This window comes from Symsagittifera roscoffensis, chromosome 1 (assembly GCF_963678635.1).
Source record: "Symsagittifera roscoffensis chromosome 1, txSymRosc1.1, whole genome shotgun sequence".
NCBI classification, from domain to species: Eukaryota; Metazoa; Xenacoelomorpha; order Acoela; family Convolutidae; genus Symsagittifera; species Symsagittifera roscoffensis.
The window spans coordinates 76511984-76584072 of NC_087062.1; the positions used below are offsets into that span (position 1 = coordinate 76511984).

The 72089-nt window shown below is 36.3% G+C and overlaps 1 protein-coding gene across 3 annotated transcripts; it reads right to left on the minus strand.

Annotated features, from left to right (window-relative positions):
• Window positions 1–15039: 15039 nt before the first annotated feature.
• LOC134849173 (E3 ubiquitin-protein ligase UBR3-like) lies at window positions 15040–53971 on the minus strand. Of its 3 annotated transcripts, none has more exons than XM_063866490.1 (32): window positions 53752–53971; window positions 52090–52234; window positions 51591–51808; window positions 48358–48482; window positions 47081–47230; window positions 45122–45208; window positions 44784–44932; window positions 42169–42409; window positions 41477–41644; window positions 41258–41391; window positions 40159–40251; window positions 39476–39596; window positions 38897–39078; window positions 34867–35169; window positions 34448–34653; window positions 34022–34169; window positions 33264–33513; window positions 32289–32317; window positions 31742–32049; window positions 28628–28911; window positions 25460–25686; window positions 25227–25340; window positions 24697–24831; window positions 23792–23907; window positions 23299–23423; window positions 23086–23143; window positions 22931–23016; window positions 20020–20297; window positions 19097–19240; window positions 17749–17916; window positions 16116–16513; window positions 15040–15625 (listed from the first exon to the last, which is right to left on the minus strand). In XM_063866490.1, exons 1-32 carry the CDS (start codon window positions 53964–53966, stop codon window positions 15508–15510), a joined length of 5523 nt encoding a protein of 1840 aa, XP_063722560.1. In that variant the 5' UTR covers window positions 53967–53971; the 3' UTR covers window positions 15040–15507. The 3 variants fall into 3 exon arrangements, with proteins under 3 accessions (XP_063722560.1, XP_063722559.1, XP_063722558.1); XM_063866489.1 differs by having other exon boundaries at window positions 17749–17913; window positions 47081–47236; XM_063866488.1 differs by having other exon boundaries at window positions 47081–47236.
• Between the last annotated feature and the right edge of the window lie 18118 nt (window positions 53972–72089).

The following is a 72089-nucleotide window of genomic DNA, read 5'->3' on the forward strand; positions in this document are numbered from 1 at the left end:
TTCCCAACAGAAAGAAGAAACTTTTTCTATAAATTTTTTGACTGAAGGGGTAAAGTTATAATGAAAGGTTGCTAGGATGAGTGATGGTGATGGAATGAAGAGGAGAAAGTGCCTAATCAGCTGCTGAGCAATGCTGAGGCGTCTCAGCTGTCCACTAGACAGACTCGTGAAAACACATCCACCCACCCACGTATCTTTGCAAGAAGTCAACCCCACTTTGCTGATTATGTCATTCACCCGCCTGCGGATCTATCAATCATGAGCACCGCCATCCGCGTCACCACCCCTTCTCTCCCTGGCCCCAGAAACTTGTTTAATTAGAGATTATAACTCAAACAGCGAAATGACATTTTTTGGGAGGGTAGGCAATTTATAATTAAAAGCCTTTGTTTTTTTTCCGGTAATAATTTGGAGTGAATAGTCTATGAATTGGTGGGCTCAAAGTTTGATAGATCAACTCGCTTCTCTCGTGTTTCTGAACAGTCAAATCCGACCGGATTGTTTATTTTCATCAGCCGAGCACCGAAAATGAGCGTCTCATACACAGAAAACGTTTCGTACAACTGGAAATTTCCAGAGACGTAGCCTGAAATTCTTTTGAATTCCTGAACAAATGCAAAATTTTACTTACTGATCTGACTTTTAAAGAAAACAACAGGAAATTTGCGCTCGGGGGTTTTTTTCTCCAGATCAATTTGAGTTTTTAACAAGCTGATTTTTGGCCAATGTAAAAAAATATCTGAAAGGTATCGATTTTTGAGCTCTTTAAAAAATTATTTAACCTTTGGGCAATTCGGGATAATTAACGCCCGATTTACTTTGATCTTCAAAACGTAAGGGCGAAACGGTCCGCCTCAGAAATCATTCCAAATTGAATTGAGGCAAGCTACTTGTCTTATTTGTTACGTTAGCGAAATCTATCCCTTTGTTTTAATGTCGTGCGGAGGAATGATTTCAAAACATACCCAATCATTTTCAAAATCATTTCATTTTTTGTTATTTATCAATTTTGTAACTGAAAGTAATTACCTAGAAGCTATGGAGCACTCAAATCAATCAGGAAATTTAAACAAGACTGCTCGTATCAGGGTGAAGCCCTGAATGTTCCGACTGCCTTTTAAGGTTTATGGAGCAAAAATAACTTAAAAAAATTAATTGAAATAAAATAAAGCGAAATTTTTTTTTAATTTGATTTTTTTAAATGAAACTCATCCCCCCACACGCCATATATTTTACATGAAAGATGGGGGCTATATATGCGATAGACTGGTTCCAATTAATGAAAGAGGTCTCCAAATTATAAAGTGCCTCAAGATCTTTAATTTTTGACTTCGGTGATGTCAATTGAACCATCAAGTTGTCTATCGGTTTACTTTGTTATAGTCAATTGCTCGGCATTAGTAATGCGCGGGTCGTCTCTCTTCTTGAACAAGGAGCGCAATCTATCACCCTTGTACGGTACAGGGTGCTATCATGTGATAGAGCCCTAGGATCTACTTAACAATCACCCTCTCTTTGGCGTCTACTAAAAAATTGCCACCCCTATGGAGCACTCAAATCAATCAGGAAATTTAAACAAGACTGCTCGTATCAGGGTGAAGCCCTGAATGTTCCGACTGCCTTTTAAGGTTTATGGAGCAAAAATAACTTAAAAAAATTAATTGAAATAAAATAAAATGAAATTTTTTTTTATTTGAATTTTTTAAATGAAAATCATCCCCCCACACGCCATATATTTTACATGAAAGATGGGGGCTATATATGCGATAGACTGGTTCCAATTTAAAGAAAAAGGTCCCCAAATTATAAAGTGCCTCAAGATCTGTAGTTTTTGACTTCGTTTATTGTCCAAAATTGGCCAAAATGACAATCTTTAAACTCCCATAACTATACAAAAAATGATCTTTAGCTGAAATATCTTTTCAAATTTAAGCTCAGGGCAACAATAACTTTTGAATGATTTTCTAAAAAAAAATTCCGTCAAAAATGGCTAGTTAAAAAGTGGAAATTTGTCTGAAGAAAAAAAAACCCACCCCGAGCACAAATATTCCGTTACTTTCGTATCGAAAATCGGAACAATAATCAAACTTAATTAAATGAGGCAACAAAATTTCAGATGAAAAGCAAAAACAAATCAAAATAAAAGATGTAATTCAGCAATGTTTGTGTTTAAAATAGGAAAAACACGCACGTAAAAAAATTAAAGTCTGAAGTCTGAGGACCCGTACAGAAATTTAAAAAAAGCACAGGAATGCCCAGTGTTAATCAATTTGCTGTGAGATTGCATATCTGTCCTGAGCTGCAACATACATGTTCCGATCTGGATGATACAAAAAGATGACCCAGATCTGACCAATGTATGTTCCAGGTCTGAAGCTGGCCTTGAGCAGGTCTGAATTTGTGAGAAAATCCATACCTGACTCACACCTGCTTCAGACATGTTCATGTCCAAACGAAACATGGACCATGTCTGGACAAAATTTGAAATAGCCAGAATTTTAAAATGCTCAGATGTGATTTCCAAGTTCTTGATAGGCAAGGAGATGGACAACTTAAAAAATAAAAATCAGTTCAAATTTACATTTAAAATGATTGGAGTTAAAATGGAAACAAGATTGCTAATTTAATAGGGCAATGCTGTTCTCGAAAAGTTTTTGTTAAAGAAATATTGCTAAGCTATGGATTTTGGATTGATTATATTGAACATTGAGTGTTAAAAATTGACTAGTTTATGAAATTAATAAAGGAATTAGTTTTTGACCAATTAGTAATGATTTCCAAGTGCGAGATATTTTGCCATGCATAAATAATTTGCATGAGGCTTCCGGCATCAAAGTATTAAAACTCATTCTAAGAGACAATAAAAACAGGTTAGTGATTTGTGCAATTTTACAAAGGTTCCCTCCCCTCACTCAGCAAATGTTGCTTTCAAAATTGCTCCGAATAAAAAAGCATCCCGATTAAATCTATTCCTCACGTTCTTCGAAAATTTGGAACAAAAAAGAAAACTGACCAACTAATTTAACCAAAAGCAGCTAAACATTTTTCACAAGTTGCTGTGCAGCTGATACTAAATGTTCCAACCATAAGTTAGCTGTTCTGTAAATGACAGTTTTTTCAAGGTAAGTGAGAATGAACAGTTTTAAATAGCATGGAGTCTCTTTTTAAGAGGAAAAATGACGAATTGTGACGAAAAAGTTGAAAACAAGATATTAATTTGCAATTTTGCATTTTTTTATAAACCTGCGGTAAATCGATTGCGAATTGGTGAAAATACTGCACTGTGTTGAAAATTTTAGACTAACTTTAGAAAAAACTTTAAATAATTATTATTATCATCGATTAAATTGGATTACCTTAATTTTTACAAAAAATCAACCAACGCTGAAATTAGGTTTTCTACCATCAGAATTTGCATAATCGGAATAAGAAGTATCATTCGCAAGTTTTACCAAAATACTCTCTGAATTATGCATAAAATGCGACAATCTACGTGCATGATTTTTTCTGGCCATTCCGTTCACAGAAACAATTCCAGTGTAGGAATTCGCGGATATAACATCGGCCAGAATGTCCAGCAGGGTTGTTTTTCCACACCCCGAAGGTCCCATAACAGCCAAGATTTCCCCGCTTCTAGCGTGCCCTTCAGATTTCAAGATCTCTTTTTTGGTACTTAGATCGCAGAAAAATTCCTGGCGTTATGGCTCTGTGATGAATTGCGAATAAGTAAAAAAGTTGAAACAAAAAAATATGGATATCTCAAAATAGTACAAAGGGGGACCCTTTGGGTCGGCAGGATATCAAATCCCTGAGTAGAGGGCTGGCTCCCCCTAAATCCGCCCCTGCTTTTAACTACAGTTGTGCCGTGATAACTTTCCGATAGAATTAGTTTACGAAGTTTCTTGTCACACCTTATCAGGAATAAAAATAAAAAAACTCCCATTTTTTTTTAATTTTCATTTTTTTATTTCTCTTTTATGTTTTTAAGCAATTTTGAGGAGAGCTGCTGTCGAATATTCCTCTTTTATTATCACTATCGAATATGCATAAATTCTGGACTCCTTCTCATCACACCACGAACAAAAATGAACACACCACAAAAGTCCGACCACGAAAAAAAGTTGTGACCGGACTTTTGTGTTACTTGTACACCATTTGGATATCCTTGCTTGCATTTAAACTTTTTTTCAAAATTATCCTTTATTCAGTTTACTGATTGCTTTGGAGAGAAAAAGTACTTTGCAGATTCTTTTTGGGGATCTGATTGGCGTAGAGAAGCTAGCTCTTCACGAAGACTGGATCCGATTGGGCACTGATGTTGTGGATTAAAAAAGTAAGCAAAAAATGACAATTTCTGAATGCAAGTTGTTTTTTATTTTGATTACATGAGTGATAGCAAATCTAGTTCTGTAGTCGGAACTATTTTTAAAAAAGAGATCCCTGTTACGCCTTGTAGAATTGGAACACGGTTTCTTCTTTTCCATGGAAGTCTGCTAGTTTTCACAGAGTAGCAAACATTTTCCCATGAAACACTAACGCCTCTGGGCTGAGGAACAAATTTGGGGGGTCGAGAGAGTTCACTACTCAGTTGAGAAATAAATTCGGGAATCGAGCTCGGATTGATAAGGTTCGAGGAACTTGATGAGTTTCTTCGGTACGAAGCATTTCCTAAATCGTACCCTAAGTCCTCGATATGACCAGTAAAGCGTCGGTCAAAATGTGCTGCCCTATTTTTGGGGTTTAAGTTTATTGTAACGATACTATCGCTCATTTTCCACTAAGTATTAAAAAAGTAAGTTATACACTCTAAAAAGCGCCAAATTATGCCGCGAAAGTAGATGAGAAAAAAGCGATTTCGTTTCGAAAAAATTTATATTAATGCAACATGATTTCAAGACGCATCATTACGTATGCATATAATAATCATTGTACGAAGCTGTGGATCTCTGTTAAAAATTTTCATACTCGAAGAATCGTTGTAATCAATCAATTCATTTCAGTATAGATTAAGAGTTGTCTTACTTGCTAGCAATCAATTGTTAAAAAATCAAATCATTAGGTGCAAATAAAGGCTAAAACCTAGTGCAATCACAAATAAAGGCATCCATTTAGCCTGCAAACCTTTCCAAGTTCTTCCAAATCACCAGAGACCAACAACCAGCGTAAAAACCAATGGTAGCAAAGTTGGTAATACCATTTTCGATGGTGGCCATAAATACAGTTTCATATCCAGAAATGAAACCGTGGATTTAAAGCTTGTGCATAATTGCCTGAGCGTTTTTTAAATCAAAATGTGTGTTATAGTCTCCGATAATAAATGACCAATTACCCTTCCATTAACAGAATTGTAAACATTTTCAAGAAATTGCTAACTCCAATTTTTATGGGCGTTGTATGATAGGGTAGAGGAACGGATCTTAACGTCCCATATCCCATGCCAGGGCAGAATACTCTAAAAAAGTGCAGTCACTTTTCTGTACATAACTAGTAACAACTCTCTCTACTCACTTGATTTTCCTGAACAGCTATATGCGGTTTCTCATTTTTTGAAAACAAAATTTCATCATTCCTGCGAGGACTGAATTAAAGTGAACATTTTAAAAACGTAGAATCAAGATTGGCTTTCTTCAGAATCAAGATTGCATCAGAATCAAGATTGGCTTTCTTTGAACTACTTACAAATCGTTCGAACAATTTTTTTCCTTAACATTACCGCAGTGACAAAATTGGATAAAACCAGTTATCTGTAGAAAACTATACAGATTTCAGATCTGTTGTAATTTTAAATGATAAAACTTTGATCAAATTGTTATAATAATTGACTATAATGCATTTTAATTTCTTCAGTATATAACCATTACCAAAACACTCAAAAACTGTTTTTTTTTGGGTGTCAAATTTCGCGCACACTATATGCATACCGTAAGCAAATTATGTACAGATTACATACAGATTTTGTAGAATAGGAGAATTGATTATTTTGGCCTTAAGAACTATTCTTTTTTGCTATAAAAAATCGATTCTGGATAAGAAATTGATTTTTTTTTAATTTTGTCTCTTCGGCTAGTTCATTGCATGTCAATGCAGTAGTATGCACCTTTGTAGTATTAATAGAACTTAAGCACTCGTCGGAAGTAATAAAAAAATAAAAAGAGAAAAAGAGAAGAAAATGGAAAAAAGACTGATTTGTTGAAATCGGAATCGATAAGTTCACAACCAGCATACAAACCAAATTTCAAGTAGAATGGGTACTTAAAAAACAAACATGCTGGAAATTTGTCTTTCAAAGGACAAGAGTAAAGATGAAGATGATCACCAGTTCCGTTTATTCTGTAAAAATGTTAATTACAGAAAAATTACCAGGTTGCAACACCCTTGCTTATCTCGATGGTACAATTACTGTAGTGCGAATGCTGAATGTAAAAAAAAATCGAACCAATAAAAAACAAAGGGCAGCTGAGTTTCTACTATGCTTGCTTGAAAATAAAAAATTTTCGTAACTAATTTTCTATGAGTGCTGTTATGTTGTTTGCTTTTTAAAAGAAATTGGATGAGCAATTGAGAACGTGCGAATGTTTTTCCGCCATGTTTAAGTTCAATAATGGGTGGCGAAGAAGGTAAGAAGATAATAGTCCCTCGCGGAACTGTTTTTAGAGTCGTGGGCAGTTATTAATTCATTAATTTGAGTTGTCTTCAGGCCAAGGCATGCCGACGGAATATTCATTCTCTCGTGTGTGTTGGTTGGCTTAAGGAAGTGATTCACACTTTTATCGGCTGAAAACCTTTTGATTTAAATGTTAAGTCCAAACACGCCAAAAGCAAGTAGACAAAAGGTTTTCAGCCGATAAAAGTCACTTCCTTAAGCCAACCAACATACACAAGAGAATGAATACTCCGTCGGTATGCCTTGGCCTGCAGACAATTCAAATTTACGAATTAATAATTCTCCGAGACAAGCTGGTTGCAACCAAGGTAACTGCCCACATCCAATTTCTTTTAAAAAGCACTCAACGTAACAGCATTCATAAAACATTAGTTACGCAAAAAACTTTTAATTTTAAGCCCGCTTAATAGAAACTCAGCTGTCCTTTGTTTCGTTATCGGTTTCTTTATTGTACTTAACGTTTAAATCAACTTGCACTGAGGCGATAACCTCAGTTGAGTTAAATCAACTGATAGTTGACAAGAATAAGTGCAGGTTGAGTCACATAACACAAGCGAAACTTTTTCATAAGTACTGGATAAAAATGTTGTACTTAAAATAGCCATTAGGCCTTTCACACTCTTTTATGTTGTTACTCATGTTCAGTTTTTTGCTTCCTGGCTTTATTGTACTTTAACGACAAGAGTATTTACAGTCACGGGGGTTATTTTCCGAAGTACCGGCTACAAAGTTGGGCTCAGCTTCATGCAAAAACAAATTGTGTTGCACTTGCATGTAGGTGTGGGACAATTATTCGGCATAATAAATTTTCTGATTATAGGATTTTCTTCAACGCAAAAAAAACTCACGGTCAGTGCACAATATAACGCGTTCAGCTGAGGTTTTTTTTCGAAGACGCTCTTTTTCAAAAGTTTTTGCTTGCCATTACACTGCAAAAAAGGACTGCACTAACATTTGTCACTAACAATAACATAGCATGAGACTATTGTTATTTTATGCACTAGGTATGCACGGACGACTAGATGTGGTTGACCAAAATTTCGCTCCTTTTACACCCACCACTATGAACAAATTGCCCTAAAACAGTTTTCGCTACAAAAGTCAGCTGGCATTGTGACTGGAACTTCTAAAAAAAGGCGTTGAATTCAAGTATGATGTCACTCCCAACATCTTTACAGAAAAACCGGATATGAAATTTGATCCTCATACATACTGGCTCAAAAGGGTTGGATAGTCCAACTTGCGATTAACCGCAAAGGGTGAAAAAGTAACAGGTAGTCACAAAAAATAATTACACCTGATTTTAGACTGCCTTATTCGAAATCTATATTTAGGCCTCCCTTTGGCCGCTATTCCACTGATTGTTTGAGCTGAACTGTCTTGGACTTTTTTCTCGGTTTGGTCTTCTGAGAGCCGATTGATATGAGTTAATATACTTGAATGAGCTGAAAGATATGAGCTAACATACTTGCTTATCTTATTTGCAGTTTAACAAATAAAAGCAAAACTCACCTAACTCGAATGAATGATCATGTATCAGGATTTCATCAACACAAAAATACTTTTTGGTTCTAAAATCAGCCCAACAAAACAATTTAAAACGTAAAATTAAGCTATCAGATGGCCTTATAAAACTCACTAAATGACTTTCACAGTGACTTATTGAGGTTATTTGTAATCAGATTTTTACAGTTACTCCTCCGACTAACTGTTCATAAGCTTCAGAACATGTTTTTATCAAATATTTTTGTGAACGCGTTCCACTTTCAGCGTATTCATTTTCGAGTTGAACTTTTGAACGTAAAATTTTGCAATTTTTAAAATTATATTATGACTTAATAGCAACAATTTCTAAGTTGCATGTGAGAAAGGGAGCTCAATTTTTTTTCTTTAAATAACATGTATTTAGAGATTTTTATGGTGTTTCGAAGAATTTGGTTTCAAAATATCTTTCTGTATTATTTGTAGTACTATGCATTTACTGACATAAGATACGAAGTTTCTAAGTTTGCTCCGAAAAAGAAACACAAAACTTTGAAAAAGGCAAATTTTGACAAATTTTTACTTTTTGGAAAAATTTTGCTGCGTTTATTGACTTGAGACTGTTTTGAGCAATTAGTTCATTGTATGCTTGATCTAAATGATGGTAAAAACGACACTTGCTCTCGCAGAATATTTAAACAACAGGATATTTTTCTAGGTATTTTTCAGCAAACTATGTGAAAAAAAATGGTTTGCTGGTGCAACAGTTAGGCTGCGCGGCCAAAGTTGCGGGAGGATTTTAGGTAGTATAAAATTCCATTCCAAATCCAATGACTACGCAAGACTTGGTCGAATTTTTATTTGTTTTAAGGAAATAAACCAATCAGTTTCTCTATGTAATTGGATTTATGAGATTTTAAGGCTCAATTTTTTGGTATTTGAAGGCGTTTGGAATGTGTTATTTTTGGCTATGCTTAGCAATATTCTAAGAAAGGTTCCTCTGTATTAGGCTGGTTTTGCAAAAAAAGAAATTGTGTCATTTTTTTTAGCTCGAAAAAATTGATTTTTAGAGCTCGCCTAAATAATTTCAGTGACCCTATTTTGTTCAAAATTTTTAGGCACAGAAAATTTTTTCAAATTAAACAGGCTAAAGAGGCATTTTTTGCAACATTTGGACCAAAAAAAGTGTCTTTTTGATGCGCTTCCCCCCCCCCCCCCCCCCCCCCCCGCCTTGGTTTTAGAAAAAACCATAGCCAACTGACAGTTGGAAAAAAGTAATGAATGCAAGGAAACTGAAAAAACCTACTTGTTTTTTCTAAAATCTTAAGCATTTAAATTTCGAATAAAACATAAGATGGCTTTAAAGCTCTTTGGATTTGTAGAACAATTTATGACGGACACTTTTTTCAAACTGGACCCATTTTGCGAAAACTGGATCAATAGGTAAAACTTTTATTTCGCTGGAGCAAAACTAAGTTTTCATGGTTTAAAGGAAAACTTATTGCCCTATTATAATTCCGCTCTCCCGCTCGCTTTATTCGTTTGAACTTAGAAAATCAATGTCGAAACTTTCCAATTTCCAATGTCGTTCAATACACGACATAAAAGACTTTATATGACACACCAATCAACAAATTCGGATAACTATTCATAGCATCTGATTTTCGTTGAAAAAAATAACATCGCCTTCAGACAGTTCGAAAAAAGAGCCAGTGAACGCAAGCCAACCATTGGAAAAGAGTCAAGTAAGCAAAACAATACTGTTTTTTGAAAAAAAACCAACTTTCAAACTTCAAAGAAAAAAGCCCTAGGAATTTCTTGAACAACTTATGATGGGCACTTTTTTGATATAAGTCACCCAATTTGAGAAAACTGGATCAATAAGTAAAATTCTTATTTGGCTGGAGAAATCTGAAAATTAAACTCTACTTTCGAAACCAGAGGTCGATCACCTTTTTTGTGACCTTTACAATTTTGCTGTTTGACAGTGAGTTTTTCTTCCTTTTAACAATAGAAATGCACGGAACTTAGAAGAGATCACAAGTCAAAACGCAAAAAAAAAATCAAAAGAAAACGTGAACAAATTTTAAGACTTTCTCTTGAAAAAAAAATCAGCAAGACTTATAGAATTTCATTGCGAGTTACTACAGAAGAAAAAAGAAAGTTCGTACTAAAGAAAGTTCGTGCTTTCTATAGCAGTCAGTTTCTTTTGCTCGAAATACCAGTTATTAATTTATTTAACGATTTAAACTCCAATGAAAATCTTAACGGTTGTATTGAACTTGCGTGTTCCATCAACTTATCGATTGTAATTTATCTAAAAAAAGTCATCCCGCTTTTTCTCTACACCCAGAAGTTTACATTGCATTCAAATCACATCGCCTTCATTCTGTTCATCACAGCACACATAATGCTGTTTGGTAACTGGATTAGCATGGAAAACAAACACTTCAACCTTAAGGTACTCGACGACACCTTAGGTGGTCGGAAGAACAAGTAAAGCCCGATTAAATTTAAAACGAGTTTATCAAGTTTGGATAGTATAATTTTTAGATCTAAGGACAATTTCACATGTAGAAGTGACGAGCCAACCAAGATATCGGCTGCTTTGAAATAGATCAAAAATCAGAAAACTTTTTGATCAAAAATTACATAATGTAATTTGCCAATGTAAATCCCGTATAAGTAAAGTAAATTAAATGTTCTTTTAACTTCTATCGACGGAAGTTTAATATTCAAATCAGCTAGCAAAAAACGTCGGAATCTTGAAAAGGATTCTTTGAAATTGTCTTTTACAAGTATTCCCTTTTGATACTAGTCACGAACAATGTTGTTGTTGTTGTTAGCCCACGCGGGTCGGGTTGGGCTCTTCTGTCTCCAGGTCAAGGAACTTAGCAACCTCTACCGGCCGAAGCCACAGGTCTGCTGGGGTGAGTGGGGAGGGGTTTTGGGAGCAGTTGAAAAGGTGACATGTTGTGTGGGGGGCAAGGGAACAGGTTGGGCAAAGGTGGGAGATGGAGCTGTCGAGGCGGGATAGGTAAGTGTTAAGGAACCGGCTGTAGCCAGACCGGAGTTGGGAGAGCTTACAGCGCGTGGGACGTGGGAGAGATTTTTCAGAGGGGTCAATCTTTGGGGGAGGGATACAAATAACTTTAGACGGAGGGGTTTCGGCTAAGAACTTGGTTACAAGGGAGGTATGGTTGTCTTTTAAAATTGGTTTGTAGTAGTTAAAAATAAAAGTGGAGACTTCGTCTCGGTCGTCCAGAACTAGAGGGTGGTTTGCGTAGACTGAAAAGTCGGTTAAAATTTTCTGGGTGTCTTCTTTGAAGCAGCTTATAATTGAGGGGCGAAGTAGACGGGGAGGAGGGGGATGTGAATGTATAAAATTAATGGGATGGTGGGAACGATAGGTAGAGATAAAAAAATTGAGATGACAGAAGGGTATGGTGGTCTTTGACCGTTAGGATTTCAGATTCACTGTGCAGGTGGGATTGTAACAACGCGAAGGGATTGGTTTTGGGCAACCTGCAGGCAATTTATGGAGGTGTTACTTGATGCGTGGGACCACGCGGGGGCTGCATAGTCAAGTATGGGGCGAATTAAAGCTTTAAAAGTTAGGAGGAGGGTTTCTTTGGAGTGACCCCAGGTTGATCCTGCTAGTGCCTTCAGGATTCCGATCCTGCGTCTGGCCTTTTCAGCGGATTGTTTGCAGTGAGTGGCAAAACAAAGTGTTGGATCAAATGTCACCCCTAAGATTGTTGGATTTTTGTTTAGGGGTAGCGCCTCGTTATTTAAAAGAACACTAGGTGTTTTATTAAATTCTTTGTTATAAGAGGAGAAAAGTGTAACTGATCCTTTAGAGGACGCGAAACTTAGTTTGCGTGAGGTGAAAAAATCGTAGAGCCTTTTTAGGTAGCTATTGATGGAGTTTGAGGCGATATCAATATTGGAACTGCTTGCGAAGGGGTGGAAATCGTCTACATACGAAACAAGGTTTACATTATCGGGAGGTGGCGGTGCATCATGGACATAAAAATTGAAGAGTGTGGGTGATAAAACAGAACCTTGGGGTACGCCACAGTGGATTATTCGATGGGGGGATGTGTGTTCACGGAATGAGGTGGCAGCCTCTCGACCATTAAGGTAATTACTTAGCCAGCGGACTAGACTTCTTGGGACGGGAATGTCATGAACGAGTTCCACAAGTGAGCGATGACACACCATGTCGAAAGCCTTAGATAAGTCAAGTGTGGCCAGTACCGTACGTTTAGGGGGGCGATTTTGGTTAAAACCGTCTGAAATGTAAAATTCGAGAGTGGAGAGAGCTGTGGTGGTGGAGTGAAAAGGGCGGAAGCCGTGTTGGTGTTTGGCGTTGGGGAGATGTTTGGTAAAGATGGGGTGAACGAGCCTCTCCAGAATTTTAACTGCTGGGCAGAGTAAGGATATAGGTCTGTAAGATGTTGATTGTTTAAGATCCTTATTGGGCTTTGGAAGCGGTGCAATTTTTGAATTTTTCCAAATTTGGGGGATAATGTTTTCGGACAAAGAGATATTAAAAAGGTATGTTAAGTATTGAGTAGCAAGTGGGCCGAGATGTTTAAGATGTATATTACAAAGGCCGTCGGGACCTAGCGCTCGCGATGGTTTGCTGTCTGCAATGGCTTGTTTAGTATTTTCAGGGGTAAAAATTGGGCTGTCTGACAGCGGTAGTTTGGCAATTTTTCTTCTCGTTATACGAAGGAGTTTGTCAGAGGCGTGGGGTCTGGCATTGGTGAATTGTTTGTTAAAAGAGCTGGTAATATCACGAGGTGAGTGTATGGGTTTAGAACCAAAAGTAATGGGGTGTCTTCCTGCCACGGGCTTAGATCCATTTAAGGAGCGTACCACTTTCCAGAACTTTCTGGCACCAGTGCGGTAGTCGCAAGTCTGGAGGAATTCTCGCCATTTATTTTCTTTGTCCTTTGCTGTCTGTTTCATGAGTCTACAGTTCAGTTGGGATATGACTTCTGGGGGGAGATTTTGTTATCGGCTTAAATCTCTTTCGGCGGCAAGGGCAGTGGACTTGGGGGAAAGAGAGGGAGTGAAGTGGCGAATACGGCCAGCGGGGATGTGGTGGCGTGCTGCCCTGAGCACCAGGTCTCTCAAGAATTTCTCTCCGGCGGCAACTCCGGAAGGTGGAACCGCTGAAAAGAAACCCTCCTCAATTTCCTCTGTGAATTTGATCCAATCTGCTTTTAAAAAATTTATAAAAGTCCTTTTAGGTGAAAAATTTATAAAATCATCCAAGGGTAGTTCTAGAAGAATGGGTAGGTGATCTGATCCTAGAGATTTAATTGGGGTCCATGATGTGGAGAGTAAGAGCGATTGGGATGCGAGGGAAATATCCGGTGACGAGAGTTGGTTTTCTGAGTTAAAAGGGACTCTGGTTTGTGTGTCATCATTTAATGGTGCAAAGGTGGATTCGGTTATTTCATTGCTAAGTACAGAGCCGCGTTGATCTTCCTCGATGTTGGAATTCCATAGTTGTGAATGTGCGTTGGCATCCCCGAGTACTAAGGCGTCCCCAGGTTCAAGTAGTTCGGCAAGGGACGCAGAGTAACCAGGGGGACCGCTCGAGCGAGGGGGGATGTAGAAATTATAAATACAAAGCTTGAATGAACTGGCTACCACTGATATGCCCATAGCCTCTAGTGTTCCATCGTTGTTAATATTTATTTCTTCGTATTGTATCGACTCATGTATGGCTATGAGAAGACCGCCCCCTTCTTTTTCTCGATCTTTTCTAATTAAAGTGTAGTGTGAGCCAAGTGAGGGGTTTCGAGATTTCTTTCTTAATTTAGTTTCTTGGAAGAAAGCAATATGAATTTGATTTTGAGATAAGAAAGCAGCAATTTCGGGTGCTTTTCCGGAGATACCGTTGCAATTAAATTGAAGGATTTTTAAAAGGCCTTTGGCGGGGTGTGGTGAACTATTTACATTATTAACAGCAGTATGATTAAAATGGTTGTTTGAACTTGAGCTATTTACACTATTTACACGATTACGATTTGCGCGATTTTGGGAGGAGGAATTATTATTCGAGGTGGGAAGGGTGGGAGGGGGAGGGGGGAGGGGGGTTAGGGAGGTGGGGTTGGGGGCGGTTAGGGAAGTTGAACAAGTTTGGGAGTTGGGGGTGGTCAAGTTAGAGGACCTGGTGCCTGGGGGAGGTAAAATGTAGGTAGAGGTACAGGTAGGGCAATAGTAGTCAGGGTGGTGTTGGTTAAGGTGGGTAAGACCACTACATTTAAGGTGAATGTAACCACAGATGTGGCACCAGACACTGGGCTGGGTGCGTTTGATGCGGAAAGAGCAAGGGGAGCAAAAGTAAGGCCCTGGACCAGGGTTTGGATTAATGCCGGAGCGGAGTAGTAGTATAAGGATGAGCAGACGGAGCAGCCTGGCCGGCTTCAGACGCTCCGTAACCGAAAACCCGGAGACTTCTGAGCTTCTCCCGACCCAATGGGAGGGGGGGCTTGACGCCATTTGCATCTTGGTGGGGCCCAAGATGTCGGATCCACCACTGGAAGGCGGCGTCGTCTGGATCCAGTCACGAACAATCATCGTCCTCAATTTATTTTTGCACTCAAGGAATCCTGCTGGGAAGGCAGTTTTAGAACAGAGCCTTAAACTCCTCATTCAAGTGAAGTCTGAAGCGGCAAGAGCCTCCTGTCTCTACCAAGAATTTGACATCTTCAGCAATAGACAAGGTTTCTTGAGGCGCATTTGTCGCCCATGGAAAATAAATTTCAAAATAATTCTGAGAAAGGGCATTTAAACACACGGAAAAGGCCTTTCTGATATTTTAAGTACAAAACAGCTCAATACTAACATTAAATTCAAATTTACTAATCGAAATCTAAAAAAGCAACACATTCAGATGTCAAAGTGATTCGAATAAAAAAATGTTGATCAGAATCACCTTACTTTAACAATAAGTTTCAGTTTTCCATGCCTTAAAACTTCAGTTTCAATCTAGATGCAGCTCAACTTGAAATATAAATGCCTCTTGATTGGCTTTTTATTTATTGACCCTTTAAAACTTTAAATCATGATATTGGATCTACAGTGATAGCACAGACATGCAAAGCAAATGAATGGAAGAAGCGATGAAATGATAGTTGACTTTGTTCATCGACTATAAGTACATACAACTAACCGAATTATCAAAACGATAGACGGCCCCTAGAGAACATTTCAGTTGTTTTAGCACAATCTGCTTGATGCACTCTGAATTATGTTAAAACGTAAAAGTTTTCAGATACTTTTCAGTCATATTGTGTTTAGTTTTTAGGGACTCATCTCGGATACTAATTGTTTCAGGCTCAGAGTTTGTTTCCGTGGGCGAACCATTTGATGTGAGCTCCATCGAACTTCATCAGCGTCCATTGTCTGTTCAGCATCTCATATCTCTCTCGACTCAGAAAGAGAGGCTTACCTCGCCTAAAACACAATATGAGCGGTGGTGAAATGACTAAGGTCTCAGCTTCTGTCAAAATGTCGGTGCTTCGAGGACGCAACAATTCTCAGACCAAATAGCTAGCGTTCCCCGTAATCATTTTGCTCGTGGATACATTGTCTTGAAAATTCCCCCGCAACAAAAAAAATCAGAGATCTAGATAACCTACAGTCTCTTCTCAATTTTCGTTCTAAGAACGGAGTTAGTTCAAAATACAATTTTTCAACCAAGGCTCATGGGTTTGCATAACTACGTCAATCTTTCGAAAAAAAATCCGTAAAAAAACTATCAGCTGCAAAATAGCTACGGCTTTTCTTAGCTAATTATACCGACGATGGGTTTATTTCGGTTAAAATTCAACTTGAGTCAAATTTCGGATGTTCTTCTCCATAGACCAACTAACTTACTGAAGTCAAGAAAAACTGTGAGAAGGCAATTCGATTGCCTTGTCACAATGTACAAAAGACTTCTAACCTGAGCTCTTTGTCTTCCTCTCCGTGCGAATCCAGGTGCAGGCAACCCCAAATAGCTGCCAGGTGGTTGAAAAGAATTAACACCTGTGACGTCGTCAACATCAGCACCAGCCCCACTCCGTTCCCACAAGACAGAGCGTGTGAAGAGGCCTCGTTCGAGTGCACCGACTCCTCCGTGAAATTGCGCGCAGTCGAGATTCGAACCCGCTTCTTGCAGCACCGCTCTTGCACACAAATCAACTCTGAGCATATGAGACAGACAGATAGGTTGACCGGCGTCAGGCTACAGTTTCTACACTTTCTGTTGCGGTACATCCGGTATAGTGAATCGTAGTCATCCGGGAGATTTATCAATTTGGGAGGCAAAAATGGTTTCAAAGAAGGCCACCTGATCAGCTCCTGCAATTTAACTTGAATAAATGGCCCGACGAGTTCAAATGACATTTAAGTTCAACAAACATAAAAATAATAGGCAGTTGGAAAAGTGTCAATGTACTCAAATTCAGCGGAAAAAAATGGAAAACAACGGGTCCTTTTAATGAAACTCAATTTTCGTTAGTAGGAAAAAAATACATCAAGTTAAAGTTCATTTTTCATGAAACTAACTAAATAACAGGGATCAATTGAGCAATATGTTGATCAATAGCTCGATAGGTTTCATGTTTATAAGATATGAAATCATGAAAGAGATTCTCCAACGAATTTTGAACGCCAAATTTTACAATCTCAAAGCTAATAAATTACATTCAGAGTGAAAAAAAAAAGAATCAATAAAACTGAGGCGCATAAGGTGATTTTTTTTCTGATCTAAACGGGAAAAAAGCTATTGCGTACAATATTAAGGTGCTGAGGAGAACAGTTTTTGGTATTCAGATACAAGGCAAGAGCATCAACCCTGATAACTCGTTTTCGTCAATGAGAGGCAACCGACGCCCAAACAAAAATTTGCATTTTTTTTCAAATTTCAACTTTTTTATCAAACTTTTTCTCGATACTCATAAAATGAACTTCAGTCGGTCAATTGATTGCGTGCTATCAACGCATCAACCATCTACTTGTGTTTTTTGACGGCTTTTTGTAGCGTCTAAGTTTTTGCTTGGGGGAGATAGCTCAATTGGTCATTACGCGTGGAGAGATTACTCAATTGATGCAATAACAGAAGCTAATTACGGAATACTAATTACAGAAAGCTATTATTTTTATTCCTGGATTTTTTTGAGGAATGATTTAAAATCTTCCAACCTCAAAGACAATCACACTTTTTCTCGCCATTTTGAATTACGTAATTGGAGAGCGTTAATTCTCTTCTTTTTATCATATCAATTTGAATTGAACTTAAAAAGAAACCAGAAGTCATACCATACCGCGAAAAATCAAACAATGAAATAGGTAACCAACCACTACACTTTGTTCAGTAACTCTTAACTTTAATTTAGTCGTATTAAAACTTTAATTTAGTCGTACACAAAATCCAAGCACAGGTTCAGTTTTTAACCAGAACAGCTTACTAGCATTAGAAAAGTTTTTTCTTACAAGAAAGCAGTTTGATCCATCAGGTTTCAAGGCCATTTCATGCAATAACGCTGATAACCCCTAGATTGTGAAACGACGAGAACAACAGAAGCTTTGCTTACCTTGCATTTTTCCAGCAATGAAGAAGGCTGTACATGTTTCGAGTGGTTGTGCTTCAAGCCATGGAACATGTCTCTGATGACAGAGTGAGCGTCTTTGAAAGGCAGGTCCAACAGATTGGATTTATTTAGGTTGAAATATGCTAGATGCGATGAGGTACTTGATTGCTGCTAAGACCCAGTATAATTTATTAGCAATTTCTAATTCAGTACTAGTGCTAATTGTTCCGACTTTCGATACGAAAGTAACGGAATATTTGTGCTCGGGGTGGGTTTTTTTTTCTTCAGACAAATTTCAACTTTTTAACTAGCCATTTTTGATGGAAATTATTTACATCATTCGAAAGCTATTGTTGTCCTGAGTTTAAATTTGAAAAGATATTTCACCTGTGATCATTTTTCGTAAAGTTATGAGGGTTTAAAGATTGCCATTTTGGCCACTTCGACCAATTTGGGACAATTAACGCGCGATATAATTCGATTAAGCGGAGATTTAATCCGTCTCAGAAATCGTTCCAAATTGGTTAAAAGAAGCTTATTTGCCATAATTGATTTGTTACAAGAAGCGAAATCGTTTGTTTTGTACTTTATATGGCGTGTGGAGGGATGATTTTCAGAGAAAAATTTTCAAATTTTAGAAAAAAAGTTTTTTCGTTTTATTTTATTTCTTTTAATTTTTTTGTTGTTTATGTTATCACTGCTCCATAAACGTTAAAAGGCAGTCGGAACTTTCAGGGCTTCGCCCTGATACGAGCAGTCTTGTTTAAATTATCCGGACAAAACTGGAAACTTGAAACGCACTTCTCCCAATTGGGTTGAAATTAATATTTCATGATTTTAAATGTCCTTACTAGACTTATTATCGATTGAAACGTCAGTTTGTTAATATACACTTTGCTAGTCGCATACTAGTAATTTAACAAATGAAATTGAATTCAACTTGAAAAGAAATCAGAAGTGAAGCCGCAAAAATAACTTAGTCGAAAATTTCATGGACTTTTCCGGAAAACAAAAAACGCACTCGACCTAAATCAGTAACAAATCAATTTATTCATAAACTCGAATGGATGTACAGCTCGTCGAGACGAAAATCATTCTCACCGGTTTCGTTTCCCAGAAGAATAAATTATTGCCTCTTTTGAGTTCTGCGTCCATTGAACATTTTTTGGATAAATTTGCCTAGAAACATCGGTTGCGACACTTAATATTCATGGAGCCGTTCAAAACCACAACTGCCCTTGATCAAAGATATCATAAAAAGAAGCATCCAAATTCTCATATAAAATAACCACAGAGATCCCTATCATGACGCAACCATTTTTCCAATTCGTAATTTTCTTTTAAACCATACTGGGCTCATTGCTGTTCGATTGGGACTCATGACAGGTATGTTGAGCAACCTGCTCTTGAACAGGACAGAGAGAAGAATAAAGTGTTCGGTCTGGTCCTGAAGAAACGATTCCAAACTCTGCTCCGACCAGATCACTGCTGAGAGCTAAAACACCTCACTACTGAGTCCAAATAACAAGAGCAGCCGGTGGCCACACAAGGACCGCGGAAAGCTTCGAGCACAAAGAGCAATTTGAACTTCTATTTGAGTGGCTTCAGAGGAATAAGATTAGCCCAAAAGTAGATAGTAACAGCACAAAAGAACACTTTTATTAACGAATTAGGTTGGAAACAAGTGGACACCGTGGTATGACGCTCCACTTGAGCACAAACAATTTAATACAGAAAACATAGCCAATCGAAGAGCAAGTTGAATAATGAACGCAAGTTGAATAAAAAACTCTGACTTCGTTGAAAAAATCTCAACACTGACTGGTTGAAAAAATCTCAATAATAGATGCCCTTTAAGCTCTTTGAATTTCTAGACCGATTTATGATTAACGTTTTCTTTTGATTACATTAACCCAACTTGAGAAAAATGGATCAACCTAAAATCTTAAATTCCACTTTCGAAACTAGAAATCGTTCACGTTTTTTCGCAACATTTCCACGTTTGTATTTGGAGAGTGCAATTTACGTCACTTTCAGCAGATGAATTTCAATTGAACTCATTTTAAGCATTTTGAGCATTTTAAGTCTTCTTCCTGAAAAACGAAAAAAATCACCAAGACCTATATACTACGTTCATTACTCTTAAGAAAGAGCATAAGCTATGGTTTTCAACTCAAATTTAAATCCGGTCAAATTATGTTACCTCAACTCAATACGTGCCAAAAATTTACCTGTTTATTATAAAGAAAAAAATCAATTTTTCATCTTTCTTACAGCGCAGTGAGACAAAGAATTTGATCCACCAAGAAAAGCCAATTGATCATTTCCCGGTATCGAACCAACTGAGAACGTCTGTGAGAATGCTTCCAACACAGCTCCGATGCTGTTCAAAACAGTTTTTACGTTAGTTGGATTTGATGGCTTGGCTGACTTAGCAGAATTGTGTATCCATGCATTTCTCTCATCGTCCGAAAGTTGACAGGCCCAGTTGACTAATTGTTTTACCAGCTCCTCATTCAACATTTTCGCCACGAGATCGTCAATGATTTTAGCTGAAAAGGTCAGATATTTTAGCGAGGAGATACATAGACTACTCTCTGAATCTATTAGAGGTATATCACCAGCATCATTTTCTAGTATCGGCATCTAGAAAAGAGTAATGAACGCAAGTAAACATAAAGAACACACTGACTTTGTTGAAAAAATCTGTTCTAAGAAAAAAACAGATGCCCTTTAAGCTCTTTGAATTTCTGGAACAATTTTTTTTTGGCGCTTCTTTGATAACATTAACCCAACTAGAGAAAACTGGATCAACAGGTAAATTTTTAATTTGCTGGAAATCTAAAAATTAAATTCCACCATCGACACTAGAAATCATTCACGTTTTTTTTCGCCATTTCCATGTTCGTAATTTGAGAATGCTATTTACATCACTTTCAGCAGATGAATTTCAATTAAACTCAAAAAGTGCATTTTACCTAAGTGCGTCAATACTCTTGAAAAATTCTGATGTATTGGATTCGAACCCCAAACCTCGCTATTAAAAATCTCACGTTCCGGCATCTGGGCCATGGGCACTTGATAAGCACAAATACTAGCCACCAATTCACCAGGTACAAAGATATAATACTAATGCAACAAAATTAAACCAGATGTGATGCTAATGCAGCTTAAGTAAACCTGATATAATGCTATTGCTGCAAATGAGCCGCGAAATAACTGAGCATTTTTATTTGCGACTTGTGTGGGAAAAAAGTGTTCTACGTAAAAACGATATTGAATCCTGCAATCAGCATAAAACCAACATAGTCAACAAAAAATCAATAAACAAACAAGGAAATCAAAAGAAAACTTTTTGAAAACTTTTTAATTTTCGAATTCCGAAAAGAAAACTACATCGCGTTATAGCTCTTTGAAATTCCAGAATAGTAAGTTCTAGAACAATGTATGGATGTCCCTTTTTTGATGAAACAAACCCAATTTGAGAAAAATGGATCAATAGGTATCACTTTCATATCGCTGGGAACTCTTAAATTGAATTCCATTTTTGAAACTAGAAGTCAATCCCGTTTTTCGTGACCTTAACTCTTTTGCTGTTCTATGGTGCAGTTTGCCATCCTTCTAACACAGAAAATGAACTGAACTTAGAAAAGAACGTCTACAAATGTAAGAATGTTTCTGGAAAAAAAACACGACATAAACAAGAGTCTTCACTACGTTCATCGAACCTTAAAAATCGAAATCCTTTGAACCCAAAATCCAATTTTCTTTCGCGCCAGTGGCGTTTTGGTTCTTTGAGATTGGTAAATTGTACTCTAAATATCATTGGAAATTGAACGCAGAGGCAAAGCTTCGCTTCGCAAACACTAGCGAGAACCCGACAAAAAGCAGCTATAAAGTGCAAAAAAGAAAAAGTAGAAATAAGTATCAAATTAGTAAGAATTCGACTACGTCTCGGATTCATTCTGCGACCTGGAGATCATAAGTTTCACGCACTAACCACTCAGCCACGGACGCTTAATAAATCACAAACACAAGCCACAAATAAAGCAGAGAGCAGATGCTATGAAATTTTCAATGCTTAAAATAGTGATTACAGTAAGTGCCACCAAATAAGTGAACACTTTTAATGAGCACTTTTATTTGCGAATTAGATTAGAAAAAAAATCCAAACTAATGTATTTCGATCGCAAGCTCGCGAAGGTAATTAAACTTGAAAAACAAATAGTGGTCATTTGATTCGTTCTGCTAAAAAGCGATTTTCTTTGGCTTTGCAGTGGTCTTCTAAATTAGCTTTTTGGATATCTAGTCAAAACGACCCAGTGAATTATTTAGGGAAAAATTAATATTGATAGTAACCAAACGTATAAACTTTTTCCTAAAAAAAACCTGCGCATTGAATGATTATCTTCAATTCGTTTAGCGACACTTAATCGCAGTTTAATTTAGCACTCGGCATCACTATCGGAAGTAACCACATAGAGGCTGGGCTTCACTTCGCATAAACAAGCAATAAAGTGGCAAAAAAAATAGCTCTAAACGGAAAAAAAATCGAATCAGGGGAAAAAAGGTTAAGCTTTTTACTTGTCCAGATAGATAACAAACCCCGAAACTGGAGAATCCAAATTTCTTGTCGGCGCATCTGCGCCACGGTCACGTGGAATTACAGTAACTTTAGTCATCAATAAAGCAGCCATAAATGGGGGCGTTCAACAGTGCCGAAGTACAACAAGGCCGAAACTGAAAATAGTTCCGAAAATTGATGATATTTGGAAGAGGGCATTTAACAGAGTTTTGAGTTCTATTAGCAAATTGTTGCCAAATTTCTTGAATACTGCTTTGTATGAAGCGAAAACGAGACGAAAGTTTGACAATTTGCGAAGTTAATTGTTTGTTCAATTTAAATAGCCATTTTCGACTTTTCAACTTCCCACGATATGAATTTTTTTGACAGTGATTTGGGATCAGTAAAAACAGTGTTCAAAATAATTTTCGACTGTTGAACAACATTTTCTTTTTCAGCACTGTTGTACTTCGGCACTGTTGTACTGCCCCCTACAAACTCTATTTAATTGTGAGCAAATGAGCACTTTTGTAAGCAAATGAGCTGGATTGGAAAAGTGAACTTAGTAATATGACACCACGCTAGCTAGCTGGCTTGTGTAAACTGTTAACCACACAGTACCTGTATCAGAAAAGAAATCTGTTTTAATGAAGTTGGCGGCCAGCCTCAGAAACGAATCTGGAAAGAGGCGATCCCAATCTGATAAGCTGAAACACAGTCACGTGCATAATGATGTTGAAAATACTTGGAGGTAAAAAAAACAACAGGGTACATACCTATTTTGTCCCTCTCCCAGTGACAAATAATATCTGCGTATATTCAAGGCCAGGTTATCTAAAACATCAACTGCATTCTTTCGATGGACTGAAAACTGTATTTTTTGATACAGAAAATTTGACAACCCACGTGAAAATACAAATCTCGTCAAAAACAATCTTTTATTGCTTACTTGTAAGCTGGATTCCCATATTTCTCAATTCGATACTTACAAAAACTAGAAAATGTTTCTGTGTTGGTCGAGTTACTTCTATCCTTGAGAATATTATCGGTTGACACCAGTTCGAACAGCAGAGGGTAGTACAACATCAGTGCCAAAGGGTACAATGGGTCGTCACTACACGTAAACAACACTGTGTTCAAAATTGAGAGCGAATACATTTTAGCACATGCCGTGGCTACTTTTACACATTACCAAGCGTTTGTCGTACTTACAGTAGGATTTTCGTACGGTTCATAGGTGAACTATTACGATGATTTATTTCAAAAATATTCTTTCCTTTCCTTACTCCAACAGTACTTACTCATACACAATAAATACAACTCACGCGCGAAAATAAACATTTGAGATACAAAAAGCTTTAAATTCTTAAATGCTCAACTTCAAACGCGTTTGAGACTGACATTTTTGGATGAAACCCAATCTGATAAAACTGCAGCAAAATGGTTTTCGTTCAAATGTGGCGTAATAATGTTTAAACATGCCTGAACATGGCCCTCCTCGCACATCCATCCAGGGGGGCCTCCGGGAGCACTTTGTTGACCTCTGCTGTGACATACTGTTCACAGTACTCCTTCAACACTTTGTCGAAATGGGTTCCCTTCAGGCAGAGTTAACCAGTTAAACTCAATTCGATCGAAATATTAAATCAGCTGCAAGTCGTATCAGGTCAAATGATATCAAATGAAAAAACTTTGGCGCTAAAAAAACCTCAAAAAATTATTTTACTGGAGTAAAACTAAGTTTTCATGGTTTAAAGAAAACTTATTGCCCTATAATACCCGCTTTATTCGTTTGAACTTAGAAAATCAATGTCGAAACTTTCCACTGTCGTTCAATACGAGACATAAAAGACTTTATACGACACACCAATCGACCAATTCGGATAACTATTCATAGCCCCTGATTTTGCTTGAAAAAAAACATAGCCAACAGACAGTTGGAAAATAGTCAGTGAACGCAAGCCAACCGTTGGAAAAGAGTCAAGTAAACAAAAAAATACTTTCGAACTTCACTGAAAAAAAGCACTATGAATTTCTTGAACAACTTATGACTGGCTTTTTTTTGATAAAATTAACCCAATTTGAGAAAACTGGATCAATAGGTAAAATTTTTATTTGGCTGGGGAAATCTGAAAATTAAATTCTACTTTCGAAACTAGAGGTCGATCACGTTTTTCGTGACCTTTAAATTTTTGCAGTTCGATAGTGGAGTTTGCCTTCCTTATAACAAAAGAAATGAACAACTCAAAAAGAAATCAAAAGTGACACCGCGAAAAAGTAAACCGCTAACCTATATATTAGTCTGAATTACGTTCACCTACTCTTAAAAAGTTGAAAAAAAACTAAGAAAAAGGCCCGAAGACAAAGTTTCTCCCCAAGTTATTTACTCTGGCGTGGTGGATGTTTTGATCGTGACGGGAGGTGAGAATAGGCACTGTGAAATTGCATCTCTTGCGGCACACTGGACAGCTGAAGATACGGGAGGAGAATCTGTTAGAGCTGACATCATCATCATCGTGTATCTAAATGTCGAATAAGCTTTGATATTTAATCAAGTATTGTATTATAATGTAATAACAATATTTATGTTTATATTAATCAATCATATATATTTTTAGTTCACAAACAGTTGATTTTTTTCGGCTTTCTGCTTTTCAGTTGAGCTTCAGTCTTCTCAATTTTCACTAAGACTGGCAGGCAGCGAACACGTATTTTGAAAAATGAAGAGCCCTTGTTGGTCGCGTAATCAAGTGTCAGTGGCGTTTAGGTCATTGACCGTTCCATACAAAGCAACTCCATTCTTTACGTTTACAAAAAGCAATTCGGTAGTTTGCTAAAGCCTCGAAAAAATTCACACGATAAGTACTATTTGCGATCCCAAAGTAAAATGCTGAATGAAAATATGTGGAACACATACATGCAATGTGGCCTTGTATTTGCTAATGCAGGTGTTATGTGCTACATGGTCACACATTGAGACGCTGAGTACCCCGGCTGGACTGACACACGCGTCCAGAAGTCCGGTCGATACCTGAAACACAGCCATCGTTTGTATATATCCAGGTTTGATTCATTTATCTGTTTCCTGTTAATAATAGCAAACCTAATTATTAGGTGTATTTACTTTGGTACATGAAAAATATGAGTTACCAATTGACCAGGAAACAGTTTGAGGTAGTCTGCTAGTCGCTGCTTGTACAAATCTGCCACTGTGTTGGGTGCGAGACTGATCTCCTCTTCCTCGTCCCCATCCTCATTGATAGTTTTGTGTTCAATGTCCATATCCTCACGTGGACTTGCACCACCCGCTGTCTGTTTCGATGATGCTTCCTGCTCAGTGTCTGTCCTACTACTGCCCGTTCTTCGTTTGGACAGAACTAACAAATAAGCTCAATTTTACTCATTTACTATTTTAAGTGCTGTGTTTGGCCAATGAAGCATCACTTCTCAATTTTCCTACTGAAGTGGTCTCAACTGGCATTAAATGTGATCTTTTACAATTTGAACTGAGGCGAAGCTGCAGTTCTCCGAAATTTTAAGACAAGACAAAACTTACACTTTAAATGAAACCATAGGCCTCAGACAGTTGGAAAAAATTCAATTAGTTGAAGAAAACGAAAAAAAAAACTGATAAAGTTATATTTTTGAACAATTTTAAAATCTCGGAAAACCACGTTAAAATTCAAAAAAAAACTGTTTCACGTTTAGCTTCAATTTTCACGTTAATTTTAAAACTGAAAATCAAGCTCCATTTTCCAAACTTTTGCGCGTGTGTCTTTAAAAGTGTAATTTGCCTTCCATTAATTAAATGAATTAGAATTTGAAATTTAAAAATAAACCAAAAGCGCAATACACAACAAGCAAACAATTTGTAAGAAAAATTAGAAAAAAAGTATCCAAAAATATCCCATCATCGAAGAACACCAAACAGGCCAGTTAGCTGCCGATCACGCGGCGTCTTCATGATCAAACAATTTTGTTTTCTGACTACCAAACAAATTGAATCAAATATTAGTTATCACAAATGTTTGGATAAAATTTAAGCTTGAAAAAGGACAGAAACGGTCAAAACAATCAATTAAACTCCATTCTGCTTCACATACGGCCAGTTTGGTTGGTGTGGAGTACACCTTGAGCTTAAGCTCGCTCTCCTCGGATTCGTCAAGCCAACTGGATGTCCTTGGGGATGATCGTGACTCATTTCGTGATTAATCGTGATTGAGTTTAATTGATTGTTTTGACCGTTTCTGTCCATTTTCAAACTTAAATTTTATCGCAGCAGATTGACAAATCGACAAAATATTAGTTTTTTAAGTCTTCAGCAGATGATTTTGAATGGAATATTTGACGGAATGGAGTATTTGAAAGGAGTATTAGCCAAGTTTTAAGTCCTTTGTAATTGAATCGTCTAAATAAGTCCTTTGCCGAAACTAGATTTAAATTATCTGCAAAGAGAAAGAGAGAGAGAGAGAGAGAGAGAGAGAGAGTGTGTGTGTGTGTGTCAATTTTAAACTAAAAAAAACATTGAGCAGATCGCTATTAAATATCAAGAAAGGGAGGGGCCCTTTTGAATTCATGCAAAATTGAGCAGATCGTTAAAATAGATCAAAAGAAGAGCCTTTATCAAACAAGTTTCAAGACTTGCCTGAAAACAGAACAAAAAAACATACGATCTAAATGTTATGAAATTCACTTCATTCATTAACACTGAAAATGAAAAACAAACCAATGACCCAAATTGTTATTTTTCAAACCCCATTAATTTACGCAGAGGCGAAGCTAGCAGGACTTGCGATACAATCATTCCAGCTTTGAGACAAAAACATGCCACGACAAAATAAAAAAAAAACAAAATTCGAACCGGAAAAAAACGCACCAAGAGTTAACAAAGACGAAAATACCTTAGCATAACTTTTTTAAACCGAAAAAAAAATCAGCAAGACTGAAGACTTAAAAAGTTAGCAAATCCCCTCCCCCTCAAATTACACACACGCACAGACTGACCACATGGGGAAAGAATAAAAATGACCATCACAATTTTGTAAAAAGTGACCAAAACAACAAACCAAAGTGACCAAAAATGACCTTCGCTCTCCAACACTCAAACAAAAAAAAAACATTCAAGGCGGTCAAAAAACTTAATTTAGCTGTAATTAAACTAAAAAAGTTGTTCGATGACAAAGGTAACGAGAAGTTTTCTTGCCGAAAGCAACATAGGATATCCAGAATTCAATGCAAATTTTCCCATTATCAGTTGTCTCGTCTAGATGCAGGGCATAGCGTTTCATAATAAGCTGATTTCTGAGTTGGTTCATGACCCACGGGGTAATTCCGTAGGTTAACATTTTGGAAAGGTGACTTTGAGACAAAGAGCGACCAAAATGTAACCAAAAGTGACTGGTTACTCATGAGTGACTAAAGTGGTCAGTATCCACACGCACATACAAAATTATTTCGCTCGTCGAGAGATGCAAAGTGAGTCCATATAATTTGGGCCGGAACCTATCAAACCGAGAAAAAAAGAAAAACAAAAAAGCCGACAAAACGTTGCCATGAAAAAATTGACCTATTATTTCTAGAAATATTTTAGCAATGTGTGCAATCCAGTGAGCATAAAGATTATGTTTACTTAGAAACGAATCAAAATCAGGTCAGTAAGCCGATAAACTGTAGGCCGACATAATTTGGGCAGAATAAAGTTTATATATATATATAAAAAAAAGTCAGTAAAAATGCAATCACCAGAGGTAAATCAAAACACTAAAAGCAACTACAATGTGAAAAATGTACAGCAAAAAAAACAATTATGCAATGTGGCAATTAAGCCGACAAAACATAAAGCAGACAAATAATATGCCCACAATTTTTTTGAAACTGAATATTTCCCGTTTGAGGAAAAAAAATAGGTCCTGTCAGTTTCGAACCCAAGACCATTGCCATTCCAAGCATTTTGGTTACCTCCAGGCCAAGTGTGCCGGAGACGCAGAGAAATTTCAGTTCAATGTGAACTGAAACTAAATGTACCATTTCTAATTTTGACCATTCTATGAACCAATAATTTGCGGGAAAAGTCAAGTACCCGATTCCAGTACCCTTGCTTATCGCAATGGTAAAGTTAACAGGGGCGAAGTTTCTTTTTTAATTGGAACCGAAGACATTGATATCTTCGAAATGGTTCAAAACTTTTTCGAAACACTCAAAAATTGTCTGGAGAAAAAAGACAGCTGTATTAATTACTTTTGTTACATGTTTGGAACCAATAGAAAGTTATCACCTCGACTGATGTGAGATGAGCGCGTGAAAACAATTAAGCCTTACCATTTGAAATTTGAGCCATTGACATGATGACAAAATAGTCAGTTGAATCACTGGATTTGGTCGTAGGTGTATCCTTATTATTCATTGCTTCGTCGAGAGAGGGACTGGTGTTCTGGTTGCAAATGACACACTTTCTCGATGAAGCCCCTCCATCTTCACTGTTAGAGGAGTTCTGCTCGTTGGCAGATGCCATCACATCTTCGTAATTAGCTTCCAAGAACTTCGCTTGTCTCTGTTGCATCGCCTTCATCAGTTCTCGGTTCTTCTCACGAGCTCTTCGCTTCCTTAAAAAAAACATTTCTGCCACGAGTACTCGGACCCTACTAGGCTTCACCTGATGAATTGATATCAAAATGAGTAAGAAGGAAGTTATCATTGAGACAGGAGATAGCCGAGATTTTCAAGAGACAAGGGACTATCTCACCTAAGAAAATTGAAAGACAAGCAATTTAACAAACAACTAGCATGTAACGCACCCCGAAGCTTCAAACAGATTAATGAACGTGAAAACTGCTAATATAAGAAATGACGAAAAAAAAAACGAAATGAATGCAATCGGAACATTACACGAGGGAATCCAACAACGCTTTTGATTTCAAAAATTGAATGATACAAAATATTTGAACTTTTTAAACGAAAATGGTAAAATCTCCAAAATTACTGTTTCAGATCTTCGTATTTCAAACTCATAACGAAACCCTAAAACGGTCGACAGCAACATATTCATAAACAGATTTCACAATCCAGCGTAATTAATTTTAAAATATCAGACTATTTTTTCTTAATTTACTGAAAAATATTGAAATATCATTAAGAAAAACGCACATTTCGAAAATTTGAACTTTTGAGCAAAAAAATTAGGAGAGCAGGCCACATCTGCATCCGCTGGTAGTAACCTGACATCACCCATCAAAGGGTCGACATTTTCAAATTTTGAATAGTTTTTGAAAATTTTCAAAAAAGATGAAAAAAAAACGAAAGGTGCTGAGCGGTCAAATTTGGAGTCAAAATAAAGGTCCTGATAGTACCTTGACAGCACTCGGCCATATCGTCGAATATTTCAAACTAGGTTAAGTTTTTTTTAATCTTAATTTTTTTGAAACTTAAAGCATGAAAAACGGCATATCTTAGAAACTAAGATAATGTGAGCAATCACACATGGAGGCTTGATAGCACACAATTTTGAGCTTGAAAAAAAATGTGAAATTTGTTATCTAAGATGCAAGATAATTTTTTCTATAAAAATAGTAGTATCTGGTAAGCTAAAGCATTTGTGGGTATTCATAATTGGAGGCCAAACTCGCTAACTCTGGGAAAACCTTGAAAGCATACCAGTATCGGGTTGATAATTCCGAAACGGATGAAATAAACAATGAATTCAAACTTGAAAAAAAATAAACATTGCAATATACGATATAGCCTGAACGTGAAAAACTTCTTAAACGTACAAAAATAATAAGTTGAAAAAGCTTAAGCATGGCAAGATAGTGAAGTCCACATTTAAAACACAGAGGCGAAGCAGGGCTTCGCAAACAATAGCGAAAACACGAAAAATAAGAGAGTTCATAACATCACACAAGCTTTGCTTGTATAAAAATGACAGAAGTTTGAGGTCAAATTTCTGAAAACATATTATTAGTTTTCCACAGGACAGGGGTAACTCTGAACTTAGCATCAACTGCATATGAAGAAAGAAACTGTTTAGACATCTGGACACGACAAATCTACCATGAAAAATCAAGTTTCTCAAAAATGCAACGCTTAGAGTTCAGACGAGTAATGAAAAGTCAAAACAGAATGAAAAATTAGCAGAAAAAATAATAATCTATTATTGACATATATATATATATTTTGGAAAACTCTGCTTTAAAAAAGGTCAATTTGAACAAAAAAAAACAGAAGATAGTAAAAGTCAGCGTTAAATTTATATTGGTAACAGTAATTCCGAAGCAGAAACTAAGTTGGCAGGCATTGAATCCACGCCTGTCGGGTCTCAAACAATGCCAAAAAGCAGTTGGAAAGATGCCAAAAAACTTGTTAAACAAAAAAAAAAGAATTTATTTTTTCAACTTTCGATATATATCACGAATTTTCGAATTTCAATTTTCGAATTTCAAAGACATATACAAATTAAAACTATTTAAACATGAAAAACACTTTATTATTACCTTTTTTGATAAAGCTGGATGATAGGTAAATTCAATATTTCACTGGTAAATCTGCAAAATAAACTCCACCTTTGAACCTAAAAATCATTCCTTTTCGCACCACTTCCGCTTTCTTTATTGTAGAGAGTTAATTTCTTTCCTTGCAGCAAAAGAATTTGAACAGAATTTTCAAAGAAACCGAATTTGAAAGCACCAAAAAAAAACTTGAGCTCGAACAATTTCTTGAAAAAACATAAAAATCATCAAAACTTATCATCACGACAGATGGGTCGAACCTGGGCAGCGTCGAATGTTTTTAATGAACTTTTTTGTAAACTAGCTAAAATGCGTCCGCTCTATCTTTGCTTGTGTAATGAACATTTTTATTTGCGAGTTAGGTTAGAAAAAAAAGAAGATTCGTACTAATACACTACGCTGCCCGCAAAAGTAAGAATAAATCCCCTTTACAACCTAAAAATCTTCGAAGTTTGTTCCGCCACAGCCTCTTTCTTAATTTGAATTGAACTTCTAAACAAATCACAAGTCAAACAGGTCAAAAAATCAAACCGCGAAAAACGAATTTAGCCTGAACAAATTTCAAGATTTCAAGAAAAAACGGAAAATCATCACTACCTTAATAAGTTTGTTCTCTAAGTTCATTGACAAACAAAACTAAAACCATTAATTGCAACACATTTAAAAAAAAAACAAATGGAAAACTATGCGGTTAGAATAATCCAACTTCCAATTATGATAGTTCGAGCTTGCAGTTGCCGCAAGTTAGAGGGAGAAAAAGCTTTGGTGCCGGAAAGAATTGGAAATAAGTTATTCGATTAGACAGATGTCTAATGGGAAAAAGCTCTAGTATCAGATTTGATAGTACTTGCAAGTCGTAATTTTTATTATGATTAATATTTCAAGTTGTTTGTTTTTGCAATATTTCTAGAAAACTAGTATAGTTACCAACCTTTCCAGAAACTCAGCCTTGGCACCACTTGGGGAAGCTTCGAACAACTGTCTTTGAATGGGACTATCTGCCACATTACTCGCAGCAGGAGACAGTGCCTCAATCACTTCCCTGACTCTGCGCCTAGCTGCAGAACTCAACTCCATCATCCGGGCTAGAACCAGCTTTAAGTGATGCACAGCGCTGCCACAGTTGTAGTTGTGATGGTACACACTGGACTCCCGCAGATCCTCCAGACTGTACCCTTTGCCCTCTCTGTGGAGCTTGTTGTGCAGTTTAATCAATAGACTCACTATATCTTCTTCCACCTGCAATAAAAAGAAATAAAATTTAATTTTTCGCTTATTTTGAGCAAGCTACGGTCTTTTTTTACAATAGTCTCAATTGGTCAGTTTCGAAAATATCTAATATCATTTTAAATTTTCGCCGCAGCGCGTACATTTTTACGCAAGCATTATGTGCGACAAAATTATTATCAAAAAACTTCGATCAAGAATATATGATAAAATTAGAAAAAAAAACGCGAAGGTACGAAACTTCTACTCACATTAATCATCTCGAAAGTAGCCGTCATACCTAAAACAAAAACATACTTTCAAAATGTTTGAAAAAAAACCTGCGCAACTGACAACTACATCCCCATGAAACTTCGGTTTTTGCGAAAACCAGGAATTTCTAGCGGCAGAACGACCGAATTACTGAAAATCATTCAGCCAATCAAAGCGCAATTTTTAACACAGAGGCGAAGCTGCACTTCGCAAACACTTCCGAGATCTCGACCAAAAAGCAGCTCTATCAAGTGAAATAAGAAAAAGTAGAAATAAGCCTCGAATTAGCAAAAACTCGGCTACGCGTAGGATTCGAATCTGCGACCTACTGCAATCAAGAGATTTTGAGTTTCACACACTATCTACTCAGTCACGCAAGCTTAACAACCGACAAACACTGGTCACGAATAAAGCAGCTACATATGCTAATAAATTGCCATTGCCAATCAGCAAGTAATAATTTGGAATATAACAAACTGAAAGCATCCACACTAACTTTGCATGTAACAAATCGCAAAGCATAAAGCCACATTATGTGTAAATTATGCATTTCAAAAAATTGCGAGATATATTGAGTTAGAAAATTTCTGAAATGGAGTTTTCATTATTGTAATGATGTTTGAAACAAATCACTTTTTTCTGTTCATTTGATGAATGAAAAAGGCATCAACTGTGTTAATTAAATCACTTTTTTCTGTTCATTTGATGAATGAAAAAGGCATCAACTGTGTTAATTTATAACTATTCAAATGTCAAAGCACATGCTATAAAAAAGCTGGAAAGGTGCCTCAAACGTGTCCCCAATATTTGCGACTTAGGTTGGAAAAAAAGAAGGTTCGTACAAATTCGAAAGAAAAAAAGTGACAAAAAAAGTGATTTTCTGACATTTTGAATGATTTCAATTTGGCTGAAATGTTTCGCGAGCAGGCCTTCTCCCAGAATAACAACTAGTTTGCAAGTCAACAAGAAACTACCTGTGAGCTGATATTTCGTCTTGACACTTCCTATGTAAGCGGAGCAATTGTCCACGACGGATCTATGTGGAAACCAAGAGGCAAAGTCAGCATCATGGAAAGATAGGGGTCTGTCTTGGACACCTGCAACTGTTTCTGCACTACTTGCGGAGGCTGGTGAGTTTCTTGAACAGTGGTCCAGGGATAGAGAGAGTAAGTGCACTGCTAATGCCAACAGAGATTCAGGGAGGGAGTTCTCAGAGTTAATTGCCTGAAAAAGCAACCAAATCGCTGAGTCAAACTATTAAAAGGAAGAAATCGATTTTAATTACTTGAATGTTCTAGACTTCGTATTTTGACCCCCCCGAAACTTTTTTCAGTGAATTTCCTCATACTGGTCAAACTTAGGCAAAAACGACTGAAAAAATGTGTTAACAGAAAGGCGGAGCTGCGCTTCGTAAACACTAGCGAGGAAAGCAAAAACTGAACAAATTAATTTGATGAAAACGAAAAATCCAAAGTTAAGCTTCAAAAAAAAACTGTTGAGCGTGAAAAAACTGCACGACTTAACTAGGAGAGTCGTTTTTTTTTGTGTAGTCAATTTTTTTGTTGTTTTTCCGTAGCTCAAACTACGTTTCAGTTCACTTTTTGGAAGAATTTTTTGGCGCGCTAGCCCTTAGTTCCCGATTTAGTCTACCAAGAATGAACCATAATCTTTGGGTAGTGAGGGGTTAGGATGTATGAAGTCGTGGTACTTCGAACTCCTGAAAGAGACTTACCTTGAAAAGAACTGTAAATATGATGCCGAGGAGTGTCTTTGATTCCAAGATGGAGAGAATCTTCTCGTAATGAAAACTAATTGGCTTCAATGGTTTGAAGGGCGGCCATAGGTTATCAGCCGCTGAGCAGTAGCCGTTATCCGCCATCCTAAAGAAAAAACCCGGATAATTTTCAAAATGGCTGAATGGAAGTCACTTTTTGTACGTCCTTGACAAAATTATTTTATGTTTACCCGCAGACAAAAAAAAACAGAAAAAAATTCATCCGTTAGTTATAAAGTAGTACACAGCATGAAGTAGCTATGGGCAGTTCAGAGCAGATCGGATCAAACATACTGATCAGAATCTCTCAAAGTCTAGAGCTCCAGAGTGGACTAGTCAAATGTGAACGATAAACTTAGAAGAATGAAGCGAAGGACCTCTCACATTTTTGAGTATCTGTGCATGGAGTTCTGGAAGTCACTCTTCCTGATTGAGCGGAGGGAAGTGTGGAGGGGGTCGAAGCTGAGAAGCCATGATTGCAGAGTCAACTGGTAGATACCCTGTCGCATCACCCCATCTGAGCCCAGTCCAGGTGGGGAGAACACTGCCAACATCTCCATCATAGTCTCCGTCATTTCCTTGAACTCGTTCTAGAAAATTCTCAAACTAAGCCCGAAAATGATGGAAGGGGTTTTTCAAACTTATCCAAGACTTTCTCCTTTTAGATCACTACCATTGATTCTTATCTTTGTTCACTTCATTTGGAAAAAAAGAGCATGTAAAACCTACAAAGAAAGTTCAAATTTGAACTTCAAATTGGCTAGAACTAACTGGATTGTGATTGATTACATTAGATCACTCACAGATAAGTTATGGCTCATTTTTTCAGTCACAATGTCCATGAGTTGACTGTATGGCTTGTCTCCTACAGACAATGAAGCCATCAGTTCGTCCTTGCAAAACTGTTCCTCCTCCATGCCCAGTGACAGGCGAGAATTTACGACAAGAGCCACCAGTCGGAGGATGGATTCTGCCAGGGAGATTTCGACATCCGAGGACAGTCGGCCCTCCGCACTTGTTTCGGCTATCGAAAACCAGTGCTTCATACCCTGTACTGCTAGCACTCGGTCGAGAAAGTAGTCCCCACTGAGATACGAGGCGGCGAACTTAAAATATAGGCGATATTGAAAGAAGATTTTGTGAACCAATAGTTATTTAGCAGTCTGTTTTTTAAATCTTAATCGAAAAACGCGACAATCCAAGCTCACATTAGAAATGAGAATTTTAGGATTAACGAAATAACGGTTACGATAATCCAAACTCACTTTAGAGTTGGGGCTAATTCTCAACTAGTTTACGACAAGAAGTTTTCTCGGAGAAACAATCGGAACACTTTTGAGTATCGAGAAAAATTATAAGAAGACACAATGATGATGATGATCATTTTTCTTATCATTAAATCAAAATATCACTTCTGAGGGCTTGCTTTATAAATTCAGGTTATAATATTAATTCTCTGTCTGAATGAAGAACACTTCCCTGCGCTATCGAAAAACCGTTCAACTACAAGCTGGCGAATTGTCATGCTCAATTTTTAATCTTGCTAAATTTGAAGCTGTTGAACATTTTATCACACAGAGGCGAAGCTGCAATTCGCAAATACAAGCAAAAAAGCGACAAAAAAAGCTCTCAAAAATTAACACTAAAAATGAGAGAAAAAAAACTAAGAGACGAAAAACTCTGCGAGGTTCCGGTATCGAACACCTGACGCCGAGATTAGAAATCAACATTCCTAGCGTCTGCGCCATGATCACTTCGCAGTTTTCAAACAATAGCCGCCCAAAAAAAAACAATCAAGATATGATGATGCAGCAAAAAAAAAAACTAGGGGTCCAGTTACAGCTGGAGGTAACCACTTAATAAATTTAAATGAAATGATGCGAAACGTTATGCGGAATTTCCAAATGGTCAAAAATTGAAAAGTTCTTGGTTGATTGTTAATCAAAAGTACAGAAAAAGTTTAAGCGAAGGAAATCAGTAAAACATCTCCGCTTGATTAATTTAGAAGCCACAAAAAATTTTACTTATTAAAATAGGGCACAAACTCTTGTGCAGAAAAAACGGGCTTAATGTGTTCTTTTGATTGAATCCTTAATATCAGATTTGGAGGCTTTCGAGAAAACCCAAGTTTCCAAAAAAGCTGGCAAATCTTTTTTATGTACAAAACTTTTTTACATTTTTTTGTGACAAAAAAATTTCTTCAAAAATTAAAGAAAATATGCGCAGCCTTTTCTTTTCTTTGAACCCCCAATAACTGATTTGGCAGGTTCATTTTACAGAAAAATTGAAATTTTTCCACAAAAAAAACGAGCAAAACCTTAAAAATTTGACCTTTTCTAAGTCCATAAAGGTTAAAATTGGTCGAATTATCAAATATTTCACGTATTACCATCAACGCTGCTTGCTTGCCAAATTAAGTAGAATCCGTTGATGCTGGATATGTGACTACACTTTTCTTCGGTTTCACCCTTAATCTCAGATTTGGCACCGAAGTTCTTCAGGAAAACAAAAAAATCCAACAAACGGTCAACATTCCGAAATTTGAACATTTTTCTTAAACCAAATATGATTTTATACAATACAGTTGTAGCAAAAGAAAGAGCACAAACATTTTGCGCACTTGAATTTTTCAATGTAACCCTTAATCACAGATTTGGCAGGGTAGCTTCCAATGAACGTTTTTGAAAAATGGTCAAAATTTCAGAAAGTAGCTTTTTTTTAAATTCAGAATGATTTCTCTTCAAAAAGTAAGTGCGTAGCTGCTTATGCAGTCAGAAATGCTTTTCTTTTTTATTTCGAGTGAACCCTCAATTTCAGATTGGGACGAATGATTTTAGAGGAACATAAAAAGACTCCAAAGAACGGTCTTGTTTTAAGTCAACTAATTTTCTACAAATAGTAAGTGCGTAGCTGCGTATGCAGACAGAAACACTGCTACCTTTTATTTCGATTGAACCCTAGATGTCAGATTGAGAAGAATGATTTTAGAGGAACATAAAAAGACTCCAAAGAACGGTCTTTTTTTTAAGTCAACTAATTTTCTACAAATAGTAAGTGCGTAGCTGCTTATGCAGGCAGAAACACTGCTACTTTTTATTTCGATTGAACCCTCAATTTCAAATTGGGAAGAATGATTTAGGACACAGATGTGAAGTTGCACTTCGCAAACACAAGCAAAAATATGACCGAGAACGCTACTGGGAGTCTACAAAACTTCTTAAGTGACGCACACCAATTATGCCGCATTAGCAGTCAATTTGAAAAAAAAAAAGAAATTTATTAACTAATATGCTTCAATTTACTGAGCAGTAATAACATGAAAAAAATAAATGTAACAAAAATAAAAGGAAAATGATTTTATTTTGAGAGTTTTTGTAAAATCATCCCCCCACACGCCATATTAATTACAAAGTGATAAATTTTGCTCCTAGTTACAAATCAATTATGAGAAATAAGCTTCCTTCAACCAATTTGGAACAATTTCTATGACGGATTAAACCTCCGCTTCCGCGGTAATAGCGCGAACATGTCGCGCGTTAATTGTCCCAAATTGGCCGAAATGGCAATTTTTGAACCCCCATAGCTTGAAGAAAAATGATCACAGGGGAAACATCTTTCCCAATTTAAACTCAGTACAACAATACTGTTTCAATGATAAAAAAATCCCGTCAAAAATGGCTTGTCAAAAAGTCGAAATTTATCTGAAAAAAAACCACCCCGAGCACAAATATTTTGTTACGAAAGTCGGAACAATTATAGTCTTGTGTTAAAATCCTTAGCATTGGCTGTACTTAATAGCTGGTTATTGATCAAAATGAACACTTTCAAAATCAACACGTTTTATCGCAACAATATTTGCGTCGCAACAATATTTGCGACTTAGGTTAACAAAAAAGATAGTTCATACTATAACACAGGCATTGCTTGTGTAATGAAAATCAAAAGAATCTTAAAAAACGGTCAAAATTTCAAAATAAGACAATTCATTTTTATAAAATTTTTCCACAAAACTAAGTGGTAGCTGTCATCAATTATCCAATGAGGATTCCTAACACAGTTTCTTGCGATTGAACGTTTGATCTCAGATTGCTTTTCGGCACAGTAAATTTCGAGAAAAAAATAAGTTCGAAGAAACGACCAACAGTTCATAAATTTGGGCATTTTCTAAGGCCATAAATATTTTCTACAAAAACAAGACGTAGTAGCTTATGCATTTGCGACTCTAATCACATTTTCTGTTATTTGCAGTCTTTGATGATTTCAGATTTGATAGGGTAGTTTTGAGAAAATGAAAAAAAAAATCCGAAAAATGCGTCAAAAATCCCCGACTGCAAGTTTCGAATGCCGTGTGATTTGGTAAAACGAGAATAGCAAAATAAGCGGCAAACAGTTGAGTGGAAGGTATTTCCATCGGCATTTTAACCAGTTTTGAGGAAAAAAATTGGTGCCACCAAAATTAGCACCAGTATTTGCGACTTCGGTTACAAAAAAAGTGCACTTCGTATCAAGACACTACGATCCGCTTGTGTAATAAAACAGCTAAAATGGAAAAGTTCGTTTCAGAAAACCTTTGTTTATCCGTTTAACTTAATTTAAAAAAAGCAACGTTTCTTTATTGATATACAGTCCAGAATTGAGATTTCTGGTTTTTTGAAAATTTTAACCTAATGCTTGATAGGTTGATAATGCCTGATGCATGATTCTGATTGGTTGAACTCAATTTTTTGAATTAATTCAAAAAAAGCAGAGTCAAGTCTGAAGAACGAAGTTTCTTATCTTTATGTTTGGGCCGTCTAATAATAGAAAAAGATAAAAGCGACTAATGTTTGACACCTGCACGAATAGAAGATCGGCGTCTACAAGAGAGTGGCTAAAATGCGGTTGCATGTAGGTGACACTCTGCTGCATCACCGAGTGTCCATTGCGCACCCACACATTGCACATGATCTCATTCACTCTACACAACAGGTGTAGGGGAGCAAACATCACCTGCTTCACTGTCTCTTTACTAAGTCCTGCAAAATTAAGATAAAGCCCTTCATCGGTTTCAAGCAAGAAAAAATACACAATTTACAGTTTGTTTGTGCGTTTGCCTTTCACGTTTTTTCGTTCCATTTTGGACTTTGTTATTAAATCACCATCCATTTAGCAAATGAATTTGAACTGAGATTAAAAAGAAATTATGAAAAGTAACGCCCCGCAGACCTTTTGAAATAAATAAATTCGTTCATTGACAGCAAATACCGCTCTTTAATAAAGTGTAAAGTGGTTATAGTTAGATCATGCTGGTCAATTAAGCCTTAATTATGCACTATGATTTGTGAATTTGGTTGAAAAAAGTTGTCTGACCTCATAACTCGCTTTGCAATAAAAAGCTAGAATGGCGAGGAACTTAGATGAGTAAAAGCGTGCCTATTTGGTCCTTGAGCTGTCTCCCTTCCTCTGGGGAGTCGAGTTTGTTTAGCACGCGAGTGAGGAGGATGATGAAGGATCTGTGTAATGGCCAGTGGAAACAGACGTCGTCCGGGTAGAGCTAAAACATATTCAAGAGCTTGTAATAGAAGGTATTAATGTTCCCCTTCAAATTAGATGTTCCGAAGCATACTGAAAAAATTTCCAAACTCGAATTCCAAAACTTAGCCCGAGATTGGATTTATCTTTCATGCAAGTTTTCATTCCCAAAAAGAGTCGAATACTCAACTCTGATTCACTGAAATAACTTTCTGCTATTCGTTCTCAATACAAATTTTCCGAAATTGGCTAAATCAAACAGAATTCACTTTCTCACGAGCCTCATCCGACAGCATCAGACTCAAAACAATAAGTGAGGTCTCCATGTCAAGTAAGGGTTAATTTCCATTTTGATATGGATTGCGCCTAATTTTGCTACTATATTCGTGATATTACGATGTAATGTGTGCAAAACAAATGTGCTCAAAATGGTGAGTATACTATGGGGGTAGGGGTACTGAAATGCACACATCTGCTGTTCCCAGGCCTCCATCATGTTACGCAAAAAGGGCTAATGCCTTATGACAACGTGAAAGGATTTAAAATTAATATCTGCGTGTTAGGAGAGTGTGTAAAAGCCCAACCTGCTTTGAGTCGATGTTGATACCGAGGGCTGTGATGGTATCGAGCAGATCCGTGTGCAGAATCCGCAGCAATTCCAGGCTATTCTTTTTATTCTGAAAAGGGTCAAAATACACAAAAAATGTTGATTCTGACGACCAAAAGATTAAATCGTTAGGGAAGGGAAGGTGCAATGATATACGTATCCGTATCTTAATTGTATATTCGGAGTTTCGAGGCTCTGTATATGCTTCACGATCCGTGCTTGTTGTTTTAGGGTGAGTTTACATTTCAGAATCTAAAATATGCAGGCAGGCAAAGCTATACCATAGATGGCAAGCCGGTTTTATTAGCAATTCCCAAACAGCCGATCTTCCTAAGCAGCTAGAACATAGCCAACTGACAGTTCGAAAAGATTAATGATCGCAAGGAAACTGAAAAAAAAAATCGACGTTTTTTCAAAAATCTTAATTTTTGAATTTCGATGAAAAAATTAGATGGCCTTAAAGCTCTTTGAGTTTGCAGAACAATTTATGACGGACACTTTTTTCTTAAACAACCCTTTTTGCGAAAACTGGATCAATAGGTAAAACTTTTATTTCGCTGGGAAATCTGACAATTAATTTCCATTTTCGAAATTACAAGCCGGTCACGCTTTTATTGACCTTAAAAATTTTGCTGTTCGATAGTGGTGTTTGCCTTCCTTTTAACAAAAGAAATGTACTGAAAATAAAAAGAAATCACAGGTCAAACCGCGAAAAATCAAAATTATGCGTGAACAAAGACTTTTTCCTGAAAAAATTAGCAAGACTCACTACGTTCATCACTCTTAATTATGGAATGACCTTTTAAAAGTTAAAAAAAGTCAAAAGATAGTCCAGCTATAAACAAAGATCGGCTCCTTTAACTTCTAATTGCTAAATCCCACACAGATTGATCTTCATGTATAACCCTGCAATATCGATGGCTCACATGGATTTTTTTTGTCGTTGGTGGGTGGGAGAGGAGAGGCGAACGACAAAGGAGTACAAAGACAAAAGACTAAATAAGGTGTAAGCATCAATTACTATTGGATCAAGTGGTAGATTTAGTCCAGTTAATACAAGTTTTGGTTTAACGTACGATGAGAGAGTGGTGATAAACAAGAGACCAAATGGGGGAAGCACAGGCTTCAATTTCCACACTGAATGCAGTCAAGTAATTGCCACTCTCGTACTCAATGTGTTCGAACAGAGCCCTCTTCTGCACATCCATACCTGTCAAGTGGCAATTAGCAGAATTAACATTACTTCAAATTTTACAGCCGAGTGACAGATATCAGTTTCGATTTGAATTCATTACCTGTGAAGCTCTCCAAGATCTGGGAATATTTGCGCATGAGGGGAGTGCAACGGAGGAACACCGCCACGACAGACGAGTGGGCGAGGAGGTTGAGGAAGTCAGAGAATATTGACCAGTAGCAGTGCCTGGACACCACTTCCATGGAAACGTCCACGGTCGAGTGGTACTCTAAGATCGATTACGAATTACTTTAAACAAGCAATTTTAAGTTCTAATTAAATACAAAACATTTTATGGTGCCAAACAGTTTTTTGCTCACTTACTTTTTTTCATATTGGAATTGATTTGAAGCCGTTGGATCCCCCTAATACTTTTGATCCCCTCGCAATAAAAAACGTCCAAATAAAGTTTGCTTTCTTCAAAGTGATTTTCGAGCCCAAAAACTGACAGTTCAGTATATAAGAGTTAAATTTGGAGTGCCGTCTGTATTTAGACAACCGCGTATGCAGACACTGTATTAACCAATCAGAATAAAGACAAGGAAGAAATGAATTTCATTTCCTCCTTGTCTCGATTCTGATTGGTAAATACAGTGTCTGAATACGCGGTTGTCTAAATACTGATACGTAACCGTTAAATATATACAAAAAAAACGAGAACAAATTACATATAAACTAAGCCATGATAATAATTTAGTGGTAATTACATTGATCTTTGTTTCGGCCATTTTCAAACTGAACAATGTCACTGACCTCCTTCGAAAAGGGAAGACTGGACACTGAGCTGTTGTACCATGTACGTTAGACAAGTAAGGAGCACATGCAGCAGGTCTTCGTCGGATAGCACCATCTCGAGGGCTAGAGACTCGTTGGAGAACAGCTGCACACTGATATGGACGATGTTGTTTCCGATGGCGTCAATGCGGGAGGGACTGCTGAGGAGAGTGTGGGTAAGGGAGGGGTAGTGGCGCAGAAACACCCGCGCAAATTCATTCTGCAAACGGATAAATGCAATTTACATGCATAAGGGAATGTACATTTATAAACGTTTACATACACAGACTACACGTTATTGGGAAAATGCTGCAAGCTTTAATCAAGAAAAATTGCAAAAAAGCTAAACTTAGCTATAAACATGAGTATACCGTCGAAAGTCTACCAGTCCAACTCTAACGTTCAGCAGAAGCAAAATAACAAGCAATGAATGCTACGCATATCATACTTCGCCTAATTAGTAAAGGAGTCAATCTTACATCTTAAGTCTATTATTGCGAGCATTGCAAATGACTTCACTCATTCACAAAAATATAGCCAGTGAAAGAAGTGTCCATGAACTCAAGGTCTATGTATTGTTGATTTATTTTGTAGACAAATAGGCGCAGCTGCGCTTCGCAAACACCAGCAACAGAAGAAAAAAGCAGCTCTATAAAGTGTACTAAGAAAAGGTAAAAATAAGAACTGACAATTAAAAAGTTGGCTGTGGCGTATTCGATCAAACGACTAGAAGATTTAGAGTCCCCTGTACTCGCATCTTCACCACGGATCCATGACAATTTACTAGCACTAGCCACAAATATAGCAAATACATATGCTAAAAAATTGCAAATTCTATTCAGCAAAAGTGGCACAAAAAACAAACCAAACAGACAGTTTTGGATGTATGAATTTCGAATATAAAAAACTGAAGGCATCCACACCAACGTTGCGTGTAATGAAATTGAAAACTTGAAATCAAATTATGCATAAATTAAGCAATTCAAAAAATTTGACGGAAAAAATTTTTGAAATCTAGTTTTTATCATTCTAATGTTGTTTGAAACAAATAGATTTTCTCCGGTTCATTTGATGAATTGAAAAAGCAGTAATTGTGTTATTTTACAACTAACCGAATAGCAAAGTAAAAGCTATCAAAAAGTCGTTGAGTGCCACCAAAATTGGCTCTAATATTTTCGGCTTAGCTAGCGAAAATATGAAAAGATTTAAAACACTCGGCTAGCAAGCCTGCCAAATTGGGAAAAATCAATAAAGCCGACGAAAGATCAATTCATTTTTACAAATTGTTTGAACTGTAAACTCAGTATCGCTTCAGAAGCTCTAGACCAATTAATGAAAATGCAAGTGCTGACACGCAATTTGGCGAGATTGGAAGTTGAGATCTAAAAATTGGAGATCTTGTGAAGAAAGTTTATTTACTAGAAAAAATTCTAGCACCGGATTGCAATGCCCTTGCTTATAGCAGGGGACAAAAAATAACGAAATTAAATGCAAACGTAAGAACAGCCACCAACGCTTTCCATTCAAAAATTAATGATTAAAAAAAATCACATTCAAAGTTCTTTTCTCACTAAAACGGCCAAATCTCCAAAATACTGGGATTCAGATGTTTGTACTTTCAAACCAAAAAAAAAAACCTTACAGTGGCCGACCGTACACAACATAACTTTTCACGTCCTAAAAACTTCTGAAAAGCTTTCATTTGCAAAATCAATAATTTCAGAAAAAGAGGTTATTGTTCAATTTAGTTAATTATTTTCCTTAGCCTGTACGTAAATCAATTGCTACTATCAATCGTTTGATCCAGCGTAATTACTTAAAAACATCATGAAAAGTGAAAACAAAATTTAGAAAAAAAATTAACTAAGGTTTAAGCACAACAGAGGGTTAAGCCACAACAAAACTAATGTCAAACTTTTTCGAAAACATTTAAAAAACACCATATTCAAGGACTGAAAGAAACTGAGCAATCAAAGTTTTAGACCAAATCTGCGAACAATTTGACAGCAAAACGCCACAAGGTCGAGATTTTCAAATTTTTAAAGTCTTTGGTAGGTTAAAGTATATAAAATTTGTGAAAACTTTTGAAATATCATAAGAAATGTCGTATATGAGAAACTAAACGGATATGAGCAATCACATTAGAAAGTAAGACTTCCAACCACTGAGAAAACCCTGACACCACCCAACTAAAGGGTTGGGGATTTCATATTTATACCATAAAAACCATAAAAAACGTTATATCTCGGAAACTAAAAGGGTTTCATCTGTCACATTTCGAAGCAAGATTTGCAACCCGTGTGAAAACCCTGGCATCAACCCACCATTAGATTCAACATAGAGCTAAATTCAACATAGAGACCTTTTAAACTTATGTCAAGTGAAAAGCCCGTTAAATATTTCTCAAGCATTGCACGAAATAGCTTAAACTTGCTAAAACTCGTTCTTTGAGCATGCAAAAACAAACGTTGAAAAAAATTAATCATGGAGAGATAGTGAAGCCGGCATTTAAACATAAAATTGATTTTTTCTGCTTACTAAGCTCAAACAGTCGCACCTAATATGTCTCGTAAAGTTTAGCCAATTCGACCTACCTTGTACTGTTGATCTGGTAGCAGATTGAGGAAGAAAGTGGTTAGTGGCTCTGGTAGTCCATACACCACACCCCAGAAGAAGATCTCCTCGATGAAATTTTTGTTCGGAAACACCCTCAGAGGGGGGCCCGACTTCATCACCACATCATCTGCACAATTTATACCAACTTGCCAGTTTTAAACTCTTTTACATATGTTTAGAAAAGTTGACACATTCAAAAAGAAATTTTACAATATAGAAAAGCAATGATGTTTATTTAAGATGTTTTCACCAAAAAATGATTTGTGAACACCTGATGTACTAAGAAGGATTGCCAAGTATATCCAATAAAACTAACATCCTCTGCTTTTCTGGTAGTTCAGTAACTCTTCTTGTGCGAACAGCTGATCTGACAGCCTCTCCGGGTTAGCCACAGTCTCTAGATCTGAAATAAATTATTGGGTTGCTTGCATGGATGATCATTTTCAACTGCCAAGTATGTCTGAAATATGTCGCAGCATATTGCAACTTTGAATAAAACAGAATATCGGCCAATTAAAACTAGATTAACCAAGTTTGAATGGTCGGGATTAAGTGGTCAAAAACAATTACAAGCCAATTGAAAATCTCATAATTATTCTTCTTGCTTAGAAAAATAATGCTCGATAAAACTCGAACCTAATAAAGATATATAGACCAGAAAGAGACGCTGCAAAGAAAAAACAAATGATTTTGAAGAAAACAAACGCTGATATTAATTCCTAAAAAAATTATCGGTCACACAACAACAAGTTTATAGAAATAGAGTTGATTACCATAACCGAAAAAACGCAATTAAACAAAATTGCTAAAAAAAGACAAAAACGACGTATCATTGAGCAATTTTAATATCCGGAAACGTATCACTGTTATCTGGAAATGAAATAACGTATGAACAAAAACTTCTTTCGTTACAATTTTACATTGAGAGCGAGCACTTCCAACTAAAGGAAGACAAAAAATTGATCAGGAAAAGTAGCAGAGAGTAACTCAAGTCGAGTGAGTACAACAATAAACGCGTCTAGCAATTTGGAAAAAAAATAACCGAAAATTTTGAGCTTATTTATTTCGGATTTGATAGGACTTCTGGCTTGCTTGGCCTTCATTTTTCAAATGAAATAGCAGCCTTGAAAGATAGGGATAGAATCGAATGAGTGAAAAAATTTGAAACTCAAATGTCAAAAACTGAAAAAAACTTAACACACAGGCGAAGCGGAGCTTCGCACCACTTGCGATTAAACGTAAACGAAAAAAAAAGGTAAATGTTGAAAAAAACTAGTTCTACCAAAAACTAAAGTTTCGTATATCTCGATAGAAGTTCATTCTAGGCTAACACGGCATAGGCTTGAAAATTAAATTAGCAATGGAACAAAATTTACGAAGAGGAAATAAGGCCGGCACTCTCTGAGCAGACACACGTTAAAGAGAAAACAATTTCATAAAAAATCTTGAGATAAGAAATCACCTGAGACTAGAATGAACAACAATTGCACTTTCAACCACAAAAATTGCTTAGTGCATAAGAAAAGAAAAAAATCAGTGGTGGCAACTCAGCCGACAACCTTTGAGCAGAAACCTGTGGAGCCGAAAAACAAAACAAAGTGACATAGAAAAAAATTTAGAAGTTTCAAGTCCACCTCCTTTAACTTGCAAAGTACAATACTTGCACTTGAATTGAAAGCTGCTTACAGGACAAACAAAATTTGCGATGTGACAACTAAGGCAAAAAAAAGTTTAACAGAATAACGGAAGTCCAACAATTCAGTTTTAACCGAAAAAAAATTTACAATACTATATATACTGAAAAAAAAGGTCCGGCCGAGACTCGAACTTCAGACCTTAGGGTAAAAAAGCGACGGCTTTAACTCTAGGCCAAGTGAGAAGAAAACTAGATTTGTGAAGGTTCAATAAAAAAGCAAGTTAACGAGAAGTTAAAACGTGCCAGAAAAGTTGTTTACTGGAAAAAGTCGTGTTCCGGATTTCAAAACACTTGCTCTCGCAAGTGTAATAATACCTGATTTTGCCGAACAGGAATTTTTGCCCTCGAAACAACGCAATTTAAGTTCATTATGAGTTCATTATGCCATAAAGTATAATGAACGCAATATAAGTTATGAAACTTAGCAACCAAACGGTTTGGCCTCGAGATCCTTGTAAAACTACTGGTTACACAATTAGTTAGCCAAAAAACAGTTACAGAAGTCGCAATAAACTCTAGGATACAGAAGAAAAAATGCACTAAAACCGTGAATGAGCTCAATCGAGTCCCAATACATACACTTTGTCATCTCCAAATAGGTCTCTTGGCACAGCATCAACTGGGTGATCGTTTTTCTCATGGCCTGTCCCAGAAGAGTTAGCTCTTCAAGCCATGCCACAATACTGTTGAAATCCAGAGACTTGTCGTCCACCGAATTCCTCGGCGAAACTGTAACTAACACGAAAAAACGTTATCTGGTTGCGCTACAAATAGGACCAAATGATGAATTTTACAAAAATAAACTAGATGCCAGCCAATTTTTTGCTGTTTACATTATTTAAAACATAGCCAACTGACAGTCGGAAAATAGCCATGAACGCAAGGAAACTTAAAAAAATTAGATGGCCTTAAAGCTCTTTCAATTTGTAGAAAAACTTATGATGGAGAATTTTCGGTTGGGTAAGACAGTGCCGAAGTAAGAGTGCCGAAAACAAAAATTTGTTAAAGAGTGCCGAAAATGAAAGAAACTGACTTATTTGTCGTGAACTAATTGAGAAAAGAAAAGAAAGTTTTGTTTGCTCATCGATTTTGGCGCCAAAATTGAGTCTGAACAAGTTTCAAGTGTCATTATTAATTTTCCCGCCAAAAGCTAGCCTCTTAAATTGCGTTCCAATATTTCCCGCCTTTTTCGGCACTCTCTAACTTCGGCACTGTCTAACGCCCCCGAATTTTCAGAACAATTTATGATTTGAGAAAACTGGATCAATAGGTAAAACTTTTATTTCGCTGGGAAATCTGATAATTAATTTTCATATTCGAAATTAGAAATCGATCACGTTTTTCGTGACATATACGATTTTCGATAATGGAGTTTGCCTTCCTTTTAACAATAGAAATGCACTGAACTTAGCAAGAAATCACAAGTCAAACCGCAAAAAAAATTCAAAATTGAGCGTGAACAAATTTTAAGACTTTTTCCTAAAAAAACTTTAAAAATCAGCAAGACCTATATAAGAGTACTCACTTCGTCCATTACTCTTAATTAATCGGTCGCGCTTTGTCAAAATATAAAATATGAACATCGATGTCGAGCTGAAGAGTAACAAAATTTTCGCTTCCTATGTGAAATGACATCTTTCAACCCTTAAACACAATCTGAAGCAAAGTGTCAAGTGTTCAGCTTCTGATTTTATATAAAAAAACGGATTAAAACACAATTTTAGAGTTCACAAACTGTTTTTGGAGTTCATTTAAAACAAACTGTTTTTGGAGTTCGTTTAAAATTCATCAAATTCTGGCCGCAATATTCTGAGCAACTGTTTGCTTTCAACTGTGGTCCAGCCTCCTGCACTCACTTTCGTATTGGCGGAGAGAGCTGACCAGTCTGAGCAGCAAGTGGGGAATGATGACTTTGGCCGTCGACAACAGTCTGTCCGGCGCTCCCTTCTCTGGCTTCTGGTGACCATGGTTCACACAAAAACTGAAACAAACCTACTCATCTCGAACACACGCAAATTATGGACTGGTCTTATAACTTTTTTTGCGAGCTGTGGCTGGTGTTATAATTTAAACGAGCCTCAACAACTCTGCTCAATATCTTCGAGGATGGTTAGATAAAAAAGAAGACCAAACACAGAGGCGAAGCCACGCTTCGGATCACTTGCGATACAAACGGGAAAATTGAAAAAAAAACAAGTCGAAAAAACTAGCTGTATCAAAATGAACAGAGTAGAAGCTGCGCTTCGCACCACTTGCGATACAGCACAAAAAGCCGCTAAATTGGGAAAAAATCAAAAATGTTGAAAAAACAATATCTTTAACAACGAATTAAGCTAATAAATAAAAAATATACCATGACAACAGAATGTGAAACTAACATCAGAAGAAGATTTACCAAGCGGTTACAAAGCTGAAAATACGGTAGCACAAAGCCTTTAAAAATTAACCTGACTTATAAAAAATTAGGAAGTATCCTTCACCCTCAAAGCACACAAGCACCAAACTTCATTTGCTGGTCGCTTAGCCGATATAAAATAAGCCGAAATCGTGGTGACAATCTTAAGTATGAAAAACAAATGTGTTCACAATTGTTAAATTGTTCGACATGCTAAATTGCATTATATTATGACAACCTTAAAAAAATTTGCAAATTTGAAATTGAAATGCGGGGAGGGGAAGAACACCGAAATCTATTCACCTGAAAAAAGGAAAACAAGAAAATCAAACAGCCGAAACAAAATATCAAAAAAATTAAGACTATTAAATACTTTGACTTCCCTCGCCCTTAAAACATACACACACATACACAAAATTTGAGACGCAATATGGGGCCATTCAGGCGATAAAATATTAGCCGAAACCTATCCAGCCGGAAAAAAATGTTGACATGAAAACAAACTATAATTGCTATTAAAATTTTAGCAAATTATTCAATGTAGAAAAGAGCAAAAATGTTTCGATTAAAACTTCTCAAAATTAGGTCAATTAGCCAAAAAAATATCAAATCAATTGGGCAGAAAAAAGTGTTAAGCGAAAAAAAAAACAATAAATTTACTGACAAGGTTAGTAAAACTACAAACAACAGAAATAAACGAAAACACCAAAAGCAACGACTATGTAAACTGAGCAAAAAAAAACAATCCTACGATGTGGCAACTAGTCCGTCAAATCATATGCAGACAAACAATGAGCTGACAATTTTCTTTAAAACGGAATAATTTCCGTAAAAAAAAAACAGTTCCTGTCAGAGTTTAACCCAGGACCTTCACCGTCCCAGTCGTATTCGTTGACTCCAAACCAAGTGCGCTGCAGACGCATAAAAATGAATTTGCTGTGAACTGCACCTAAAATTACCATTTCTAATTTTGAACATTCTGTAAGAGTTAAATACGGTAAAAGAATTCTAGTACCCGATTGCAATATCCTTCCGTGTCACAACGGTCATCCAAGGTGAAAGGGGATCCATAGTGAAATGGGAATAGTACTTCTCGATTCGATACGAGACTTTTTATGTAACTAGATCCAAAATATAGGCTAAGCTTGTCAACTTTTGCGATTGTTTCCGAACCATCTGTGGTGCGATCACATACTTTATGATTTTCCTCGACTATTTCATCGTACGAAATTCTTATTTCTTCTTTTCTTTCGAAAGCCAGTGAGGGTAACAACTTGAATGCTAATGCAAATTAGTGGTTTGTTTCGTACCCACACTTTAATCCGAGTTAAGCAATTTTTGACAGATAATTTTGAGGGAAGTTTTTCTGAAGAGCTTGAATAGCGGCTTGCTCGAAATCTAACAATTCTCTCAGGTTTTTTTTAAGGATTTAATTTTTTTAGGCGGTTAGAAACGGTGGTATGTTTTTTCCGTTTCATTCGGAAAGAAGGCATATATGCAAGCCGGGGCTATTCCTGAAAGAACAAGATGTATAGAGTAAAGGCGACTTTGAAAGTTCCGTCAGCCAACAAAAAATTTGATTATTCGAGCACACATAGCACTTCAGGTTTGCCGATCAAAATAATTATTTCTTGATCAATTTGTCCAGTCAAAATCTTACTAAGTTTTTGAAAACCTAGGGTATTGTGAAATTTCTGGTTGCTGGGGAGACTGGTAAAACCTTTTCTCGTTGCTTGCGCATGTGTTGTGCAGTTCGAAGAAAAATTTCTTCAGTTAATGGGGCTAAGTGAGAGGCAATATCGTATATTATAAGCTTGAATTGCTCTGGCGACAGCGACGGTTGGGGTTTTAATCTCGCTCAGTTCCTTGATATTTTTCAAACTAGTCGAGCATCATGTTTTCCCGTAGATATGTCATGATTATGCTCACCCCTCGTTTCAAAAAAAATTTTTCGCCATCCGTAATTGGCGCAGCTCGGCATTTACGAGCTTTGTATTTTGAGGAGTTCCAGTTTTTAGTGGTTTTGTTCTTAAGTTTAAGATGATACTCGCGGCCTGATACCACTATTTGTTTTTCTTTGGAAGATACAATAACGTGGAAGGACGCTTCAAGCATTATAGCTCATTGAATGGTAAAACAATCGCTCAAGTGTAAGGCAGTATCATTTTAAGTAAAAATTTTCAAATTCTTGTCGCCTTCAATTAGAACCATGTAGGTTATGTGTTTTAAAACGCGTGAATGAGGGATTATTTCTTTAGCTTATCGAAATGCAATTATTTTTGAGATGCTAGAGGCATCAAGTGAACTAAGAATGGCTTCTCGGGCTTCAATTAGTACACTTAATTGGAATAATACTGTAGTTTTTAAAGAACTTAATAAACTATCGGTATTAAAAGGGGGTTAAATTGTTGTGGGGTTATCTTGTTTCGGGGTAATAAATTAGGGGTGTATAACGTGGGGTAAAAGAGTGGGACACCGACATACAGATCTGCGCTGTTCAATTAGGCGCAAACTCTGCTTTTATGTTTGACAGGTTTCTCATTTAGTGAACCAGCGAAAAAATAATTAGTTAAGAAGCTATCTTCATGGAAACTTCTAAAAAAAAAACGTTCATAACGACAGTTTGGGCTCGTTATCTCGCTAAATTGCCTGAGGCGCAGAAACCTACTATATGCGCTGCTGTAGCTAACTAACCCAGACGGTAGCAGCACATTCTCGTCTCCACAGTCGCAGGCACCACCCGCCTGACTGCGGAACATGTTGTAGTCATGACCTTTGTGGTCTCCCTGATGGAAGCACTCATTACATAGGGACATACAAGGCGACAGGGCACACGTCTTGCATCTGTAGGCCAAGAAGTTGTGCTTCCACACTCGACCACACACTTTCGAGTCATCGAACACTTGCAACTCCTACGCACGTCAACCAACGCGACGATAAAAACATGAGTAGTAGTGGTGAAACTTCAAAAAGATTCAAAAATTATTTGATAGAATTGTCATTTCCCTATAACCCTATTGAAAACAGTATTTTTATCGATTAGATAGGAAAACCACAGAGACACTTTGATTGAATGCCAATTTATTGGAAATATAGATTAAGCCTACAGCACAGCGTTCAGCAATATGAACCGAATTTCCATTAAACGTCTACACAGGTCCTCCTCTATGATATTTACTAATAGCACACTAACTTGTTTGAATGTTTGCATGGTGTCTCCATGGCAGATGATGTAGTTGATGCATTGGGTGTTGAGGAATCTGGCCTCGTCTGTTGCGAAGGAGTAGATAGAGGGACAGGGGTACATCTCATTCATCTTACTCACACTCAATTCGAAGCTGCAACACATACTCAATGTACGCATATGATATACGATACTGACCGCAAATTTTTCAACAGCTGCAAGAAGCATCTCAGGATCAAATTAACATACCCCCGCAGTAAGAGACCACATTAATATCTTGCTTGCACCGCACTATTTAACTAGAGGCCAGCTAAAGCTGGAAATACCTGTTTATAATTTTTTTGTACTGATGCGGAAGGACAAGGGTAACTTGACTTTTCAGAGGGACATAACTTCTTGTGTAAAAAAGTTTAGGCGTAATCATTTATGCAGCGTAACTTCCCACAACCCCTTCTACTCATTGAAACCAAAACCTTAGATTGGGAGCAGGGGCGGATCTAGGATTTACTCGAGGGGGGGGATTGGCGGATTTTCAAAAAAAAAATTCGAAAATTTTGTCGACCTTTTTTTAGGTCGACCAAATTGATTTTTCGAGCTCTCTCAAAGCACTGCTTTGCCCCTATTTTGGCCAAATTTTCTGCGCGCCAAGCAAAATTTTGAAAAAACGAGTTTTTAGGCACTTTTTGGAAAATGTTGACCAAAAAATCGCGTTTTTTCGGCGCGCGCTCCCCCTTCAAAACTAGTATATATTGGCGCCTTTAAAAAAATTTTAGGGTCCATCGCCAAAAATGGATATCACAAAATTGTGCAAAGGGGGGACTGATTGGGAGGGTATTTTTCGAGAAGAGTCGAAAAGTTTCAAAAAACGGCAAAAAATCGTAAGTTAGACTTTTCTGAGGTTCTTAACTTTTTGTGTGAAAAAATTTTGATATAACTGCTACTACAGGGGAGCTCCTCACAAGCCGCCCTTTATTTTGAAACTGAAATCTCAGATTTGGGAGGGTAGTTTTCGAAAAAAAGTCTTTTCTAAGGGCCATAACTTGTGTTTAAAAAAAGGCGTAGCCGCTAATGCAGGGGTGTTTCCCACAACCTGTTTTATCCATTGAAGCCAAACTATCCGATAAATAATCCAAAAATATGGGTAAGATGATAATATGCGTTTAAATAATCCAAAAATATGGGTCAAAAATTCCCCCCACGCTCTTTTTCGGAGGCTGTAGAAAGTGGGGTTATGTAAAAATAGATAAGGCGAGTATGCAGATACACAGGGAAGTGGGCAGACTTACCATTGGTACCCCTTTTTTTAAAATTCGGTAGAGTAGTTTGAGAAAAACTAAATTTTTGAATGGAAATTTTTCCAAAGCGGCGTCTCAAAAAAATAAAATAAAAAACCCGTTCTCATACATTTTCATAATACCTGTTTTTATCAAACAGGAATTTATATTTGAAAAAAAGCTTAGATCTGCGGGTAAAAAGCTGATTAAAATTGACTGACAATTCTAACTCAGGCCCAAGTTAAGATCACCCAAAACGACTTCGGTAAGAAAATTTCAAGTTTGTCCACGTCTCAGTCTGATTTTATTCATCCAGGAGGCCATATGATGATCATTCTTCACATTCTGATAATAATTATGACGTACTTTAGGGACCCCTCTTCCTGTCTACTTTTACCTGAATGGCCAGTGTACATTCAGCAAAAACTGGACAAGCTTCTCCAATCTTTGCTTCGTCCCGGCTGCATCTCTCAGAGCGTCGTTTTTGATCTGTCGACCAAGGGCAACGAGGAAGTCAGATTCTTGCGACTGGCTCGACGAGTTTGATCGCTCGATTCGCTCGCGCTTAGGCCCACTCGGCGATGACTTGGATGAACTGGCTTTGGTCGACATCAAATCGACCTGAAGATATTTTGATAAAACGCAAAAATGCTTCGAATTATCATTAAAATATATTCAGTTGTTTATTAGAATTAAAAATAAAATGGATAGAAACAACGCTCATTCAGAGTACCATTTCTATACTAGAAGCACACAAGGAAAAATTGTTGAGATAAGATTGTCATTGAGTTCAAAACGAATTTTGCAGCCAATGAAACAAGGGTCAAAAAACTCATAAAACGACCAAAAAAAGCATTAAAAGTTTAGAAATTTGAATGAAAATTTTCTAAGGAAACACTTTGCTTCGAAAATCACCACAAATTATTCAGAGGCGAAGCTGCACTAAAAGTTCTACGAAATACTAAGAATTGCTGCGAGAGAAAACAATCCTGAAAAAATAAACAACCGCCGACTACATGATTCGAACCAAGGAAGTACCTGCAGAGTAGCGATCACCTGCATTTAGCCATGGGTCGTGAAAAAAATTCACATACAAGCAATGTTGACTGCGCTTTAACTAAGCACATGAATCTCAACACTGCTCAAAAAACAAATCATATTAACATTGCACAAAAAACGTGCAACGAACTCTCCTAGTTAAGATTGGTGGACTGGTAACAAAACACAAGCGATGCTTAGATTAGCAGAGAAAAAGTTCATCGTGTTGTTTATAACATGATCTTGAAGACATTTTTGAAAATGAAATCTTGAAAAACCGAAATGAAATCATGACATCAGAATATCGCGGCTTCAAAATACTGGATTTCAATACAAACAATGAGTGCTTTCGAAATTTAGAATACACTCAGAGACCAAAAAATACAAAACTTAGTCACCAGAGAGCTAGAAGTGCCAATGGGCTCAAGAAAACCAAAAAAAGTTCCCAATTTCCATTTTTTTTTTTCATTTTTCATATTTCCTAAAACTGGGAAGAAAATTTAAAAACAAAGTTTGTCTAAGAAAACCTGAACTTTCAAAAAATTGGATCCGAAAAATTCTTAGGTACACATAAGCAATTGCACAGAACATTACGACGCCAAACTGTGCACTGGATAGGCGCACAATTTGTGTCTGTATGTTCCTGGATTCCGGAGACAAGTCTTTAAACATGTCGACCAAAACGTTTCCAAAAATCAAGAGTATCCAAAAAACGAGCACATTTTAAACTATCAAACATGGATTTTTTTATCAAACAGGAATTGGCCACCAATATGTCAGATACAAAATCTAACAAGATATAACAATGCAAATGTGCCACTAAATAATGAGGACCTTTATATGCAAATTAGGTCACCGTAATCTGACACTACGCTGCGCTTAGTAGCAATCAAAACCTTTTCGACCCATCCCTACTGAAATATGCAAAACCTTAAAAATAACCCCTAAAACTAAGCATCAGAAATTGACTTAGCCGATATAATATAAGCCGAACTCCGGTTAAACCAAGAAAAATTCCAAACTATAAAGCCAATTTCTATTGAAAACCAAAAAAAACTAAAGCTTAGGAAAAAAACTGCTTGAAAAGCGTACTAGATAATGTAAATTGCATTTGGAAAATCAGCAGACAGAAATTAAGATGAAAACCAAATTAAAAAACGGAAAATCATCCGACAGAAATTAAGCTGAAAACCAAATTAAAAAAAAAACAATTTTTTCGCAGTAAAAATAATGGAAACAAATACTACCTCAAATTGAGCATGCCAGCAGCATTTCTAAGAAAAGTTGTTTATATGAAAAAAGTCTAATTCCCGATTTCAAGTCACTTGCTCTCGCAAGTTAAAAAATGACCCCAAACATGTTTCAAAGGCTTGCTTGAGCATGAGCCTGAGAAAATAGCAACACAACTGATTTCCTTCTACGCGGAAGTAATACATTTAAAACATGATTTTGACCATAATCTTTCCAAAGCTGTTTCCTCATCTGAAAATAAGGAAAAAATACCGCCAGTTTAACTTTCTTTTTGCATGTGAGCTCAGGTCGACGATATATTGAAAGCGCTTTAAAAATGGCTCACGGAAACTATATATTCAAAAAGCGTAGTAATTTACAAACAAAGCTATTGCAAGCTCGCTTTTGTAAAGCAGTCAAAATCACACCATCAAAACAAACAATGAGCTTGACTAAATAAGAGACATCAAAAATCTACACGCCAGAATGTGGAGAGGGTTATAAACGCGGACGAGGGTGACCGAGGAGTTGGATGTGTCTATGGGAAAAGGAAATGTGATTAAGAACAAATAAATTAGAACCGGAAGTAAAATATATAAATATAGAAAAAAAAACATTTAGAAAAGGTTCAAATAGCTGAAACCTATTGAAATGATTGACTGTTTTGAAAGTTTCAAAACTGGTAGAAGAAATATATCCGCGGAAGCTTTTTATAATTCATGAAATTTCATGATCTTTACTTTTTTCGAAAAAAAAAATAGCCCAATTATAGAGAACTGGATCGATAGGTATTTTTTATTCCACTGGAAAATCTTTATATTTAAATCCACATTCACACCTAAAGGTTAGTCAAGCACCCTTTCCACTTTCTTAATTGGAGATCGTAAATTTCTTTACTTTTACTGAATGAAAATGAATTGAATAAACAAAGAAAACAAACTTCCAACAACCAAAAAAAAATAAATTTTAGGCTGATCAATTCCCAGACTTCCTATGTGAAAAAAAAGCATCACGACCTATATGATTGTCGTCACTACGTCCATTGGCGCTTTGACTACTGGACACTACTTCATTGCCACAAAATCATTTGTGAACAGAAAAAAGATAACCAGTTTCTAATGGAAGTCAAAAATATATTTCAATTTAACGAATGCAACGTGTCTTTACAGAAACGGAATTCAACTTTCGAGTGTTGATTATAATCAATTTATTATAACGAAGCATAAATTAATTCTATTTGATTTTTAAGGTCACAGTCAAAACATTTTTAATACAATGGATTATTATAGATGGAGCTCCAGCGCGGGTTACAAAAACGAAAATATATATATAATTCTTTGCCTTCATTTCGTCTAATGACACCTATTAATAACCGATACCGTCTGATACAATTATAAACGTTGTATATACAAAACCCAAATCGATCTAAGCAATACTTTTTCTGTTACTGTAAGTTAGTAAACTGAAAAAATGCTTACTTTTAAATGGTCATCTCAAACCTTTATATCTTTCGAAGCCCAGATGAGTGAGCATCAACTCACAAACAAAAATTTCGAACGACTAGCATTATATTACACCGTCAAAAGAAATCATTTTCTAAAAAAAAAACGTTTGAGCTCCGCCTGGGTAAACATCACTTCTAAAAAAGCTATAACACCGTTTTCAAAAAAGTAGTGTTTGACACAGCCGGCCATCGAATGGTATGATAGGACAAGTTGCAATTTAAATTAAAAAGGAACAAACATCTGCGTGCTTTTTCCTAGCCGATAAAAATCGAATTTTTCAAGAAAAGGATGGATTTGTTGGTGAATTAGCCGAGCGCTATATTTTACTTGAAGAACACCACGACTAAACGACAAGAGCAGCCTCGGTGAGATCATTATATTAGTAGCTTCTTAACGGTGCAGTATATCGCAGAGAATCAAATTTACTGTGCTGAACACTCTCAGTTTCTGTGCATAACACTATTTTTTTTAGAAAAAAAAAGAACAATTACGACTTATCTTATCTCTTCTCGCCGTAAAAAGGCATAGATTGAAAATCTAGAACCATATAAGCTAAAACAACAAAATATCAATGATGACATCAGTCTGCTCCAACCACTGAAGTCTTCAAATGCTTCAAGAGAAAATAACAAGGCATAACGTCAAAAGTTACCGCTAAAAACTAGAGAAATCTAAGAAAACTGTTGAACCACAGGCACATCAAGTATATTCCATGAAACCGAACAAAAATTGCTATCTAGCCAATCACAGATAACTATCTACATGAAAAACACCATGACGCTACTAGGGAAATAAGGGTATAAAACCAATCTGGTAGCCCCAATAAATATTAGGCATTTAAACAACAAAACGAAAACGACTCATATTTCAATTTAAAAAAGGATTTTTTGGAAGATATATTGAACAAAAGCTTGACTAGAGAGAGAACTCGACAAGCAAGAACAATCTGTAAAACAACTGATATGCTCTTTGATAAAAACAGAGCGTCAATGACAATGATTTGATCTCGAAATTGAATAACAAAACACCAAAGACAATTAAAACACTGCACAACAGCTTTTATTTAAAAAAAACATAAAAATGAGCCAATACTCCTGTCAGATTTATCAAATTTGAGTTCAACTTTCCTAGATTTGACCAAAATTAATTTTTTTCTCACAGAATAACACAAAAACGAAGTCTGGGCGATGAAGGAGTACGAAAGATGGTGACGACTGAAGCTGGTTGCGAGTTTCTTGAAATAAATCAGCAGAATTCTTTCCGGGCGAATAAATCGAACTAGCGTGTAGCGCATCTCCGGTGCTTCGAATTTTTAATAACTCATAAAAAACCGCATATTTTGGAAATAAGATTTGCACCCTTTGAGTGTACTCTGACAGCAACCAATTACAGGGTTCGTAATTACAAAGTTTTTTATTCAAAACTTTTTAATACAAATTTTGAAAAACCATTAAATTTTGTGACGTTTTATTAAGCTTCTTTGAAAAAATTTAAAATGATCTACGAAACGTCCCTTGGACGCAAGATTTGCAACTCTTGAGAGTTCTCTTACAGTCGCAACTACAACGTTGGGAGACTTAAATTTTGAGAAACTTGAGTTTTCTAAAAGAGATATTTCTTGAAAACCAGAAAAAACATCAAATATCGTAAGCTACCAAGAATTGACCAGTCTTATTTGAAGACAAGTTCCGCAATCCTTGACAATACTCTGACAGCACGCAACTACAGGGTTGGGAGTTTCAATTTTGTGAATTATTTTGTAATTTGTGTTTTCTGAAAACTTAACAAAATAGTCGAATCTCGAAAGCTAAAACAATTTTGGGTATTCATAATTGGAGGCCAAAAATCTGAGGTTACTCTGAGAGCCCCCAGCTACAGGTAAGTAATTTCAAATTTTTAAAAAAGTTAAGTTTTCGAAATTTTTTTTGAAAAAAAATCACAAATAACACCATAACTGGATAACTAACAAGATTCGACACAACCCCTGAGAATACTTTGAAGCCCCACTACAAAATTTTAAGCAAAAAAAAAACCAATCACATTTTCAGAATTTTTTTTTGAAAAAACCACAAAAAAAGTCACATCTGGAAAACTACAAGGTTTTGAGCAGTCATACTTGTAGGCAAAATTCGCAACTCCTAAAATTACCCTGACAGAGCCTCACTATAGAGATGCCAACTTTAAATTTGTAAGAAAAAAATTAAGTTTAGTTTTCTGAAAGTTTTGAAAAATCATAAAAATGGTCATATCTCCAAAACAACAAGGATTTGAGAATAAGATTTTGAGGCAAGATTCGCAACCCCTCAGAGTAACCTGACAGTACCCAACTGCAAAGCGACAATTTCAAAAACTGAGAAACTTTTTAAAATTAAACTTTCTAGAAATTTTTGTAAAATCTCGAAAATTGCTGTATCTCGTAAACTGAAAGGATTTGTTTATTCATATATGGAGGCCAGAGTCCACACCTGGAAAAACCCTGAAAAAATCCAAGTATTGGGTTGCTTATTTCAAACTTGATGAAATAAACACTGAATTTAAACTGGAAATTTGAAAAAAAATCTTAACCATTGCAATATGCGATATAGCTTAAACGTGCTAAAATTCTTTTGTTGAACATACAAAAATGATACGTTGAAAAAACTTAAACCTATAGAGATAGTGAAGCCCGCAATTAAATATACAATAGATAGATCGACGAAATAAACACTGAATTTAAACTGGAAAATTGAACAAAAATCTTAACCATTGCAATATGCGATACAGCTTAAACGTGCTAAAATTATTTTGTTGAACATAAAAAAATGATACGTTGAAAAAACTTAAACATGTAGAGATAGTGAATCCCGCAATTAAATATACAATAGATAGATCGACGAAATAAACACTGAATTTAAACTGGAAAATCGAAAAAAATCTTAACTATTGCAATATACGATAGAGCTTAGCCGCGCAAAAATTCTTTGTTAAATATGCAAAAATGATATGTTGAAAAAACTTAAAAATGAAAAGATAGTAAAGCCCGCATTTGAATATATAATAGATTAGGAAACATAAAAGAGGTCGAACTTGTTAAGCCATGTGATTGTTTTAAACTGCATCGAGTTATGATCTGTTCTAATCTGCAACGAAGTATATTTTCAAGTACAAGAGCCAGAAGCAAAATTTTGGCAGAGACAAAACTATTTTTTGCACCCAGAATAATTATGTTAATCGGCAATTTTTTCTTTCAATGTGAATCATTTGGAATTCTCATATGCAACGTTAGGCACTCCATACTGCTTTTCGATAACTATTCGACTTTTATAAAACGATGCCCTAAACTACACATGGGCCCGTAAAAAAAACTCAGCTGAAGAAAAAACGCATTTTGGAAAAATTTCAAGTTGTGATTAGACAACAAGTATCTCCGAAACGCAAAAAGGCTGTTTTGCAGCTTATTGTGCAAAAGGATAAAAAGAGGTAGGGATCTTATCAACAGCAAGAACTTCTTTCGAAAAAACCTGCGGACTTCAAAAGAGGATCGCGTAGCGACATTGGTTTCATGCTGGCTGAACTCAAAATCGAATTCCGTGGAATCAGTTCTTGGTTTTTAGCTAACAGCAAATTATGTTTCAAAACAGTCAACTTAGATAACTATGAACCTTATTTAAAAACAAAAAATATAAAAATAACCTTCAATGATTTTTCAAACACGCTCATTACTGAAGGATAACTTAGCCAATGAAAAGCACGCAATCAAAGGCAGTCGTTTGAAGCAAAATGAAACTCGTTCTTTTTAAATACTAATATCAATGTTGAAACAAAATATGAAACAATTCAACGTGCAACGATAAATCATTAAATCGTTTTCGAATTACCACCATCAAACCTTTGGCGGCGAAAGCAACAATTCAAAAAATCGGACAGATAACTTAGATGTTTAAGATGAGGCTAAATTTTAGCCTATTAACATAACTTGACTTGGTTTAGACGGAAAATTATAATTGAGATTTAAGGATTGTGTTAGAAAAATGGATTCGACGAGGTATTGATAATTCTTGCCTATGGCAATACGTCATTACTAACAGTTCCAAAAACGCTTCTAAAACGAATGCTTAAAATAAAAGCTCAAAAATATATAAATATCGCTGAGCCTCATAAAATTAGAAGATGGACTGCCTTGCTGTTCCATGTCTTCGGACACAACCACTCCCTACTGGAGCATCACTTTATTTTTGTACAGAAAATTCAGGCAGATTTACTTTTGTGTTTTCAAGATAAGTTCTATCATTCAACTGCGATGCTCAAGTAGGCCAGCAGAAAGTCGAAATTTGTTTTCGCTATAACACTAATCAGCTTTGTTACAGTAAAAAAATCATCTTCAAAAAACGAATTGCATATACAGGAAGACTCAGCCGGAATAAAGTTAACCATAAGTTTCTAAACAAAAGAAATAGCGATGTGAGCAACACAAGTTTGAGTTATGGTAAAAATCAAACTTAAGGGTGTTGAGATTCATGAGACATTTGTTAGTATTGGTATCAAATTTTTGAAAACCAAGAGTTGACTATCCGGTCTACCAAAAAAACACGGAAACCGTTTCGCTTTCTTGATAAATTATCTTTATGTTCTTAAGCCGCGAAAGCAACACATTTCACATTTGACGGCTTTGAAGAATAATGAAAACGGACCAAATTTATAACAGGCAGCCAGGATTCCTATTACTTTTGAACAAAGCTTTTCTCAAGTCCACTTACTGCTAAGCCCTGCCTGAATCACTTTTGTTTAAACATAATTTAACAGATGAGAATCACTGTTCAAGTGTATGTGGAAGGATCTGCGCAAACGGTTTGAAAAAATCATGAATGCCAGAATCATGAAAATAAATTGCAAGAAGAAATTTCGAATGAAAGTAGAAACAAAATTAACAGTCAGTGCGTAGCGTACACACTCAATCTAAATAAACTCGAGAGTTACCTCAGTCTCAGAAAACTGACCAATTTACTGCTTTTGCTTTCAAAACCAAAAGTTAAGAATTTCCAGCGAAGCAGCGAAGGAATCCAAAAAGAACACCAGAAAATCAGAACACCAGAAAAATACCAAAGATTCGATCTGAATTGAGTTATTCATCGCTTCTGAACATTAAAAACAGCGATGTGCGCAATACGCTAATTAGATCTAAATCTAGATTCAATCAACGGATGTCTCATCATCAACATTTTTAAATTTCGACTCACTTTTGTGAAAATTACTCAGCAGAGAAAAGTTTGGCTGGAAGAACTATTTCAGGGGATCTTACCGGATAAAGTAAAACAACCTTACAACTTGTTTTCATTCAGACATCTAGAAGCGAGAACATAGTATGATCGACGAATTTTGGATACTGAGTGATGAGTTCCTTCGATTAGGCTGCGAAAGCTGTAGTTCTAACTTGTGGGCGAAAAGTAACTTTATGTACACAACGAAAAATCTAGATACTTGATAGCGACTATCTGATTGACAAGCTGAAAAAGTTCGTTGAAAAACAGTGACTTTTCTAACTAACCTGCGGAATTATGGGATTTTCAACTGTCTAAATTTTCATTAGCTATTTCAATTCTTTTAACGATTATCCAATAAATAAATATTAACCATGGCTGCTTCGAAAATACGAGCACATGTCAGGTACAGATGAAGTCTCAAATGAAAGCATGATTTTATATTTTCCATGAGAAAACAGATTGAGCTACGTAACACCCTTCAGTTTACTGCAAACTCACTGGGTTTACGGAACCCATTGAGGTTGTGCGAAAATAAAAAAAATCACGGATCACATCAAGGTAGTGAACAAACTTGCACACAAAGAAATACGAGTAAAAACCCACCCCATAAAAGCGGCTCGATTCTATTTTTTTACACAGAGGCAAAGCTGTGCTTCGCAAACACTAGCGAGAGCTTCAGTGACTCGCGTGTCTGCGCAGAACACTCATTGGGCTGTGAAACTAGAATTTTTTGGCAGGTTTCATAATTTAAAAGAGCTCCAAAGAACCATTACACCAATTTCGCTCAACCATCAACCAGCCAACATGTATGATGATATTGAAACGACTATTTGCAGACAAAACCTATTGAAAATCATAAGAGGAAGTGAATAAAGGAACGGCGCTGTGAAACGAAGGGATAAAAACTGAAAAGAATCTTCACTCTTAGAGCCTTCAACGATTAGATTTCCAAATATGTTACCAAAAGGCTATCATTTATTTCGCTTCCACTTCACAGTTAAACAAATTCGCTGGGTTTACAGAACTTATTGAGGTTGTGCGAAGTTAAAAAAATCACGGATCACATCAAGGTAGCGAACTAACTTCCACACAAAAAATACGAGTAAAAACCCACCCCATAAAAGCGGCTAGATTCTATTTTTTTTACACAGAGGCAAAGCTGCGCTTCGCAAGCACTAGCCAGATAACGAAAAAAAGCCGCTCTTTATAAAGCAATAAGAAAAAGAAGAATTATGCCTCAAATTAATTTGAAAAAATTCGGCTACCTCCCGGATTCGATCTCCGACCTAGAGATTATGCGTCTCAAACACTAACCACTCAGCCACGGACGCTGAATGAGTCACAAAAACTAGCCACAAATAAAGCAGAAAACAGTTACTACGAAATTTACAATGCTACAGATTGTGATTATAGCAAAAATGAAATCAAAATGAACACTTTAATCTGCGAGTTAGGTTAGAAAAAAGGAGTACTAATACACTAAATCTAGCAAGTGTAAACAATTAATTCATCAACGCAGAGGTGAGGTTACCTGACAAACCATCAAAAAATCTCAAAACCTTTGAAGCTGATTCCCAAAAATGAGATTGATTTATACCAAATTATGCTACCTAGAGTAGGAAAAGATCTTGCAACACCTTGGGCTTCAGATTTAGAGATAATAAACAAAACCCGCCCACTTAAGTTAATTGATCCAATCATAAATCTGAGAGTATCACCAAACAGGCAACTCAAGTATTTCTGAATTAAGCGCTGCAAAAAATAATTCATCCATTGAGCATCTTCTCCCCGAAAGGGCAGCTAATACATTAAACACTACCTCACAATATATTTGTTGAAATCAATTTCACAGAGGCAAAGAAGAGCTTCGCGTCACTTGCGACACAACGCAAGCGTAGCATTGCACGCTAGCGAAAAAAAATGTGACTAAATTAACTGTCGAAAAAATTTATTTGAAGAAAAAAGGAAATCTATGCTTTGGAAGATGAGCCAACAAACGAAAGCCCGGCAATTGAATTTTTACCGTGAAAATCCATTTCATACATACTGAAAGAAAAAGTCCGATCGGGTCTCCAACCCAAGACCTTAGGGTGCAAAGGCAATTGCGTTACCTCCAGAGAAAATTACAAGGAATTACCTCCGGAAGTTGTTAATATTCTTTAATATAGCAAGTTCAATACATTACAACAGTTTTAAGAAAAGTTGTTTACGGGTAAAGCCTTGTTCCCAATAACAAGACACTTATTCTCGTACGTTGGATGACGATTCTGACCTTCGCCCAGGTAAACCAGCAAAAAAATAACAAAATTACCGGTGCGTTGTTTTGGACGAAAAATGGCCACGAATTCACAGGCTTCAAAGGATATTTTTCTTACACCAAAATTCGCATGTCCCACCTACAGCTTCCAAGTCTATCGTCTTGCATTCGGCGACTGGCGACACTACTGCTATACAATTGGCTTCACCACAACAATAAGGAAATGGCCACTCAATTGATTCCCTTATACATGTGAGAAAAAAAACGAAACTATCACATTACAGCTCCTCTTCTGACATTCTTTTGACTAAAGCACGCCAACTTGAGGTAACAGGGTCAACTGTCAACTTTTTTTATTACGGTTTGAATTTAAAGCGTATTTTTGCAGAGAAATTTTGTACTCTGGTGTTTTAATTTTTTGTTTTCCACGTAAAATCAGGTACCACAAATATTCATTGAAATTAGTTGACTTATAGATCAAACCAAGGCCCTTTCAGCCGTGATTCGAACGATAGTGAGCAATTTTGAACACAAAGGCGAACCAGAGCTTCGCAACACATGCGGTATAACACAATCATAAAAAAGCATGTGTCAAAAAAAAATGAAAAATGTTGAAAAAAACTAAGTGAATCAAAAGTTTCTGATGCCTCGATGGAGGACACAAAGAGCCCAGTTTGATATTTTTCCATTTGTTATACTGATGCGGGACGAAAAACGTAATTTCAAAAATTGTCCAAAACCTTAGTTTTTTCCCTACTAAAATAAATAAGAAAAGGAGAACTTTTTGAGATTTTGAAACTTTCCCAAAGACAACCTTTATAATACAAAAAATTAAGTAGGAGCCACTTCTGCAGGAAAAATTCTCACAACAGCTTCTTTTGTTTAACAAGACACTTATTCTCGTACGTTGGATCACGATTCTGACCTTCGCCCAGGTAAACCAGCAAAAAAATAACAAAATTACCGGTGCGTTGTTTTGGACGAAAAATGGCCACGAATTCACAGGCTTCAAATGATATTTTTCTTACACCAAAATCCGCATGTCCCACCTACAGCTTCTAAGTCTATCGTCTTGCATTCGGCGACTGGCGACACTACTGCTATACAATTGGCTTCACCACAACAATAAGGAAATGGCCACTCAATTGATTCCCTTATACATGTGAGATGTTGAAAAAAAAAACGAAACTTATCACATTACAGCTCCTCTTCTGACATTCTTTTGACTAAAGCACGCCAACTTGAGGTAACAGGGTCAACTGTCAACTTTTTTTATTACGGTTTGAATTTAAAGCGTATTTTTGCAGAGAAATTTTGTACTCTGGTGTTTTAATTTTTTGTTTTCCACGTAAAATCAGGTACCACAAATATTCATTGAAATTAGTTGAGTTATAGATCAAACCAAAGCCCTTTCAGCCGTAATTCGAACGATAGTGAGCAATTCTGAACACAAAGGCGAACCAGAGCTTCGCAACACATGCGGTATAACACAATCATAAAAAAGCATGTGTCAAAAAAAATGAAAAATGTTGAAAAAAACTAAGTGAATCAAAAGTTTCTGATGCCTCGATGTAGGACACAAAGAGCCCAGTTTGATATTTTTCCATTTGTTATACTGATGCGGGACGAAAAACGTAATTTCAAAAATTGTCCAAAACCTTAGTTTTTTCCCTACTAAAATAAATAAGAAAAGGAGAACTTTTTGAGATTTTGAAACTTTCCCAAAGACATAACCTTTATTATACAAAAAATTAAGTAGTAGCCGCTTCTGCAGGAAAAATTCTCAAAACAGCTTCTTTTGTCATCTCAGATTTGATAGGGTAGTTTTTGAGAAAAATTAAAAAAAAAAATGGTCTAAGTTTAAAGAAAACCTTTCTGCTAAAGGCAAGTCGCTTTTTTTTTAAAAAAAACGAGAGTTACTACTAAATAAGGGATGCTTCACGCATTAGGTTCTATGTATTGAACACAAAATCGCAGATTTGAGAGGGTAGTTTCTGAGAAAACGAAAAAAGAAATTAAAAAATCTGGGTAAGAAAACCCCCTCCCCTTAGAGATTTTTCGGAGGCTGTAGGCAGTCGGGTAAAGTATAAAGAGACTAGGCCATAATGCAGGCACAGAAGGAAGTAAGCGAAATTTCTATTGCTACCCATTTTTTTGATAACCGGCAGAGTAGTTTCCGAAAAAAAAGGAGAAAAAAATTCGCAAAAAAAGAAAGAATTTTCCAAAGCGTCTCAAAAAAAACCCTATACCCTGCATTTTCAAAAAACCCTTTTTGATCAAACAGATGTTCTAGGTATACAAGCCACGCAAGGAGCGTGAGTTTTAAAAAGTAAGCAATGGAACGAAACTTACCGAAGCGAAAACAAGGCCGACAACCTTTGAGCAGACACCAAATGAACCGAAAAAAACTGACTAAAGTTTCAACTCTCCACTGAAACTACCCTGTAGTAACTAGTACCTACACAGTCGCTCCTAAAATTGAGCATGTGAGCTGCATAGCAGTATCATAAGAGAGTCAACTGATTTTGTTGAATTAGTTGTTAACCCGAAAATTAACCCGAAAAAAGTCTACATTCCGATTTGATAACTCTTGATAATTCTTTTGTGCCGAGAAAAACTGGTCTAATTTTTGATCTAATTTCGAGCTATTAAGGTGAGCGTGCAGGCTTACTTAAGCCGTGAAATTTAAAATTTATTGGAGTGAAGTGAGTAGTTGGAACTTTTTTGGCACTGTTAGGAATCCTAAACTTAAACAAATTCAAAAAAATTCGGCTTATAAACTTTCAAGTTTTTAAATTTTTTAAACAACTTTTGTTCTTACTTCTAGTAATTTTTAAACAAAAACTGTTTTCGATTTGGCCTTTTCTACTATGACAGTCGAATATGCCTAATTTATGTTTTTTCGTTGATATCTTTTTTATCGCACCACAGAAAAAAAACAGCACTATTTTGAAGAAAAAGAATGTATTTTTTTAGACTGTGGTCAGAATATTCTGTGCTATTTGCACAGTAACCGGCTATCCTTGTTTACTTTTGCTATCATAGGGCGTAGATTATTGTCCTTTTAATGAGTGCAATTGAAAAACCAGCTTCAAACACAGCAGCATGGCTGCTCTTCTTAAACAGGAAAGCAAAAAACAGCTAAATCAGCAAAAAGCCTAAAAAATACTGAAATATATCTCGAAGGAAAATCAACGTCAAAATTTTCAAATAGATGAAAAAAAACTCGAATCTAAAACAGAAATCATTTCCACTAATAAGTTTGCCTCATACTTCCGCATTATTCGCAGAAACCGAATTAATAAATTGCCAGCTTTCACAAATCCAATATATTACGAAAAATGATCGCAGGTCAAAAACTTTCAAAAAAGGGGAATGAAGGTATAAGCGTGTGATCGCAAGTTATTTTTTTGTAATATAAAATGGAAGCCAGACAAAACCAGACCACCAAAAAAAAGGCAAAAACAGTTGAAAAATGCCAATTAATGCACTAAGAAAACATAAAAAAAGGTTTTGAAATAACTCCACTTCCAAACTTGACAACAAAAATACATGCTTCTCTAATCTTCATAATCTCTTCGAATGTCAAGACCACATCCTGATTGAAACTTTTTGATCAAACTAACTCAATGAAAAATTGGATCAATATGCAAAATTTTTATTTCGCTAAGAAACAAATGTTTACACAGATGCGAAGCTGCGCTTCACAAGCACTGGCGCAAAAACAACCCTATAAAGTGAAATAAAAAATAGAAATAAGCCTCAAATTATTAAAACTTTTGCTGCACAACGGATTAGAATCAGCGACCTAAAGATTAGAAGTCTCACATCCTTCCCACTAGGCCACGGACGCTTATCGATGGAGAGACACCAGCCACAAATGAATCAGAGAACAGATGCTATGAAATTTTCAAGGTTGCAGCTCAAGCTCGCTTGTGTATAAACCCACTAGCCAATAGAAGCCGTTCACGTTTTTCATGATCTAAATACTTTTGCTAGAGCAAAATGTCTTCCTTTTAACAAAAGAACCGAACTAAAATAATCAAACCATAGATAATCTACGAAAATTAGATAATCCACGAAAATTAGCTGATCCACAAAAAACCTAATTTGAGCTTGAACATATTTTTTTCTAAATTTTCTAAAAAAAAAATTGAAAAAACTAACAAAAAATCGTCACGATCCATGCCACTACGTTTATTGACAAATGAAAAAATTTGCTTAAACAAATTATGGGCTTTTTATAAACTAGCACGACCTATGTAAAAGACAACTTAGTAAGACCATCGACACTTAACAAGGGTTCGTTTTAAACACAAAAATCCGGCATTAAAACTAACGCATCTGAAGATGTTACAATGCATAAAAACACAAAAAAAAAACAACTCTTTCAAACAATTAAGCGCTGCTAAAAAGTCATGCTTTTTAACGTTAAAATTGAAGTATCTGGAGCCATCGGAAGCGATTCCGCTACCAACAGGAATGGCGCACATTACTAGCAAGTTATCAGAAGCCTTCATAATGGCAATTGCTCGCATAAAAAGTTCAGGAAGCAACAAAAAAAGCACCTGACTACGGATTGATTCAAATCGATCAAAATTTAACCAGAGCCGCAGGCGATTCCTCTTAATACTTCATCTTGGAGGAAATCTTGGATCGTTTCATTTTTAACCCTCAAAAACGTTCAAACGTTATCATTATATTTCTTCTAAGCCTGCTGCTATTTAACACAGAAGCCATGCGGAGCTCCGCATCACTAGCGATACAAAAAAGAACGACTATTACTACTTGTAGATGAAACATCGAATTGAAAAATTTCTATTTGAGAAAGAATTTTTCCAAAAAAAATCCGGTATCTTGGAAAATTGATCAAATATCTTAACCATTGCAATATACGATATAGCTTAAACGTGCAAAAATTCTCCGTTGAAAAAACTGAAACATGGCGAGATAGTGAAGCCCGCGTTTAAATATATCATAGATTAGGAAACTTAAGAGGTCAAACTTGTTAAGCCATGTGATTAATTTAAAATGCATCGAGTTATGATCTGTTCTAATCTGCAACGAAGTATAATTTCAAGTACAAGAGCCAGAAGCAAAATTTTGGCAGAGACAAAACTATTTTTTTTGCAGCCAGAATAATTATGTTAATAAGCAATTTTTTTCTTTCAATGCGAATCATTTGGAATTCTCATATGCAACGTAAGGCACTCCATACTGCTTTTCGATAACTATTCCAGTTTCAAAAAACGATGCCCTAAACTACACATGGTCCCGTAAAAAAAACTCAGCTTAAAAAACGCATTTTGGAAAAATTTCAAGTTGTGATTAGACAACAAGTATCTCCGAAACGCAAAAAGGCTGTGTTGCAGCTTATTGTGCGAGACGATAAAAAGAGGTAGGGAACTTATCAACAGCGAGAACTTCTCTCGAAAAAACCTGCGGACTTCATAAGAGGATCAATGTTGAAACAAAGTATGAAACAATTCAACGTGCAACGATAAATCATTAAATCGTTTTCGAATTACCACCATCAAACCTTTGGCGGCGAAAGCAACAATTCAAAAAATCGGACAGATAACTTAGATGTTTAAGATGAGGCTAAATTTTAGCCTATTAACATAACTTGACTTGGTTTAGACGGAAAATTATAATTGAGATTTAAGGATTGTGTTAGAAAAATGGATTCGACGAGGTATTGATAATTCTTGCCTATGGCAATACGTCATTACTAACAGTTCCAAAAACGCTTCTAAAACGAATGCTTAAAATAAAAGCTCAAAAATATATAAATATCGCTGAGCCTCATAAAATTAGAAGATGGACTGCCTTGCTGTTCCATGTCTTCGGACACAACCACTCCCTACTGGAGCATCACTTTATTTTTGTACAGAAAATTCAGGCAGATTTACTTTTGTGTTTTCAAGATAAGTTCTATCATTCAACTGCGATGCTCAAGTAGGCCAGCAGAAAGTCGAAATTTGTTTTCGCTATAACACTAATCAGCTTTGTTACAGTAAAAAAATCATCTTCAAAAAACGAATTGCATATACAGGAAGACTCAGCCGGAATAAAGTTAACCATAAGTTTCTAAACAAAAGAAATAGCGATGTGAGCAACACAAGTTTGAGTTATGGTAAAAATCAAACTTAAGGGTGTTGAGATTCATGAGACATTTGTTAGTATTGGTATCAAATTTTTGAAAACCAAGAGTTGACTATCCGGTCTACCAAAAAAACACGGAAACCGTTTCGCTTTCTTGATAAATTATCTTTATGTTCTTAAGCCGCGAAAGCAACACATTTCACATTTGACGGCTTTGAAGAATAATGAAAACGGACCAAATTTATAACAGGCAACCAGGATTCCTATTACTTTTGAACAAAGCTTTTCTCAAGTCCACTTACTGCTAAGCCCTGCCTGAATCACTTTTGTTTAAACATAATTTAACAGATGAGAATCACTGTTCAAGTGTATGTGGAAGGATCTGCGCAAACGGTTTGAAAAAATCATGAATGCCAGAATCATGAAAATAAATTGCAAGAAGAAATTTCGAATGAAAGTAGAAACAAAATTAACAGTCAGTGCGTAGCGTACACACTCAATCTAAACAAACTCGAGAGTTACCTCACTCTCAGAAAACTGACCAATTTACTGCTTTTGCTTTCAAAACCAAAAGTTAAGAATTTCCAGCGAAGCAGCGAAGGAATCCAAAAAGAACACCAGAAAATCAGAACACCAGAAAAATACCAAAGATTCGATCTGAGTTGAGTTATTCATCGCTTCTGAACATTAAAAACAGCGATGTGCGCAATACGCTAATTAGATCTAAATCTAGATTCAATCAACGGATGTCTCATCATCAACATTTTTAATTTTCGACTCACTTTTGTGAAAATTACTCAGCAGAGAAAAGTTTGGCTGGAAGAACTATTTCAGGGGATCTTACCGGATAAAGTAAAACAACCTTACAACTTGTTTTCATTCAGACATCTAGAAGCGAGAACATAGTATGAGCGACGAATTTTGGATACTGAGTGATGAGTTCCTTCGATTAGGCTGCGAAAGCTGTAGTTCTAACTTGTGGGCGAAAAGTAACTTTATGTACACAACGAAAAATCTAGATACTTGATAGCGACTATCTGATTGACAAGCTGAAAAAGTTCGTTGAAAAACAGTGACTTTTCTAACTAACCTGCGGAATTATGGGATTTTCAACTGTCTAAATTTTCATTAGCTATTTCAATTCTTTTAACGATTATCCAATAAATAAATATTAACCATGGCTGCTTCGAAAATACGAGCACATGTCAGGTACAGATGAAGTCTCAAATGAAAGCATGATTTTATATTTTCCATGAGAAAACAGATTGAGCTACGTAACACCCTTCAGTTTACTGCAAACTCACTGGGTTTACGGAACCCATTGAGGTTGTGCGAAAATAAAAAAAATCACGGATCACAT

Excerpts from the sequence above, each read along its gene's own strand:
- LOC134849173 (XM_063866488.1), bottom strand. The coding sequence starts at position 53,966 with ATGTCGACCAAAGCCAGTTCATCCAAGTCATCGCCGAGTGGGCCTAAG. Across the intron at positions 42,410-44,783 it reads TACCAGATCAACAGTACAAG|AATGAATTTGCGCGGGTGTT; the intron begins GTAGGTCGAATT and ends ATCCGTTTGCAG. Across the intron at positions 19,241-20,019 it reads ATTCTTTGTCTCACTGCGCT|CTCTCAGCAGTGATCTGGTC; the intron begins GTAAGAAAGATG and ends GAGGTGTTTTAG.